We start from the raw sequence: 72,089 nt of genomic DNA, 5'->3' as shown, positions 1-72,089 counted from the left end.
TCTTTCATACAAATCTTAACCTTGTGACCGATTCTATATATCTGTTGTTCGTCATGTAGGTTGAAAGGGGTGCATCTTGGCTATAAAATACCTTTGTACTTTTGTCTCGGGGATCTCAACGAATCATCTGAGCCATGACAGCCATGACCAGCCATTATCGTAGAGCACTCAATCGATTCACTTTATATGTGTTAGTTGTCTTGACCTGCTTCCTTATTAATAAGTGATTAAAGATTTAGTTTAATGGAAGCAAGCCCCTGCAGCAATGTTCCAACGTCTAGTGGAAAGCCTTCCCAGAAGAATGGAGGCTGTTGTAGCAAGCAAAGGGGAACCAACTCCATGTTAATACCCATGATTTTGGAATGAGATGTTTGACAAGCAGGTGTCCATATACTTTTGGTCATGTAGTGTATCAGAAAGGTGGGGATATGACCCAACAATGTCCCCAGTATGACGCGTGTTTAAGAGTTAGTATTGCCAAATCTTAAACTCCATTATGTTTGCTTGGCACCAAAGTACCCCCAGCTTCTGTACTCCAAGCCTCATCCTTCTCTCAGCCAACCCAACTGTTTAAACACGTACCCCTAGCGTGTGTGCATTTGTGTGTGTGTGAGTGTGTGTGACACTGTGTGTGTGTGTGTGGATGTGTGCGTTTGGAGCGTGCGAGTCTGTGTGTGTTCTGGCCAAGAGTCAGCCCCTGATTAGCCCACTGTAGGGTTGCAGGGAGAGAGACCATGTGTGGTTTGATAATGACGGAATAATTAGACCCTTCATACACCATCAGGCCAGAAAAATACAACTGGATTCCTGCGATCATGGGCTATTTAATGACCATCATCTATGTATTGATGACAGGTCATTGATGATATCTGAACAGGCATAGACTATCTAACTGCGGGGGTCAAAGTGAGCTCGTTCATAGGACACTTTCTCTCTGTGGCGCACTGTTGCTATATGACTCTTTCTGTCAAGGTGTACTCCAACAACTCCCTTTCAGATAAAGGCTGGAAGGCTTTGACCTCAGCGTTTTGGGTTTTCTTGAACAAGAATAACGTGTGATGAATGATCTTTTTTGTCCTATCCCTCCTTTCCCTTATCCCTCTCTCCTCTCTGAGAGTTCCACTAGAGCAACTACCAATACCAAGCCACTCCACATGAAGGAGAGGGGCTCTGTTAGGTTGAAGATGGGAGAGAAGGGGAGGTAAAGAGTTTGATGGGACTAGAGAGGGGTGGAGGAGAGCCTTCTCTCCCCACCATTCAGAGCCATTTATTTGGCTGACTGGACTTGCCTGTGTTTCTTCCTGTGGAACTTCACTCTTTCAGGAATCTGCAGCAGACATGAATGAGTAATGTGTCTTTGATGAGTCAATCTGTATACACACACCATTCAGACACACACTCAACAAGCCATGTACACTGTGAAGCCCACATTGAACTGAAAACACTCCAGATATACACACTGAAATGCATATTGAGCCCCTCAAACAGACAAAGAGAGCCTAGAAACGAATGAATTCATCTCTAAATAAACTCTGGATAAGTAGAGAATAAGATAGACTATTCTCTTACAAAGGGCAGCATCTCTGTGTATTCGAGGAGAGAAAAGCAGAGTAAAGCTACTGTATGTGAACATTCACTCCACATGGCAGAATCACTCATTGAAAATATATTTCTCATCCACCCCTCTCTTCCCGCTCCCCTCTACAGTACATGTCTCTATTGGTCTCTCTAGCCTTTCTCTCTCATTCTAGGTCTCTCTTTATCTATTTTCTTCTCTCCCTCTCCCACTCACCCTCTCTCTCTCTCTCTCTCTCTCTCTCTCTCCCACCCTCTCTCTCTCTCTCTCTCTCTCTCTCAATTCAATTCAATTCAATTCAAGGGCTTTATTGGCATGGGAAACATGTGTTAACATTGCCAAAGCAAGTGAGGTAGATAATATATAAAGTGAATATATAAAGTGAAATAAACAATACAAATTAACAGTAAACATTACACATACAGAAGTTTCAAAACAGTAAAGACATTACAAATGTCATATTATATATATACAGTGTTTTAACAATGTACAAATGGTTAAAGCACACAAGATAAAATAAATAAGCATAAATATGGGTTGTATTTACAATGGTGTTTGTTCTTCACTGGTTGCCCTTTTCTCGTGGCAACAGGTCACAAATCTTGCTGCTGTGATGGCACACTGTGGAATTTCACCCAGTAGATATGGGAGTTTATCAAAATTTGATTTGTTTTGGAATTCTTTGTGGATCTGTGTAATCTGAGGCAAATGTGTCTCTCTAATATGGTCATACATTGGGCAGGAGGTTAGGAAGTGCAGCTCAGTTTCCACCTCATTTTGTGGGCAGTGAGCACATAGCCTGTCTTCTCTTGAGAGCCATGTCTGCCTACGGCGGCCTTTCTCAATAGCAAGGCTATGCTCACTGAGTCTGTACATAGTCAAAGCTTTCCTTAATTTTGGGTCAGTCACAGTGGTCAGGTATTCTGCCGCTGCGTACTCTCTGTGTAGGGCCAAATAGCATTCTAGTTTGCTCTGTTTTTTTGTTAATTCTTTCCAATGTGTCAAGTAATTATCTTTTTGTTTTCTCGTGATTTGGTTGGGTCTAATTGTGCTGCTGTCCTGGGGCTCTGTAGGGTGTGTTTGTGTTTGTGAACAGAGCCCCCAGGACCAGCTTGCTTAGGGGACTCTTCTCCAGGTTCATCTCTCTGTAGGTGATGGCTTTGTTATGGAAGGTTTGTGAATCGCTTCCTTTTAGGTGGTTATAGAATAGGCTCTTTTCTGGATTTTGATCATTAGTGGGTATCGGCCTAATTCTGCTCTGCATGCGGTGTTCTACGTTGTACACGGAGGATATTTTTGCAGAATTCTGCGTGCAGAGTCTCAATTTGGTGTTTGTCCCATTTTGTGAAGTCTTGGTTGGTGAGCGGACCCCAGACCTCACAACCATAAAGGGCAATGGGCTCTATGACTGATTCAAGTATTTTTAGCCAAATTCTAATTGGTATGTTGAAATGTATGTTCCTTTTGATGGCATAGAATGCCCTTCTTGCCTTGTCTCTCAGATCGTTCACAGCTTTGTGGAAGTTACCTGTGGCGCTGATGTTTAGGCCAAGGTATGTATAGTTTTTTGTGTGCTCTAGGGCAACAGTGTCTAGATGGAATTTGTGTTTGTGGTTCTCTCTCTCTCTCTCTCTCTCTCTCTCTCTCTCTCTCTCTCTCTCCCTCTCCCTCTCCCTCTCCCTCTCCCTCTCCCTCTCCCTCTCCCTCTCCCTCCCTCCCTCCCTCCCTCCCTCCCTCTATCTCATTTTCTCACTTTGTCTTGGTCTCTCTTTCTCCCTCTCTCCTCCTTCTTTCTCTCTCCCTCTTTCGCTCTCTCCTTCATACTCTCTGTCCCCCTCTCCACCTCACCATCTCTCTATCTTTTTCTAACTCTGTTTCCTTTTCCCCCTCTCTCTCTTTCTCTCTCTCCATCTCTCTCTCCCTCATTCTCTGTCCTGTCAATGTTGGTTCTGCTCAAACTGTCTTTGTTTGTGTCCCTGGTTCCTCTAGAGGGGTGCAGCTGCACAGTGATAGAAAGGGGGAAGGGGTGTGGGAAACATAATTTATATATTTTTGTTTAACTATTTAAAACCTGTTCTCTGTATTGTAGAATTGGTGTTGAGCTTCACTTATACTAGTTTTTGGGGCTCTGGTCTTACATGGTTGCAGTAATATTATGTGGATGTTGTGTAACTATTTCAGGGTTGAAGTTGGTTTGGAGCTGGTTTGAATTTCTCTGTGGTTACAGTGTAACCAGGAACATTGTGTTAGTAGAGGCCTTATCAGCATGTCCCATGACCCTCCCTCCCTCATCTTTGTTTCTTCTACAAACACCAACGCCATACGCTGGTGTCTGTCTGCTACCTTCAACTGATATAAGCAAACAGTATTTTATTGTGGTGGCAGCATTATGTTATGAGTATACTTGTCACTGGCAAGGACTTGAGAGTTTGTCAGGATCAAAATAAATATAAATGTAGCAAAGCACAGGTTCAAAAGTTACAGGAAACCCTGCCTCTGTCTTCTGAAAATCTAACACTGGAACAGAGTTGGACAATTACACAAATTGCCAAAGTCACACCAGAATGGCTTTCCAAGAGGTGTTGAGTGTTCCGGAATGATCCAGTCTCAGTCCTGACCTAAATTTGCTTCAAGATCAGAGACAAGGTTGCAACTCTATATTAGGAAGGTGTTCCTAATGTTTAGTATATTCATTGTATGTTGCCCTAAGAGCTGTGCAACGTTGGTAGAATCTTATTCAAAAGGATTCACAGCTGTAATGGCTGACAAAAGTGCTTCCACCATGTCCTAACTCTGGGGTGGGAAGACATACGCAATCAAGACATCTTTGTTTTTTACTTGTAATTAAGAACATTTTCACTTAGAAAATGTACAGTAGCTTTTGTAGATCAGTAGGAAAAACATCTCATTTAATTAATGTTTTGATTTCATTTTAAGGCAGCAAAATGTGAAAACTGTGCAAAGGGTGTGTTGTCCTGAGAAGACTTCTCCAAGTCTGGCCTCTGACCGCAGAGAGAACTTTCACCTCGTTCAGAACTACTTCAAGCTACATGTGTTTGTGTTTATATCCTCGATAAGACTGAATTAATAAATGTAATGTAATATAATATCAAATATGGTATAAGATCACTGACACGTACCCCATGCCTTCCTGAACTAATCTTTGACCCTTACCCACAGGTGTGTCTGCGTCGTCTCGGGGCCCAGGTGTGTGGGCTGTTTGTGGAGGTGGAGGGCGTTCAGTTTGGCCGTTGTCTAGATGCTCTGCTGCCCCTTATCGAGAAACATTTACTCTTTTATAAATCAAACTTTTAACCTTTCTGATCTCCCCATCCCGGATCCGGGTTCGTGAATACAGACTCAAGCTCATTACCATAACGCAACGTTAACTATTCATGAAAATCGCAAATCAAATGAAATAAATATGCTAGCTCTCAAGCTTAGCCTTTTGTTAACAACACTGTCATCTCAGATTTTCAAAATATGCTTCTCAACCATTGCAAAACAATCATTTGTGTAACAGTATTGATGGCTAACGTAGCATTTAGCATTAGCATTCAGCTGGCAACATTTACACAAAAAAACAGAAAAGCATTCAAAAAAATCATTTACCTTTGAAGAACTTCAGATGTTTTCATTGAGGAGACTCTCAGATAGCAAATGTTCAGTTTTTCCTGAAAGATTATTTGTTTAGGACAAATCGCTCCGTTTTCTGCGTCACGTTTAGCTATGAAAAAACCCCTGTATCCAGGATTGTGTAAATCTATCAGCAAGCTCATTAGCATAACACAACGTTAACTATTTATGAAAATCGCAAATGAAATGAAATAAATATGCCATCTCTCAAGCTTAGCCTTTTGTAAACAACACTGTCATCTCAGATTTTCAAAATATGCTTCTCAACCATAGGAAAACAATCATTTGTGTAAAAGTAGCTAGCTAGAGTTAGCATTTCGCGTTAGCATTTAGCGTTAGCATTAGCGTTAGCATCCAGCACGCAACATTAACAAAAACATAAAAGCCTTCAAATAAAATCATTTACCTTTGAAGAACTTCTGATGTTTTCAATGAGGATACTCTCAGTTAGATAGCAGATGCTCAGTTTTTCCAAAAAGATTCCTTGTGTATTAGAAATAGCTCCGTTTTATACATCACATTTGGCTACCAAAAAAAATCCATAAATTCAGTCCTCAAAACGCAAACTTTTTTCCAAATTAACTCCATAATATCGACTGAAAACATGGCAGACGTTGTTTAGAATCAATCCTCAAGGTGTTTTTCACATATCTCTTCATTGATACATCGTTCTTGGAAACATGCTTTCTCTCCTGAATCCCAGGAGAAAATGCCTGCACCTGAAGATTACGCACAAATTTAGACAAAGGACACCGGGCGGACCTCTGGAAAATGTAGTCTCTTATGGCCAATCTTCCAATGATATGCCTACAAATACGTCACAATGCTGCTAAGACCTTGGGCGAACGACAGAAAGTGTAGGCTCATTCGTTGCGCAATCACAGCCATATAAGGAGAGAATGGAAAACAGAGCTTCAGAAATTCTGCTAATTCCTGGGTGATGCATCATCTTGGTTTCGCCTGTAGAATGAGTTCTGGGGCACTTACAGACAAAATCTTTGCAGATTCTGAAACTTCAGAGTGTTTTCTTTCCAAAACTGTCAAGAATATGCATAGTCGAGCATCTTTTCGTGACAAAATATCGCGCTTAAAACGGGAACGTTTTTTATCCAAAAATGAAATAGCGCCCCTAGAGCTCTAAGAGGTTAAGTTATCAAAATATTTTAAAAGGTATGCTTCCAAATTCATTATCAATGCATGATGTAGGTATTTATCTTTTCATTACAATCTTATATAACCTGTGCTAACAGCTGCTCTATATCTGTCTCTGTGTCAGTGAGGAGGAGCAGGATGATAAGGTAGCAGACAAACAGCTGTTCAGCTTCCTGACCCTGGTCTTCAAACTCACCAAGGACTGTAGCCTCCTGGAGCTCAGCAAGCCTCAGGACACTCTCGCTAACCTCCTGGTTAAGACACTACAACAGTACCTAGAACCTGGTCCCAGATCTGTTTGTGCTGTCTTGCCATCTGTTTGTGCTGTCTTGTAGTTGCGACCATAGGAATTGGCACGACAGCACTAACAGCTCAGGGACCCATCTTTACTACCTCTGGATATCATATCTGTGACGTGGGCCCAGTCTGAAAATCACCTCAGATATCTCAGTTGTCTGGAGAGAGACAACTGGGCCTACAGTACTGTGGTACGTTACGTTTATTGCCTGCTCTGTACAGCAGTGTGATTAAACTCATGTCCCACAATTGTTCACCTCTTAGCACGTTTCTCACCTCTTGTTCTTTGGGTCGATAATGATGGCTATGTAGAACTACAGATCTACATCAATTCAGCGATAATTTAATTGATTTCTCAAATAAATAGTTTACTCTCTGTACTGCTTGCTTACCCCTTGGTGAAATGGTGTAATATTTCCCTCCACCAGTTCATGTTGAGACCAACTTGTGCTTCCCCCACTGTTGGGTGTGGCTCACCGCCTCTCAGCTGTTTGGTCAGCTGTTTGCTGCCTACCGGCCGGACCAGCTATCAGCCCACTGGAGGGAGGACACCACAGATGAGGGCAGTGCCAACAACACCACAGAGGAGGGCAGTGCCAACAACACCACAGAGGAGGGCAGTGCCAACAACACCACAGCCTGTTGCTCCTACATTCCTTTCTACCAGCCTGGACAAGAATGTGACACACCACTTCACATACTCATATTTATCCTGCTACAAAAGATTCTGGTGTAATCAAGATAGGTTTATCAATGACTTTTTCTGTCCTCCCTATCTCCCCTGTCCCTCAGATGAGACTGCCTGTCCTGTCCTTTCATCATCAGCTCCAGTCTAAATACCTAGACATGTGCACAGGAGAATAGGTGAAGACTGTGCTATTACTCTGATCATGATGTAAACAGACAAACAATTTTGGTCCGGGTGTCAAACATCAGGGTCATATTCATTTGTCACGAATGGAAGAAAATAGACTGGAAAAGGAGGGACAAACCAAACTTGTCCAATATGAAACACTTGCTTTTGTTTTACTTTATCTTATGCTGCAGTGTGCCCTCATCAATAAAACTGAGTCAGTAAAACAACAAGGACCAAGGCACACTTCATACAATTCATAAAAAATGCCTTATTTTAAACGAATACAGCAAAAAAATACATACAAAATATAGTTTTAGATAAATGTTTGGGGATACATGTGAAATATAAAAAACTGCCCAAATAATTATATTTAAATACATTTGAAATACATTCCAGCATATATTACAGAATTACTGTGCCTTTGGAAAGTATTCAGATCCCTTGACTTTTTCCACATTTTGTTACGTTACAGTCTTATTCTAATTCTTGTTTGTTTTTTAAATTGTAAATCCTCACCACACACAATACCCCATAATGACAAAGTGAAAACAGGTTTTTAGAAATGGTTGCATATGTATAAAATATTTTAAAAAACAGAAATACCTTATTTACATAAGTATTCAAGATCTTCTGGTCTGATGAAACCAAGATTGAACTCTTTGGCCTGAATGCGAAACGTCACGTCTGGAGGAAACCTGGCACCATCCCTACAGTAAAGCACGGTGGTGGCAGCATCATGCAGTGGGGATGTTTTTCAGCGTCTGGGCCTGGTATACTAGTCAGGATCGAGGCAAAGAGGAACGGAGCAAAGTACAGAGAGATCCTTGATGAAAAAATGCTCCAAAGCACTTAGGACCACAGACTGGGTGAAGGTTCACCTTCCAACAGGACAACCACCCTAAGCACACAGCCAAGACAACGCAGGAGTAGCTTTGGGACAAGTCTCTGAATGTCATTGAGTGGCCCAGCCAGAGTGCGGACTAGAACCTGTTCGATCATCTCTCTGGAGAGACCTGAAAATAGCTGAGCAGCAACACTCCCCATCCAACCTGACAGAGCTTTAGAGGATCTGCAGAAAATAATGGGAGAAGTTCCCAAAATACTGGTGTGCCAAGCTTGTAACGTCATTCCCAAGAAGACTCGATGCTGTAATCGCTGCCAAAGGTGCTTCAACAAAGTACTGAGGAAAGGGTCTGAATACTTATGTAAATATGATATTTCAGTTTTATATTTTTAATACATTTGCAAAAAAAATCTAAACTTGTTTTTTCTTTGTCATTATGGGGTATTGTGTGATTAGGGGAAAAAAAACAATTTAATATATTTTAGAATAAGGCTGTAATGTAACAAAATGTGGAAAAGACAAGGGGTCCAAAGGCACTGTATATCACAATATATGTTAAATATATCAGGAAAAGTATTTCATGTATTTCAAAATACATTCTGAAAAACATCAAAAATATATTTTCAAATGTATTAATCGATAAATTTGGTCAATATATGTTTTTATGTGTTTGGAAATGTTTAGTAAAATATATTCTAAAATGCATTTAAATGTATTTGTAAGAAATATATTTCTAAATAAAAATGTAGTGCAAATATACAAAATTGGCCAAATCATACTGTAATAAAATGCTGACAGTCTTATGGTATCATACAATGACAATTGCAGAGTGAGACACATTCATAACTAGATTGCAGAGGCTTGCCCGCTGTCCTGCCATAGATGGAGCCCCATCTGTGCAAAAGCCCACTATTTGATCCCATATGGAATCTGCTTTTTGTCAGTATAGCCACTGCATTTTGGAGCTGCCTTAATCAAGAAATCAAAAAAGAGACCATGTTTGTATGCGGCTGAATTAACTCATTGACAGGTGAAGTCGGAAGTTTACATACACCTTAGCCAAATATCTTTAAACTCAGTTTTTCATAATTCCTGACATTTAATCAGAATAAAAATTCCCTGTCTTAAGTCAATTAGGATCACCGCTTTATGTTAAGAATGTGAAATGTAGAATAATAGTGATTTATTTCAGCTTTAATTTCTTTCATCACATTCCCAGTGGGTCAGAAGTGTACATACACTCAATTAATATTTGCTAGCATTGCCTTTAAATTGTTTAACTTGGGTCAAACATTTCGGGTAGCCTTCCACAAGCTTCCCACAATAAGTTAGGTGAATTTTGGCCCATTCCTCCTGGCAGAGCTGGTGTAACGGAGTCAGGTTTGTAAGGCCTTCTTGCTCGCACACGCTTTTTCAGTTCTGCCCATACATTTTCTATAGGATTGAGATCAGAGCTTTGTGATGGCCACTCCAATACCTTGACTTTGTTGTCCTTTAGCCATTTTGCCACAACTTTGGAAGTATGCTTGGGGTCATTGTTCATTTGGAAGACCATTTGAGACCCAGCTTTAACTTCCTGACTGATGTCTTGAGATGTTGCGTCAATATATCCACACCATTTTCCTTCCTCATGATTCTATCTATTTTGTGAAGTGCACCAGTCCCTCCTGCAGCAAAGCACCTCCACAACATGCTGCCACCCCCATGCTTCACGGTTGGGATGGTGTTCTTCGGCTTGCAAGCCTCCCCCTTTTTCCTCCAAACATAACGATGGTCATCATGGCCAAACAGTTCTATTTTTGTTTCATCAGACCAGAGGACATTTCTCCAAAAAGTACGATCTTTGTCCCCATGTGCCGTTCGCAAACTGTAGTCTGGCTTTTTTATGGCGGTTTTGGAGCAGTGGCCTCTTCCTTGCTGAGCGGCCTTTCAGGTTATATCAATATAGGACTCATTTTACTGTGGATATAGATGCTTTTGGACCCGTTTCCTCCACCATCTTCACAAGGTTGTCATGTACTGTCATGTTGTCTTGTCTCTGTCCTTTCCCTTCACCCTGTCTCCCTCTGCTGGTCGTGTTAGGTTACCTTTTCTCCCCCGCTTTCCCCCAGCTGTCCCTTGTCTCCTCTAACTACCCATTCACCCCGTTCCCCACCTGTTCCCTTTTTCCCTCTGATTAGGTCCCTATATCTCTCTCTGTTTCTGCTCCTGTCCTTGTCGGATTCTTGTTTGTTTGTGTCATTCATGCCTGAACCAGACTGCCGTCATGTTTGCTGTAACCTTGTCCTGTCCTGTCGGAACCTGCCGGTCCATCTGAGCCTACGTTTTGTTATTAAAGAAGCTCTGTTTACGTTAATTCGCTTTTGGGTCCTCATTCACGCACCGTAACAGAAGAATCCGACCAAGAATGGACCCAGCGACTTCGGATCCTCTCCACTCAGCCGTCGAGATCCAGGGAGCGATGCTAGGCAGACACGAGCAGGAATTGTCTGCTGCTCGACATGCCGTTGAGACCCTGGCCACCCAAGTCTCCAACCTCACAGAACAGGTTCACCATCTCCGCCTCGATCCACCGGCCACTTCCAGGGCTTTCGAATCTCCGGAGCCCAGAATCAATAACCCGCCGTGTTACTCTGGGGAGCCCACTGAATGCCGCTCGTTCCTCACCCAGTGTGATATTGTGTTTTCTCTCCAGCCCAACACTTACTCCAGGAGCACTGCTCGTGTCGCCTACGTCATATCTCTCCTTATTGGACGGGCTCGTGAGTGGGGCACGGCAATCTGGGAGGCAAGGGCTGAGTGTACTAACCAGTATCAAGACTTTAAGGAGGAGATGATACGGGTTTTTGATCGATCTGTTTTTGGGGAGGAGGCTTCCAGGGCCCTGTCTTCCCTATGTCAAGGCAATCGATCCATAACAGACTACTCTATTGAGTTTCGCACTCTTGCTGTCTCCAGTGGCTGGAACGAGCCGGCCTTGCTCGCTCGTCTTCTGGAGGGTTTCCGCGCAGAGGTAAAGGATGAGATTCTCTCCCGGGAGGTTCCTTCCAGCGTGGATTCCTTGATTGAACTCGCTATTCGCATTGAGCGACGGGTTGATCTTCGTCACCGAGCTCGTGGAAAGGAGCTCGCGCTCTCCGTCGCCTCCCTCTCCGCATCACTACCATCTTCCTCTGCCGGCTCGGGTGCTGAGCCCATGCAGCTGGGAGGTATCCGCATCTCGACTAAGGAGAGGGAACGGAGAATCACCAACCGCCTCTGTCTCTATTGCGGTTCCGCTGGTCATTTTGTCACTTCATGTCCAGTAAAAGGCCAGAGCTCGTCAGTAAGCGGAGGGCTACTGGTGAGCGCTACTACTCCTGTCTCTCCTTCAAGATCCTGCACTACCTTGTCGGTCCATCTACGCTGGACCGGTTCGTCAGCTTCCTGCAGTGCCTTAATAGACTCTGGGGCGGAGGGCTGTTTTATGGACGAGACCTGGGCTCGGGAACATGACATTCCTCTCAGACAGTTAAAGGAGCCCACGGCCTTGTTCGCCCTGGATGGTAGTCCTCTCCCCAGGATTCAGCGTGAGACGCTACCTTTAACCCTCACTGTTTCTGGTAATCATAGTGAAACCATTTCTTTTTTAATTTTTCGTTCACCTTTTACACCTGTTGTTTTGGGCCATCCCTGGCTAGTTTGTCATAATCCTTCCATTAATTGGTCTAGTAATTCTATCCTCTCCTGGAACGTCTCTTGTCATGTGAAATGTTTAATGTCTGCTATCCCTCCTGTTTCCTCTGTCTCTTCTTCACAGGAGGAGCCTGGTGATTTGACAGGGGTGCCGGAGGAATATCACGATCTGCGCACGGTGTTCAGTCGGTCCAGGGCCACCTCTCTTCCTCCACACCGGTCGTATGATTGTAGTATTGATCTCCTTCCGGGAACCACCCCCCCCCGGGGTAGACTATACTCTCTGTCGGCTCCCGAACGTAAGGCTCTCGAAGATTATTTGTCTGTAGCTCTTGACGCCGGTACCATAGTCCCCTCCTCCTCTCCCGCCGGAGCGGGGGTTTTTTTTGTCAAGAAGAAGGACGGGTCTCTGCGCCCCTGCATAGATTATCGAGGGCTGAATGACATAACAGTGAAGAATCGTTATCCGCTTCCTCTTATGTCTTCAGCCTTCGAGATCCTGCAGGGAGCCAGGTTTTTCACTAAGTTGGACCTTCGTAACGCTTACCATCTCGTGCGCATCAGGGAGGGGGACGAGTGGAAGACGGCGTTTAACACTCCGTTAGGGCACTTTGAATACCGGGTTCTTCCTTTCGGCCTCGCTAACGCTCCAGCTGTCTTTCAGGCATTAGTCAATGATGTCCTGAGAGACATGCTGAACATCTTTGTTTTCGTTTACCTTGACGATATCCTGATTTTTTCACCGTCACTCCAGATTCATGTTCAGCACGTTCGACGTGTCCTCCAGCGCCTTTTAGAGAATTGTCTTTTTGTGAAGGCTGAGAAGTGCACTTTTCATGCCTCCTCCGTCACATTTCTCGGTTCTGTTATTTCCGCTGAAGGCATTAAGATGGATCCCGCTAAGGTCCAAGCTGTCATTGATTGGCCCGTCCCTAAGTCACGCGTCGAGCTGCAGCGCTTTCTCGGCTTCGCGAACTTCTATCGTCGTTTCATCCGTAATTTCGGTCAGGTGGCAGCTCCTCTCACAGCCCTTACTTCTGTCAAGACGTGCTTTAAGTGGTCCGTTTCCGCCCAGGGAGCTTTTGATCTCCTCAAGAATCGTTTTACATCCGCTCCTATCCTTGTTACACCTGACGTCTCTAGACAGTTCGTTGTCGAGGTTGACGCGTCAGAGGTGGGAGTGGGAGCCATCCTTTCTCAGCGCTCCCTCTCTGACGACAAGGTCCACCCATGCGCGTATTTTTCTCATCGCCTGTCGCCGTCGGAACGTAACTATGATGTGGGTAACCGCGAACTGCTCGCCATCCGGTTAGCCCTAGGCGAATGGCGACAGTGGTTGGAGGGGGCGACCGTTCCTTTTGTCGTTTGGACTGACCATAGGAACCTTGAGTACATCCGTTCTGCCAAACGACTTAATGCGCGTCAGGCGCGTTGGGCGCTGTTTTTCGCTCGTTTCGAGTTCGTGATTTCTTATCGTCCGGGCTCTAAGAACACCAAGCCTGATGCTTTGTCTCGTCTCTTCAGTTCTTCAGTAGCCTCCACTGACCCCGAGGGGATTCTCCCTGAGGGGCGTGTTGTCGGGTTGACTGTCTGGGGAATTGAGAGGCAGGTAAAGCAAGCACTCACTCAAACTCCGTCGCCGCGCGCTTGTCCTAGGAACCTTCTTTTCGTTCCCGTTCCTACTCGTCTGGCCGTTCTTCAGTGGGCTCACTCTGCCAAGTTAGCCGGCCACCCTGGCGTTCGGGGTACGCTTGCTTCCATTCGCCAGCGTTTCTGGTGGCCCACCCGGGAGCATGACACGCGTCGTTTCGTGGCTGCTTGTTCGGTCTGCGCGCAGACTAAGTCCGGTAACTCTCCTCCTGCCGGCCGTCTCAGGCCGCTTCCTATTCCCTCTCGACCGTGGTCTCACATCGCCTTAGATTTTGTCACCGGACTGCCTTCGTCAGCGGGGAAGACTGTTATTCTTACGGTTGTCGATAGGTTCTCTAAGGCGGCTCATTTCATTCCCCTTAAGACGGCTTCTCGCAAGTTGACCCCGCGGTTCATTGGTCCATTCCGTATCTCTCAGGTCATTAATCCTGTCGCAGTGCGACTTCTTCTTCCGCGATATCTTCGTCGCGTCCACCCGGTCTTCCATGTCTCCTGTGTTAAGCCCGTTCTTCGCGCCCCCGCTCGTCTTCCCCCCCCCCCCCCCCCCATCCTTGTCGAGGGCGCACCTATCTACAGGGTCCGTAAAATCTTGGACATGCGTCCTCGGGGCCGTGGTCATCAGTACCTAGTTGACTGGGAGGGGTACGGTCCTGAGGAGAGGAGTTGGGTTCCCTCTCGGGACGTGCTGGACCGTGCGCTGATTGATGATTTCCTCCGTTGCCGCCAGGTTTCCTCCTCGAGTGCGCCAGGAGGCGCTCGGTGAGTGGGGGGGTACTGTCATGTACTGTCATGTTGTCTTGTCTCTGTCCTTTCCCTTCACCCTGTCTCCCTCTGCTGGTCGTGTTAGGTTACCTTTTCTCCCCCGCTTTCCCCCAGCTGTCCCTTGTCTCCTCTAACTACCCATTCACCCCGTTCCCCACCTGTTCCCTTTTTCCCTCTGATTAGGTCCCTATATCTCTCTCTGTTTCTGCTCCTGTCCTTGTCGGATTCTTGTTTGTTTGTGTCATTCATGCCTGAACCAGACTGCCGTCATGTTTGCTGTAACCTTGTCCTGTCCTGTCGGAACCTGCCGGTCCATCTGAGCCTACGTTTTGTTTTGTTATTAAAGAAGCTCTGTTTACGTTAATTCGCTTTTGGGTCCTCATTCACGCACCGTAACAAAGGTTCTTTGCTGTTGTTCTGGGACTGGGGCAGCAGGGTAGCCTAGTGGTTAGATCGTTGGACTAGTATCCGGAAAGTTGCAAGTTCAAATCCCCGAGCTGACAAGGTACAAATCTGTCATTTTGCCCCTGAACAGGCAGTTAACCCACTGTTCCTGTCATTGAAAATAAGAATTTGTTCTTAACTGACTTGCCTAGTTAGATCAAATTTGCACTTGTCGCACCAAAGTACGTTCATCTCTAGGAGACAGAACGCGTCTCCTTCCTGAGTGGTATGACGGCTGCATGGTCCCATGGTGTTTATACTTGTGTACTATTGTTTGTACAGATGAACATGGTACCTTCAGGCATTTGGAAATTGCTCCCAAGGATGAACCAGACTTGTGGAGGTCTATAATTTTTCCCTGAGGTCTTGGCTGATTTCTTTAGATTTTCCCATGATGTCAAGCAAAGACGCACTGAGTTTGAAGGTAGGCCTTGAAATACATCCACAGGTATCCACAGGTGCCTATCAGAAGCTTCTAAAGCCATGACATCATTTTCTGGAATTTTCCAAGCTGTTTAAAGGCAGTCAACTTAGTGTATGTGAACTTCTGACCCACTGGAATTGTGATACAGTGAATTATAAGTGAAATAATCTGTCTGTAAACAATTGTTGGAAAATTACATGTGTCATGCACAAAGTAGATGTCCTAACTGACTTGCCAAAACTATAGTTTGTGGTGGTTGAAAAATGAGTTTTAATGACTCCAACCTAAGTGTATGTAAACGTCCGACTTCAACTGTATATCATTTTTTACATTGTTTTCAAACTGATGTGACATGTATTAATGCCAAAATATCTTCACTATTATTCTACAATGTAGAAAATGAGTAGGTTTACGACAATGTACACCTATACAAAGAGGCAGTCCCAACCTTCGCCAGGACGTTAAAGGATGTTCAGGGTGGCCAGACCACCTCACCCCACAGGAGCAGCAGACCAGCCACCAACTCCCTGAGACAAATCAGATACCTGCATCCGGTGGTGCCTCACAGAGACTGGAGAACAGCCAGCAACACTGTCCCCCATAACACCCTCCACCTCTTCTCTCGCAGGAACTGCATGCAGATACATGGAGCATTGCCCAAGACATAAGCAGTCAAAGAGACCCCATGCAGAGTTTGGAACATCGCCGGCCACACCACCCTCTTCAATTCCTCCAATAACCTCCCTCCCATGCTACCAAACAAGGCCCGCCTCAGCACAGCTCTACCAGACCAGGCCCATCACAGCACAGCTCAACCAGACCCGGCCCATCACAGCACAGCTCAACCAGACCCAGCCCATCACAGCATAGCACAACCAGACCCATCACAGCATAGCACAACCAGACCCGGCCCATCCCAGCACAGCACAACCAGAGCTGGCCCATCACAGCATTGCACAACCAGACCCGGCCCATCACAGCACAGCACAACCAGACTCTGCCCATCACAGCACAGCACAACCAGACTCGGCCCATCACATCACAGCTCTACCAGACTCGGCCCATCACAGCACAGCTCTACCAGACCCAGCCCATCACAGCACAGCTCTACCAGATCCGGCCCATCACAGCACAGCTCTACCAGACCAGGCCCACCTCAACTCAGCCCAGCTCTACACAGCACCGACCACTACCCTAGGGCCTGGCAGAACACTGTTGAGGGTAGGGCACCACATGATGCCACCCTCCTTAATTCCTCACAACCTCCCTCCTAGGCTAGTTTTGGTTACCCTCCATACTCCAATCCCCGGGACAGGCCGTACACTCCTGCCCCCCATGGCAGCCCCAACCGTGCAACAGGAGCCACACCAAGGCTGTGCATACTCAGAATGGCGCATTGGCAGCCACTCCGATCCCCTGCAGCAACTCCACTCCTTTGGCGGGAGCTTCATCAGGGTGGACTCAGCTCTGCCAACACTGCTCTCCCAGTTCCAACACCAGCCCCTGCATCCAGCAACTGGAGGGAGGTCTGTCAAATGCTCAGTCTGCTCTGCTCTCATGTGGTTGGCCAGAGACCTTGGCAAAGCCTCAGCTCACTCAACAAATAGCTGCAGATGATCCTGTGCCTGTTAGCTCTTATGGGAATGATCTGATTTTAAATCTCGTAGGGGGCTTTTGATAATTAACCTAAATGTGCAAAATATGATTTAAAAAATGGACACAATTTACATTTGGGTATAGGAAACATGGTTAAATGGTTAAGTATCTGATAAAGACATTGAAGTAAATTATTATAATGTAGATGGGACAGATTACAGAAAGGGGGAGAAGTGGCCATATATGTCAAATCTAATTTCATGGCGTCCCAATCTTTAGATATTTTTGTTCCCAAGACATTTGACATCCTGGTTGTAGATGTGTCCATAAACCAAAATACATTTCTATTTGTTGTTGGGATTTACCGCCCCCTGCTGCCATTGTGGATGCTATTGGTGCCAAATACAAGTATTTTAACGCCTTTCTTTAATCCTCGGAGTTGGTCATTTTAGGGGATTTGAATATGGATCCCGGCCTCAGATCAATTTAAGAGACACTGATTTGAATTGGATTTAACAAGTGTTTTTTACACTCAGTGTATATAATATATTTTATTATTATTTGTATTTAAAAATACACCTCCCCACCCCTCTGGTGGACACACAAAAGCTAACAAACAAGAAATTACAAACTACAAAAGGACATAAACAGCTATTGCATATATAAACACACACACAAAAAAACAATAAATAAAACTCAACAAACAAAACAAAACTACTACTAGAATTTGGCTGGTGTTCAGGAGCACCTTTCCTTTGTCTATGAAATCAGACCATCCCTCTTGACATGTTATGTGGTCCCACTTATTAGTTAAATCTTGAGACCTCACACTTTATTTTGCAAACAATCCTTCTAGTGTATAATAGTGTTTGAATAATAGTGTTATTTTGAAAGCATCCAATACTAACATATTTGTTTTCTGAGATTTAAAATGAAAACCTTCCCCAGCAGAATTAAGAGATTGTATATTGTTTTGCAAATGGAAAATATTTCCATAAAAAATAGGATTAGAACGGCAGCGAAACTGGAAATGCATCATTATGGATAAATATTATAGTCTATTATAATCAGCAATGATCTGCCTTTTCTCTGTCCAAACTGAGCAGGATATCAGCAGTGAGGGCATGTTGATGGATACAGCAGAAACATCCTCAGAATCAGAGGCATCGCCTTTATAAACAGGGACATGCAGGGTCACATTTGTTGTTTGGTGTAAATTAAACAGATATTTCTAAACTACCAGTGAGTGAAGCTCCCTCCCTCCCTCCCTCCCTCCCTCTCTCTCTCCCTCCCTCCCTCCCTCCCTCCCTCCCTCCCTCCCTCCCTCCCTCCCTCCCTCATCCTCTTTCCCCTCCCTCCCCCCCTCCCTCCCTCCCTCCCTCATCCTCTTTCCTCTCCCTCCCTCCCTCCCTCATCCTCTTTCCTCTCCCTCCCTCCCTCCCTCATCCTCTTTCCTCTCCCTCCCTCCCTCCCTCCCTCCCTCATCCTCTTTCCTCTCCCTCCCTCCCTCCCGCCCTCATCCTCTTTCCTCTCTCTCCCTTATTCTCTCTCCTCTCTCTCTCCTTATTAGGACGTATTGGTCCTGGTGTCTGTGTCCTTGCTGTACCAACCAGTGCCAACCTATCTCCTCTCCCTCCTGGCCTGCATGTTGTCATAGAGACAGGGTCATGGCCGCCTTCAAGGGGATCTTGACGCAGGAGTTCTGGCGTTGCATGGGGGCAGAGTTCTTAGCCATGATAATCTTTGTCCCACCCTGACCTAGTCCTCCTGACCTAGCACCCACCCTGACCTAGTCCTCATCTCCCTCTGCTTCGGAATCAGCATTGCCACCTTGGTCAAGTGTTTTGGACACATGAGTGGAGCTCATATTAACCCTGCGGTGACCGCAGCCATGGTGGTGACCCAGGGACTCAGCTTGGCCAAGGCAGTGTTTTACCTCCTGGCACAGTGTCTGGGAGCATTGGTGGGTGCAGCTGTGCTCTACGGGGTTACTCCAGATGTTCTCAGGGTCGAGGTGGGCGTCACATCAGTAAGAGGGAAGGGAGACAGAGTCTGAACTTTAACCTTGATTAGTTGTCATGTTAGCTGTCATCATCACTGAAGAGGAACTCACAGTTGAAGTTGTTATGGGTAGTCATTGTCTGAGTCTAAAATGGCAAGTCTAAAATGGCACACTATTCCCTACATAGTGCACTACTTTTAATCAGAGCCCTATGGGCCCTGGTCAAAAGTTGGCCCGGGATAAAACCAGTATCACGATACATGTTAGTATCGTGGCAAGGAAACAAAACAAAAGCACAAAGCAGATTTCATTTCTTTAGGAAAACAGCCCTAATGTTGGAAACAAACATCATTATGTTGTCATCCAGAGTCATAAGTATTTATTTTCCCAGCTATAGCATACTATATTTTACATACAGCAGGTTTTTAAAGGACCACAGAGTTTTTTCATTTAGTCAAAAGTAGTGTACTACATAGGGAAAGGGGTGGCATTTGGGATTTAGCCCTTGTCCTCAAGTCTACTGCACGTGCCTTACATCCTGTCTGGTTTGCTAACCAAGGTCATGTGACTCTCCCCAGGTGAACACGAGTATCTCTGTGGGCCATCACCTTCGAACTCATCTTCACCATGTTAGCCACCTGTGACCCCAAATGCAGAGACCTGAAGGGCTCAGCTGCCCTGGCAATCGGCTTCTCTGTCTGCATCGGACACCTGTTCGATGTGAGTAGTACCTCAGATAGCCAACAGAGTTTGCCACTCTTCGTCAGTCAACAAACCCCAACCCTAGCACTAACTACAGCCCCTAAACCTGACCCTAGCACTAACTCTAGCCGCTAAACCTAACCCTAGCACTAACTCTAGCCCCTAAACCTAACCCTAGCACTAACTCTAGCCCCTAAACCTAACCCTACCACTAACTCTAGCCCCTAAACCTAACCCTAGCACTAACTCTAGCCCCTAAACCTAACCCTAACCCTAAACCTAACCCTAGCACTAACTCTAGCCCCTAAACCTAACCCTAGCCCCTAAACCTAACCCTACCACTAACTCTAGCCCCTAAACCTAACCCTAGCCCTTAAACCTAACCCTACCACTAACTCTAGCCCCTAAACCTAACCCTAGCACTAACTCTAGCCCCTAAACCTAACCCTAACCCTAACCCTAACCCTAGTACTAACTCTAGCCCCTAAACCTAACCCTAGCACTAACTCTAGCCACTAAACCTAACCCTAGCACTAACTCTAGCCCCTAAACCTAACCCTAGCACTAACTCTAGCCCCTAAACCTAACCCTAGCACTAACTCTAGCCCTAAACCTAACCCTAGCACTAACTCTAGCCCCTAAACCTAACCCTAGCACTAACTCTAGCCACTAAACCTAACCCTACCACTAACTCTAGCCCCTAAACCTAACCCTGGCACTAACTCTAGCCCCTAAACCTAAACCTAACCCTAAACCTAACCCTAGCACTAACTCTAGCCCCTAAACCTAACCCTAGCCCCTAAACCTAAAACTAGCACTAACTCTAGCCCCTAAACCTAACCCTAGCCCCTAAACCTAACCCTACCACTAACTCTAGTCCCTAAACCTAACCCTAACCCTAAACCTAACCCTAGCACTAACTCTAGCCCCTAAACCTAACCCTAGCCCCTAAACCTAACCCTAGCACTAACTCTAGCCCCTAAACCTAACCCATAAACCTAACCCTAGCACTAACTCTAGCCCCTAAACCTAACCCTAGCACTAACTCTAGCCCCTAAACCTAACCCTAGCACTGACTCTAGCCACTAAACCTAACCCTAAACCTGACCCTAGCACTAACTCTAGCCCCTAAACCTAACCCTAGCACTAACTCTAGCCCATAAACCTGACCCTAGCACAAACTCTAGCCCCTGAACCTAACCCTAGTACTAACTCTAGCCCCTAAACCTAACCCTAGCACTAACTCTAGCCACTAAACCTAACCCTAGCACTGACTCTAGCCACTAACCCTAACCCTAGCACTAACTCTAGCCCCTAAACCTAACCCTAGCCCCTAAACCTAACCCTAGCACTAACTCTAGCCCCTAAATCTAACCCTAGCACTAACTCTAGCCCCTAAACCTAACCCTAGCACTAACTCTAGCACCTAAACCTAACCCTAGCACTAACTCTAGCCCCTAAACCTAACCCTAGCACTAACTCTAGCCCCTAAACCTAACCCTAGCACTAACTCTAGCCACTAAACCTAACCCTAGCACTGACTCTAGCCACTAACCCTAACCCTAGCCCCTAAACCTAACCCTAGCACTAACTCTAGCCCCTAAACCTAACCCTAGCCCCTAAACCTAACCCTAGCACTAACTCTAGCCCCTAAATCTAACCCTAGCACTAACTCTAGCCCCTAAACCTAACCCTAGCACTAACTCTAGCACCTAAACCTAACCCTAGCACTAACTCTAGCCCCTAAACCTAACCCTAGCACTAACTCTAGCCCCTAAACCTAACCCTAGCCCTTAAACCTAACCCTACCACTAACTCTAGCCCCTAAACCTAACCCTAGCACTAACTCTAGCCCCTAAACCTAACCCTAACCCTAACCCTAACCCTAGCACTAACTCTAGCCCCTAAACCTAACCCTAGCACTAACTCTAGCCCCTAAACCTAACCCTAGCACTAACTCTAGCCCCTAAACCTAACCCTAGCACTAACTGTAGCCCCTAAACCTAACCCTAGCACTAACTCTAGCCCCTAAACCTAACCCTAGCACTAACTCTAGCCCCTAAACCAAACCCTAGCACTAACTCTAGCCACTAAACCTAACCCTACCACTAACTCTAGCCCCTAAACCTAACCCTGCCACTAACTCTAGCCCCTAAACCTAACCCTAACCCTAAACCTAACCCTAGCACTAACTCTAGCCCCTAAACCTAACCCTAGCCCCTAAACCTAACCCTAGCACTAACTCTAGCCCCTAAACCTAACCCTAGCCCCTAAACCTAACCCTACCACTAACTCTAGCCCCTAAACCTAACCCTAACCCTAAACCTAACCCTAGCACTAACTCTAGCCCCTAAACCTAACCCTAGCCCCTAAACCTAACCCTAGCATTAACTCTAGCCCCTAAACCTAACCCTAGCCCATAAACCTAACCCTAGCACTAACTCTAGCCCCTAAACCTAACCCTAGCACTAACTCTAGCCCCTAAACCTAACCCTAGCACTGACTCTAGCCACTAAACCTAACCCTAAACCTGAGCCTAGCACTAACTCTAGCCCCTAAACCTAACCCTAGCACTAACTCTAGCCCATAAATCTGACCCTAGCACAAACTCTAGCCCCTAAACCTAACCCTAGTACTAACTCTAGCCCATAAACCTAACCCTAGCACTAACTCTAGCCACTAAACCTAACCCTTAGCACTGACTCTAGCCACTAACCCTAACCCTAGCACTAACTCTAGCCCCTAAACCTAACCCTAGCCCCTAAACCTAACCCTAGCACTAACTCTAGCCCCTAAATCTAACCCTAGCACTAACTCTAGCCCCTAAACCTAACCCTAGCACTAACTCTAGCACCTAAACCTAACCCTAGCACTAACTCTAGCCCCTAAACCTAACCCTACCACTAACTCTAGCCACTAAACCTAACCTTAGCACTAACTCTAGCCCCTAAACCTAACCCTAGCACTAACTCTAGCCCCTAAACCTAACCCTAGCACTAACTCTAGCCCCTAAACCTAACCCTAGCACTAACTCTAGCCCCTAAACCTAACCCTAACCGTAAACCTAACCTTAGCACTAACTCTAGCCCCTAAACCTAACCCTAGCCCCTAAACCTAACCCTAGCACTAACTCTAGCCCCTAAACCTAACCCTAGCCCCTAAACCTAACCCTAGCACTAACTCTAGCCCCTAAACCTAAGCCTAGCACTAACTCTAGCCCCTAAACCTAATCCTAGCACTGACTCTAGCCACTAAACCGAACCCTAAACCTGACCCTAGCACTAACTCTAGCCCCTAAACCTAACCCTAGCATTAACTCTAGCCCCTAAACCTGACCCTAGCACTAACTCTAGCCCCTAAACCTAACCCTAGTACTAACTCTAGCCCCTAAACCTAACCCGAGCACTAACTCTAGCCCCTAAACCTGACCCTAGCACTAACTCTAGCCACTAAACCTAACCCTAGCACTAACTCTAGCCCCTAAACCTAAACCTAGCACTAACCCTAGCCATTAAACCTAACCCTACCACTAACTCTAGCCCCTAAACCTAACCCTAGCCCCTAAACCTAACCCTAGCACTAACTCTAGCCCCTAAACCTAACCCTAGCACTAACTCTAGCCCCTAAACCTAACCCTAGCACTAACTCTAGCCCCTAAACCTAACTCTAGCACTAACCCTAGCCATTAAACCTAACCCTACCACTAACTCTAGCCCCTAAACCTAACCCTAGCCCCTAAACCTAACCCTAGCACTAACTCTAGCCCCTAAACCTAACCCTACCACTAACTCTAGGCCCTAAACCTAACCCTAGCCCCTAAACCTAACCCTAGCACTAACTCTAGCCCCTAAACCTAACCCTAGAACTGACTCTAGCCACTAAACCTAACCCTAAACCTGACCCCAGCACTAACTCTAGCCCCTAAACCTAACCCTAGCATAACTCTAGCCCCTAAACCTGACCCTAGCACTAACTCTAGCCCCTAAATGTAACCCTAGTACTAACTCTAGCCACTAAACCTAACCCGAGCACTAACTCTAGCCACTAAACCTAACCCTAGCACTGACTCTAGCCACTAAACCTAACCCTAGCAGTAACTCTAGCCACTAAACCTAACCCGAGCACTAACTCTAGCCACTAAACCTAACACTAGCACTGACTCTAGCCACTAAACCTAACCCTAGCACTAACTCTAGCCACTAAACCTAAACCTAGCACTAACTCTAGCCACTAAACCTAACCCTAGCACTAACTCTAGCCCCTAAACCTAACCCTAGCACTAACTCTAGCCCCTAAACCTAACCCTAGCACTAACTCTAGCCCCTAAACCTGACCCTAGCACTAACTCTAGCCACTAAACCTAACCCTAGCACTAACTCTAGCCCCTAAACCTAAACCTAGCACTAACCCTAGCCATTAAACCTAACCCTACCACTAACTCTAGCCCCTAAACCTAACCCTAGCCCCTAAACCTAACCCTAGCACTAACTCTAGCCCCTAAACCTAACCCTAGCCCTAACTCTAGCCCCTAAACCTGACCCTAGCACTAACTCTAGCCACTAAACCTAACCCTAGCACTAACTCTAGCCCCTAAACCTAAACCTAGCACTAACCCTAGCCATTAAACCTAACCCTACCACTAACTCTAGCCCCTAAACCTAACCCTAGCCCCTAAACCTAACCCTAGCACTAACTCTAGCCCCTAAACCTAACCCTAGCACTAACTCTAGCCCCTAAACCTAACCCTAGCACTAACTCTAGCCCCTAAACCTAACTCTAGCACTAACCCTAGCCATTAAACCTAACCCTACCACTAACTCTAGCCCCTAAACCTAACCCTAGCCCCTAAACCTAACCCTAGCACTAACTCTAGCCCCTAAACCTAACCCTACCACTAACTCTAGCCCCTAAACCTAACCCTAGCCCCTAAACCTAACCCTAGCACTAACTCTAGCCCCTAAACCTAACCCTAGAACTGACTCTAGCCACTAAACCTAACCCTAAACCTGACCCCAGCACTAACTCTAGCCCCTAAACCTAACCCTAGCATAACTCTAGCCCCTAAACCTGACCCTAGCACTAACTCTAGCCCCTAAATGTAACCCTAGTACTAACTCTAGCCACTAAACCTAACCCGAGCACTAACTCTAGCCACTAAACCTAACCCTAGCACTGACTCTAGCCACTAAACCTTACCCTAGCAGTAACTCTAGCCACTAAACCTAACCCGAGCACTAACTCTAGCCACTAAACCTAACACTAGCACTGACTCTAGCCACTAAACCTAACCCTAGCACTAACTCTAGCCACTAAACCTAAACCTAGCACTAACTCTAGCCACTAAACCTAACCCTAGCACTAACTCTAGCCCCTAAACCTAACCCTAGCACTAACTCTAGCCCCTAAACCTAACCCTAGCACTAACTCTAGCCCCTAAACCTGACCCTAGCACTAACTCTAGCCACTAAACCTAACCCTAGCACTAACTCTAGCCCCTAAACCTAAACCTAGCACTAACCCTAGCCATTAAACCTAACCCTACCACTAACTCTAGCCCCTAAACCTAACCCTAGCCCCTAAACCTAACCCTAGCACTAACTCTAGCCCCTAAACCTAACCCTAGCCCTAACTCTAGCCCCTAAACCTAACTCTAGCACTAACCCTAGCCATTAAACCTAACCCTACCACTAACTCTAGCCCCTAAACCTAACCCTAGCCCCTAAACCTAACCCTAGCACTAACTCTAGCCCCTAAACCTAACCCTACCACTAACTCTAGCCCCTAAACCTAACCCTAGCCCCTAAACCTAACCCTAGCACTAACTCTAGCCCCTAAACCTAACCCTAGAACTGACTCTAGCCACTAAAACTAACCCTAAACCTGACCCCAGCACTGACTCTAGCCCCTAAAGCTAACCCTAGCATTAACTCTAGCCCCTAAACCTGACCCTAGCACTAACTCAAGCCCCTAAATGTAACCCTAGTACTAACTCTAGCCCCTAAACCTAACCCGAGCACTAACTCTAGCCACTAAACCTAACCCTAGCACTGACTCTAGCCACTAAACCTAACCCTAGCACTAACTCTAGCCACTAAACCTAACCCTAGCGCTAACTCTAGCCACTAAACCTAACCCTAGCACTAACTCTAGCCCCTAAACCTAACCCTAGCACTAACTCTAGCCCCTAAACCTAACCCTGGCACTAACTCTAGCCCCTAAACCTAACCCTAGCACTAACTCTAGCCCCTAAACCTAACCCTAGCACTAACTCTAGCCCCTAAACCTAACCCTAGCACTAACTCTAGCCCCTAAACCTAACCCTAGCACTAACTCTAGCCCCTAAACCTAACCCTAGCACTAACTCTAGCCCCTAAACCTAACTCTAGCACTAACCCTAGCCATTAAACCTAACCCTACCACTAACTCTAGCCCCTAAACCTAACCCTAGCCCCTAAACCTAACACTAGCACTAACTCTAGCCCCTAAACCTAACCCTACCACTAACTCTAGCCCCTAAACCTAACCCTAGCCCCTAAACCTAACCCTAGCACTAACTCTAGCCCCTAAACCTAACCCTAGAACTGACTCTAGCCACTAAACCTAACCCTAAACCTGACCCCAGCACTAACTCTAGCCCCTAAAGCTAACCCTAGCCCTAACTCTAGCCCCTAAACCTGACCCTAGCACTAACTCTAGCCCCTAAATGTAACCCTAGTACTAACTCTAGCCCCTAAACCTAACCCAAGCACTAACTCTAGCCACTAAACCTAACCCTAGCACTGACTCTAGCCACTAAACCTAACCCTAGCACTAACCCTAGCCCCTAAACCTAACACTAGCACTAACTCTAGCCCCTAAACCTAACCCTACCACTAACTCTAGCCCCTAAACCTAACCCTAGCCACTAAACCTAACCCGAGCACTAACTCTAGCCACTAAACCTAACCCTAGCACTGACTCTAGCCACTAAACCTTACCCTAGCAGTAACTCTAGCCACTAAACCTAACACTAGCACTGACTCTAGCCACTAAACCTAACCCTAGCACTAACTCTAGCCACTAAACCTAAACCTAGCACTAACTCTAGCCACTAAACCTAACCCTAGCACTAACTCTAGCCCCTAAACCTAACCCTAGCACTAACTCTAGCCCCTAAACCTAACCCTAGCACTAACTCTAGCCCCTAAACCTGACCCTAGCACTAACTCTAGCCACTAAACCTAACCCTAGCACTAACTCTAGCCCCTAAACCTAAACCTAGCACTAACCCTAGCCATTAAACCTAACCCTACCACTAACTCTAGCCCCTAAACCTAACCCTAGCCCCTAAACCTAACCCTAGCACTAACTCTAGCCCCTAAACCTAACCCTAGCCCTAACTCTAGCCCCTAAACCTAACTCTAGCACTAACCCTAGCCATTAAACCTAACCCTACCACTAACTCTAGCCCCTAAACCTAACCCTAGCCCCTAAACCTAACCCTAGCACTAACTCTAGCCCCTAAACCTAACCCTACCACTAACTCTAGCCCCTAAACCTAACCCTAGCCCCTAAACCTAACCCTAGCACTAACTCTAGCCCCTAAACCTAACCCTAGAACTGACTCTAGCCACTAAAACTAACCCTAAACCTGACCCCAGCACTGACTCTAGCCCCTAAAGCTAACCCTAGCATTAACTCTAGCCCCTAAACCTGACCCTAGCACTAACTCAAGCCCCTAAATGTAACCCTAGTACTAACTCTAGCCCCTAAACCTAACCCGAGCACTAACTCTAGCCACTAAACCTAACCCTAGCACTGACTCTAGCCACTAAACCTAACCCTAGCACTAACTCTAGCCACTAAACCTAACCCTAGCGCTAACTCTAGCCACTAAACCTAACCCTAGCACTAACTCTAGCCCCTAAACCTAACCCTAGCACTAACTCTAGCCCCTAAACCTAACCCTGGCACTAACTCTAGCCCCTAAACCTAACCCTAGCACTAACTCTAGCCCCTAAACCTAACCCTAGCACTAACTCTAGCCCCTAAACCTAACCCTAGCACTAACTCTAGCCCCTAAACCTAACCCTAGCACTAACTCTAGCCCCTAAACCTAACCCTAGCACTAACTCTAGCCCCTAAACCTAACTCTAGCACTAACCCTAGCCATTAAACCTAACCCTACCACTAACTCTAGCCCCTAAACCTAACCCTAGCCCCTAAACCTAACACTAGCACTAACTCTAGCCCCTAAACCTAACCCTACCAATAACTCTAGCCCCTAAACCTAACCCTAGCCCCTAAACCTAACCCTAGCACTAACTCTAGCCCCTAAACCTAACCCTAGAACTGACTCTAGCCACTAAACCTAACCCTAAACCTGACCCCAGCACTAACTCTAGCCCCTAAAGCTAACCCTAGCATTAACTCTAGCCCCTAAACCTGACCCTAGCACTAACTCTAGCCCCTAAATGTAACCCTAGTACTAACTCTAGCCCCTAAACCTAACCCAAGCACTAACTCTAGCCACTAAACCTAACCCTAGCACTGACTCTAGCCACTAAACCTAACCCTAGCACTAACTCTAGCCACTAAACCTAACCCTAGCACTAACTCTAGCCACTAAACCTAACCCTAGCACTAACTCTAGCCACTAAACCTAACCCTAGCACTAACTCTAGCCCCTAAACCTAACCCTAGCACTCACTCTAGCCCCTAAACCTAACCCTAGCACTAACTCTAGCCCCTAAACCTAACCCTAGCACTAACTCTAGCCCCTAAACCTAACCCTAGCACTAACTCTAGCCCCTAAACCTAACCCTAGCACTAACTCTAGCCCATAAACCTAACCCTAGCACTAACTCTAGCCAATAAACCTAACCCTAGCACTAACTCTAGCCCCTAAACCTAACCCTAGCACTAACTCTAGCCCCTAAACCTAACCCTAGCACTAACCCTAGCCATTAAACCTAACCCTATCACTAACTCTAGCCCCTAAACCTAACCCTAGCCCCTAAACCTAACCCTAGCACTAACTCTAGCCCCTAAACCTAACCCTAGCACTAACTCTAGCCCCTAAACCTAACCCTAGCACTAACCCTAGCCATTAAACCTAACCCTAGCACTAACTCTAGCCCCTAAACCTAACCCTAGCACTAACCCTAGCCATTAAACCTAACCCTATCACTAACTCTAGCCCCTAAACCTAACCCTAGCCCCTAAACCTAACCCTAGCACTAACTCTAGCCCCTAAACCTAACCCTAGCACTAACTCTAGCCCCTAAACCTAACCCTAGCACTAACCCTAGCCATTAAACCTAACCCTACCACTAACTCTAGCCCCTAAACCTAACCCTAGCCCCTAAACCTAACACTAGCACTAACTCTAGCCCCTAAACCTAACCCTACCACTAACTCTAGCCCCTAAACCTAACCCTAGCCCCTAAACCTAACCCTAGCACTAACTCTAGCCCCTAAACCTAACCCTAGAACTGACTCTAGCCACTAAACCTAACCCTAAACCTGACCCCAGCACTAACTCTAGCCCCTAAAGCTAACCCTAGCATTAACTCTAGCCCCTAAACCTGACCCTAGCACTAACTCTAGCCCCTAAATGTAACCCTAGTACTAACTCTAGCCCCTAAACCTAACCCAAGCACTAACTCTAGCCACTAAACCTAACCCTAGCACTGACTCTAGCCACTAAACCTAACCCTAGCACTAACTCTAGCCACTAAACCTAACCCTAGCACTAACTCTAGCCACTAAACCTAACCCTAGCACTAACTCTAGCCACTAAACCTAACCCTAGCACTAACTCTAGCCCCTAAACCTAACCCTAGCACTCACTCTAGCCCCTAAACCTAACCCTAGCACTAACTCTAGCCCCTAAACCTAACCCTAGCACTAACTCTAGCCCCTAAACCTAACCCTAGCACTAACTCTAGCCCCTAAACCTAACCCTAGCACTAACTCTAGCCCCTAAACCTAACCCTAGCACTAACTCTAGCCAATAAACCTAACCCTAGCACTAACTCTAGCCCCTAAACCTAACCCTAGCACTAACTCTAGCCCCTAAACCTAACCCTAGCACCAACCCTAGCCATTAAACCTAACCCTATCACTAACTCTAGCCCCTAAACCTAACCCTAGCCCCTAAACCTAACCCTAGCACTAACTCTAGCCCCTAAACCTAACCCTAGCACTAACTCTAGCCCCTAAACCTAACCCTAGCACTAACCCTAGCCATTAAACCTAACCCTATCACTAACTCTAGCCCCTAAACCTAACCCTAGCCCCTAAACCTAACCCTAGCACTAACTCTAGCCCCTAAATCTAAACCTAACACTAACTCTAGCCCCTAAACCTAACCCTAGCACTAACTCTAGCCCCTAAACCTAACCCTAGCACTAACTCTAGCCAATAAACCTAACCCTACCTCTAACTCTAGCCCCTAAACCTAACCCTAGCCCCTAAACCTAACCCTAGCACTAACTCTAGCCCCTAAACCTAACCCTAGCACTAACTCTAGCCCCTAAACCTAACCCTAGCACTAACTCTAGCCCCTAAACCTAACCCTAGCACTGACTCTAGCCACTAAACCTAACCCTAAACCTGACCCTAGCACTAACTCTAGCCCCTAAACCTAACATTAACTCTAGCCCCTAAACCTGACCCTAGCACTAACTCTAGCCACTAAACCTAACCCTAGCACTAACTCTAGCCCCTAAACCTCACCCTACCACTAACTCTAGCCCCTAAACCTAACCCTAGCCCCTAAACCTAACCCTAGCACTAACTCTAGCCCCTAAACCTAACCCTAGCACTAACTCTAGACCCTAAACCTAACCATGGCACTAACCCTAGCCATTAAACCTAACCCTACCACTAACTCTAGCCCCTAAACCTAACCCTAGCCCCTAAACCTATCCCTAGCACTAACTCTAGTCCCTAAACCTAACCCTAGCACTAACTCTAGCCCCTAAACCTAACCCTAGCACTAACTCTATCCCCTAAACCTAATCCTAGCCCCTAAACCTAACCCTAGCACTAACTCTAGCCCCTAAACCTAACCCTAGCACTAACTCTAGCCCCTAAACCTAACCCTAGCACTGACTCTAGCCACTAAACCTAACCCTAAACCTGACCCTAGCACTAACTCTAGCCCCTAAACCTAACCCTAGCATTAACTCTAGCCCCTAAACCTGACCCTAGCACTAACTCTAGCCACTAAACCTAAACCTAACACTAACTCTAGCCCCTAAACCTAACCCTAGCACTAACTATAGCCCCTAAACCTAACCCTAGCACTAACTCTAGCCCCTAAACCTAACCCTGGCACTAACCCTAGCCATTAAACCTAACCCTACCACTAACTCTTGCCCCTAAACCTAACCCTAGCCCCTAAACCTATCCCTAGCACTAACTCTAGCCCCTAAACCTAACCCTAGCACTAACTCCAGCCCCTAAACCTAACCCTAGCACTAACTCTAGCCCCTAAACCTAACCCTAGCACTAACTCTATCCACTAAACCTAACCCTACCACTAACTCTAGCCCCTAAACCTAACCCTAGCCCCTAAACCTAACCCTAGCACTAACTCTAGCCCCTAAATCTAACCCTAGCACTAACTCTAGCCCCTAAACCTAACCCTAGCACTAACTCTAGCACCTAAACCTAACCCTAGCACTAACTCTAGCCCCTAAACCTAACCCTAGCACTAACTCTAGCCCCTAAACCTAACCCTAGCCCTTAAACCTAACCCTACCACTAACTCTAGCCCCTAAACCTAACCCTAGCACTAACTCTAGCCCCTAAACCTAACCCTAACCCTAACCCTAACCCTAGCACTAACTCTAGCCCCTAAACCTAACCCTAGCACTAACTCTAGCCCCTAAACCTAACCCTAGCACTAACTTTAGCCCCTAAACCTAACCCTAGCACTAACTCTAGCCCCTAAACCTAAACCTAGCACTAACTCTAGCCCCTAAACCTAACCCTAGCACTAACTCTAGCCCCTAAACCAAACCCTAGCACTAACTCTAGCCACTAAACCTAACCCTACCACTAACTCTAGCCACTAAACCTAACCCTGGCACTAACTCTAGCCCCTAAACCTAACCCTAACCCTAAACCTAACCCTAGCACTAACTCTAGCCCCTAAACCTAACCCTAGCCCCTAAACCTAACCCTAGCACTAACTCTAGCCCCTAAACCTAACCCTAGCCCCTAAACCTAACCCTACCACTAACTCTAGCCCCTAAACCTAACCCTAACCCTAAACCTAACCCTAGCACTAACTCTAGCCCCTAAACCTAACCCTAGCCCCTAAACCTAACCCTAGCATTAACTCTAGCCCCTAAACCTAACCCTAGCCCATAAACCTAACCCTAGCACTAACTCTAGCCCCTAAACCTAACCCTAGCACTAACTCTAGCCCCTAAACCTAACCCTAGCACTGACTCTAGCCACTAAACCTAACCCTAAACCTGACCCTAGCATTAACTCTAGCCCCTAAACCTAACCCTAGCACTAACTCTAGCCCATAAACCTGACCCTAGCACAAACTCTAGCCCCTAAACCTAACCCTAGTACTAACTCTAGCCCATAAACCTGACCCTAGCACAAACTCTAGCCCCTAAACCTGACCCTAGCACTAACTCTAGCCCCTAAACCTAACCCTAGCACTAACTCTAGCCCCTAAACCTAACCCTAGTACTAACTCTAGCCCATAAACCTAACCCTAGCACTAACTCTAGCCCCTAAACCTAATCCTAGCACTAACTCTAGCCCATAAACCTGACCCTAGCACAAACTCTAGCCCCTAAACCTAACCCTAGTACTAACTCTAGCCCATAAACCTAACCCTAGCACTAACTCTAGCCCCTAAACCTAACCCTAGCACTAACTCTAGCCCCTAAACCTAACCCTAGCACTGACTCTAGCCACTAAACCTAACCCTAAACCTGACCCTAGCACTAACTCTAGCCCCTAAACCTAACCCTAGCATTAACTCTAGCCCCTAAACCTGACCCTAGCACTAACTCTAGCCACTAAACCTAAACCTAACACTAACTCTAGCCCCTAAACCTAACCCTAGCACTAACTATAGCCCCTAAACCTAACCCTAGCACTAACTCTAGCCCCTAAACCTAACCCTGGCACTAACCCTAGCCATTAAACCTAACCCTACCACTAACTCTTGCCCCTAAACCTAACCCTAGCCCCTAAACCTATCCCTAGCACTAACTCTAGCCCCTAAACCTAACCCTAGCACTAACTCCAGCCCCTAAACCTAACCCTAGCACTAACTCTAGCCCCTAAACCTAACCCTAGCACTAACTCTATCCACTAAACCTAACCCTACCACTAACTCTAGCCCCTAAACCTAACCCTAGCCCCTAAACCTAACCCTAGCACTAACTCTAGCCCCTAAATCTAACCCTAGCACTAACTCTAGCCCCTAAACCTAACCCTAGCACTAACTCTAGCACCTAAACCTAACCCTAGCACTAACTCTAGCCCCTAAACCTAACCCTAGCACTAACTCTAGCCCCTAAACCTAACCCTAGCCCTTAAACCTAACCCTACCACTAACTCTAGCCCCTAAACCTAACCCTAGCACTAACTCTAGCCCCTAAACCTAACCCTAACCCTAACCCTAACCCTAGCACTAACTCTAGCCCCTAAACCTAACCCTAGCACTAACTCTAGCCCCTAAACCTAACCCTAGCACTAACTCTAGCCCCTAAACCTAACCCTAGCACTAACTCTAGCCCCTAAACCTAAACCTAGCACTAACTCTAGCCCCTAAACCTAACCCTAGCACTAACTCTAGCCCCTAAACCAAACCCTAGCACTAACTCTAGCCACTAAACCTAACCCTACCACTAACTCTAGCCACTAAACCTAACCCTGGCACTAACTCTAGCCCCTAAACCTAACCCTAACCCTAAACCTAACCCTAGCACTAACTCTAGCCCCTAAACCTAACCCTAGCCCCTAAACCTAACCCTAGCACTAACTCTAGCCCCTAAACCTAACCCTAGCCCCTAAACCTAACCCTACCACTAACTCTAGCCCCTAAACCTAACCCTAACCCTAAACCTAACCCTAGCACTAACTCTAGCCCCTAAACCTAACCCTAGCCCCTAAACCTAACCCTAGCATTAACTCTAGCCCCTAAACCTAACCCTAGCCCATAAACCTAACCCTAGCACTAACTCTAGCCCCTAAACCTAACCCTAGCACTAACTCTAGCCCCTAAACCTAACCCTAGCACTGACTCTAGCCACTAAACCTAACCCTAAACCTGACCCTAGCATTAACTCTAGCCCCTAAACCTAACCCTAGCACTAACTCTAGCCCATAAACCTGACCCTAGCACAAACTCTAGCCCCTAAACCTAACCCTAGTACTAACTCTAGCCCATAAACCTGACCCTAGCACAAACTCTAGCCCCTAAACCTGACCCTAGCACTAACTCTAGCCCCTAAACCTAACCCTAGCACTAACTCTAGCCCCTAAACCTAACCCTAGTACTAACTCTAGCCCATAAACCTAACCCTAGCACTAACTCTAGCCCCTAAACCTAATCCTAGCACTAACTCTAGCCCATAAACCTGACCCTAGCACAAACTCTAGCCCCTAAACCTAACCCTAGTACTAACTCTAGCCCATAAACCTAACCCTAGCACTAACTCTAGCCACTAAAACTAATCCTAGCACTAACTCTAGCCACTAAACCTAATCCTAGCACTAACTCTAGCCCCTAAACCTAACCCTAGCACTAACTCTATCCACTAAACCTAACCCTACCACTAACTCTAGCCCCTAAACCTAACCCTAGCCCCTAAACCTAACCCTAGCACTAACTCTAGCCCCTAAATCTAACCCTAGCACTAACTCTAGCCCCTAAACCTAACCCTAGCACTAACTCTAGCACCTAAACCTAACCCTAGCACTAACTCTAGCCCCTAAACCTAACCCTAGCACTAACTCTAGCCCCTAAACCTAACCCTAGCCCTTAAACCTAACCCTACCACTAACTCTAGCCCCTAAACCTAACCCTAGCACTAACTCTAGCCCCTAAACCTAACCCTAACCCTAACCCTAACCCTAGCACTAACTCTAGCCCCTAAACCTAACCCTAGCACTAACTCTAGCCCCTAAACCTAACCCTAGCACTAACTCTAGCCCCTAAACCTAACCCTAGCACTAACTCTAGCCCCTAAACCTAAACCTAGCACTAACTCTAGCCCCTAAACCTAACCCTAGCACTAACTCTAGCCCCTAAACCAAACCCTAGCACTAACTCTAGCCACTAAACCTAACCCTACCACTAACTCTAGCCACTAAACCTAACCCTGGCACTAACTCTAGCCCCTAAACCTAACCCTAACCCTAAACCTAACCCTAGCACTAACTCTAGCCCCTAAACCTAACCCTAGCCCCTAAACCTAACCCTAGCACTAACTCTAGCCCCTAAACCTAACCCTAGCCCCTAAACCTAACCCTACCACTAACTCTAGCCCCTAAACCTAACCCTAACCCTAAACCTAACCCTAGCACTAACTCTAGCCCCTAAACCTAACCCTAGCCCCTAAACCTAACCCTAGCATTAACTCTAGCCCCTAAACCTAACCCTAGCCCATAAACCTAACCCTAGCACTAACTCTAGCCCCTAAACCTAACCCTAGCACTAACTCTAGCCCCTAAACCTAACCCTAGCACTGACTCTAGCCACTAAACCTAACCCTAAACCTGACCCTAGCATTAACTCTAGCCCCTAAACCTAACCCTAGCACTAACTCTAGCCCATAAACCTGACCCTAGCACAAACTCTAGCCCCTAAACCTAACCCTAGTACTAACTCTAGCCCATAAACCTGACCCTAGCACAAACTCTAGCCCCTAAACCTGACCCTAGCACTAACTCTAGCCCCTAAACCTAACCCTAGCACTAACTCTAGCCCCTAAACCTAACCCTAGTACTAACTCTAGCCCATAAACCTAACCCTAGCACTAACTCTAGCCCCTAAACCTAATCCTAGCACTAACTCTAGCCCATAAACCTGACCCTAGCACAAACTCTAGCCCCTAAACCTAACCCTAGTACTAACTCTAGCCCATAAACCTAACCCTAGCACTAACTCTAGCCCCTAAACCTAACCCTAGCACTAACTCTAGCCCCTAAACCTAACCCTAGTACTAACTCTAGCCCATAAACCTAACCCTAGCACTAACTCTAGCCACTAAACCTAACCCTTAGCACTGACTCTAGCCACTAACCCTAACCCTAGCACTAACTCTAGCCCCTAAACCTAACCCTAGCCCCTAAACCTAACCCTAGCACTAACTCTAGCCCCTAAATCTAACCCTAGCACTAACTCTAGCCCCTAAACCTAACCCTAGCACTAACTCTAGCACCTAAACCTAACCCTAGCACTAACTCTAGCCCCTAAACCTAACCCTAGCACTAACTCTAGCCACTAAACCTAACCTTAGCACTAACTCTAGCCCCTAAACCTAACCCTAGCACTAACTCTAGCCCCTAAACCTAACCCTAGCACTAACTCTAGCCCCTAAACCTAACCCTAACCGTAAACCTAACCTTAGCACTAACTCTAGCCCCTAAACCTAACCCTAGCCCCTAAACCTAACCCTAGCACTAACTCTAGCCCCTAAACCTAACCCTAGCCCCTAAACCTAACCCTAGCACTAACTCTAGCCCCTAAACCTAACCCTAGCACTAACTCTAGCCCCTAAACCTAATCCTAGCACTGACTCTAGCCACTAAACCGAACCCTAAACCTGACCCTAGCACTAACTCTAGCCCCTAAACCTAACCCTAGCATTAACTCTAGCCCCTAAACCTGACCCTAGCACTAACTCTAGCCCCTAAACCTAACCCTAGTACTAACTCTAGCCCCTAAACCTAACCCGAGCACTAACTCTAGCCCCTAAACCTGACCCTAGCACTAACTCTAGCCACTAAACCTAACCCTAGCACTAACTCTAGCCCCTAAACCTAAACCTAGCACTAACCCTAGCCATTAAACCTAACCCTACCACTAACTCTAGCCCCTAAACCTAACCCTAGCACTAACTCTAGCCCCTAAACCTAACCCTACCACTAACTCTAGCCCCTAAACCTAACCCTAGCCCCTAAACCTAACCCTAGCACTAACTCTAGCCCCTAAACCTAACCCTAGAACTGACTCCAGCCACTAAACCTAACCCTAAACCTGACCCCAGCACTAACTCTAGCCCCTAAACCTAACCCTAGCATAACTCTAGCCCCTAAACCTGACCCTAGCACTAACTCTAGCCCCTAAATGTAACCCTAGTACTAACTCTAGCCCCTAAACCTAACCCGAGCACTAACTCTAGCCACTAAACCTAACCCTAGCACTGACTCTAGCCACTAAACCTAACCCTAGCAGTAACTCTAGCCACTAAACCTAACCCGAGCACTAACTCTAGCCACTAAACCTAACACTAGCACTGACTCTAGCCACTAAACCTAACCCTAGCACTAACTCTAGCCACTAAATCTAAACCTAGCACTAACTCTAGCCACTAAACCTAACCCTAGCACTAACTCTAGCCCCTAAACCTAACCCTAGCACTAACTCTAGCCCCTAAACCTAACCCTAGCACTAACTCTAGCCCCTAAACCTGACCCTAGCACTAACTCTAGCCACTAAACCTAACCCTAGCACTAACTCTAGCCCCTAAACCTAAACCTAGCACTAACCCTAGCCATTAAACCTAACCCTACCACTAACTCTAGCCCCTAAACCTAACCCTAGCCCCTAAACCTAACCCTAGCACTAACTCTAGCCCCTAAACCTAACCCTAGCCCTAACTCTAGCCCCTAAACCTAACTCTAGCACTAACCCTAGCCATTAAACCTAACCCTACCACTAACTCTAGCCCCTAAACCTAACCCTAGCCCCTAAACCTAACCCTAGCACTAACTCTAGCCCCTAAACCTAACCCTACCACTAACTCTAGCCCCTAAACCTAACCCTAGCCCCTAAACCTAACCCTAGCACTAACTCTAGCCCCTAAACCTAACCCTAGCACTAACTCTAGCCACTAAACCTAACCTTAGCACTAACTCTAGCCCCTAAACCTAACCCTAGCACTAACTCTAGCCCCTAAACCTAACCCTAGCACTAACTCTAGCCCCTAAACCTAACCCTAACCGTAAACCTAACCTTAGCACTAACTCTAGCCCCTAAACCTAACCCTAGCCCCTAAACCTAACCCTAGCACTAACTCTAGCCCCTAAACCTAACCCTAGCCCCTAAACCTAACCCTAGCACTAACTCTAGCCCCTAAACCTAACCCTAGCACTAACTCTAGCCCCTAAACCTAATCCTAGCACTGACTCTAGCCACTAAACCGAACCCTAAACCTGACCCTAGCACTAACTCTAGCCCCTAAACCTAACCCTAGCATTAACTCTAGCCCCTAAACCTGACCCTAGCACTAACTCTAGCCCCTAAACCTAACCCTAGTACTAACTCTAGCCCCTAAACCTAACCCGAGCACTAACTCTAGCCCCTAAACCTGACCCTAGCACTAACTCTAGCCCCTAAACCTAACCCTAGCACTAACTCTAGCCCCTAAACCTAAACCTAGCACTAACCCTAGCCATTAAACCTAACCCTACCACTAACTCTAGCCCCTAAACCTAACCCTAGCACTAACTCTAGCCCCTAAACCTAACCCTACCACTAACTCTAGCCCCTAAACCTAACCCTAGCCCCTAAACCTAACCCTAGCACTAACTCTAGCCCCTAAACCTAACCCTAGAACTGACTCTAGCCACTAAACCTAACCCTAAACCTGACCCCAGCACTAACTCTAGCCCCTAAACCTAACCCTAGCATAACTCTAGCCCCTAAACCTGACCCTAGCACTAACTCTAGCCCCTAAATGTAACCCTAGTACTAACTCTAGCCCCTAAACCTAACCCGAGCACTAACTCTAGCCACTAAACCTAACCCTAGCACTGACTCTAGCCACTAAACCTAACCCTAGCAGTAACTCTAGCCACTAAACCTAACCCGAGCACTAACTCTAGCCACTAAACCTAACACTAGCACTGACTCTAGCCACTAAACCTAACCCTAGCACTAACTCTAGCCACTAAACCTAAACCTAGCACTAACTCTAGCCACTAAACCTAACCCTAGCACTAACTCTAGCCCCTAAACCTAACCCTAGCACTAACTCTAGCCCCTAAACCTAACCCTAGCACTAACTCTAGCCCCTAAACCTGACCCTAGCACTAACTCTAGCCACTAAACCTAACCCTAGCACTAACTCTAGCCCCTAAACCTAAACCTAGCACTAACCCTAGCCATTAAACCTAACCCTACCACTAACTCTAGCCCCTAAACCTAACCCTAGCCCCTAAACCTAACCCTAGCACTAACTCTAGCCCCTAAACCTAACCCTAGCCCTAACTCTAGCCCCTAAACCTAACTCTAGCACTAACCCTTGCCATTAAACCTAACCCTACCACTAACTCTAGCCCCTAAACCTAACCCTAGCCCCTAAACCTAACCCTAGCACTAACTCTAGCCCCTAAACCTAACCCTACCACTAACTCTAGCCCCTAAACCTAACCCTAGCCCCTAAACCTAACCCTAGCACTAACTCTAGCCCCTAAACCTAACCCTAGAACTGACTCTAGCCACTAAAACTAACCCTAAACCTGACCCCAGCACTGACTCTAGCCCCTAAAGCTAACCCTAGCATTAACTCTAGCCCCTAAACCTGACCCTAGCACTAACTCAAGCCCCTAAATGTAACCCTAGTACTAACTCTAGCCCCTAAACCTAACCCGAGCACTAACTCTAGCCACTAAACCTAACCCTAGCACTGACTCTAGCCACTAAACCTAACCCTAGCACTAACTCTAGCCACTAAACCTAACCCAAGCACTAACTCTAGCCACTAAACCTAACCCTAGCACTAACTCTAGCCCCTAAACCTAACCCTAGCACTTACTCTAGCCCCTAAACCTAACGCTGGCACTAACTCTAGCTCCTAAACCTAACCCTAGCACTAACTCTAGCCCCTAAACCTAACCCTAGCACTAACTCTAGCCCCTAAACCTAACCCTAGCACTAACTCTAGCCCCTAAACCTAACCCTAGCACTAACTCTAGCCCCTAAACCTAACCCTAGCACTAACTCTAGCCCCTAAACCTAACCCTAGCACTAACTCTAGCCCCTAAACCTAACTCTAGCACTAACCCTAGCCATTACACCTAACCCTACCACTAACTCTAGCCCCTAAACCTAACCCTAGCCCCTAAACCTAACCCTAGCACTAACTCTAGCCCCTAAACCTAAACCTACCACTAACTCTAGCCCCTAAACCTAACCCTAGCCCCTAAACCTAACCCTAGCACTAACTCTAGCCCCTAAACCTAACCCTAGAACTGACTCTAGCCACTAAACCTAACCCTAAACCTGACCCCAGCACTAACTCTAGCCCCTAACATAACCCTAGCATTAACTCTAGCCCCTAAACCTGACCCTAGCACTAACTCAAGCCCCTAAATGTAACCCTAGTACTAACTCTAGCCCCTAAACCTAACCCGAGCACTAACTCTAGCCACTAAACCTAACCCTAGCACTGACTCTAGCCACTAAACCTAACCCTAGCACTAACTCTAGCCACTAAACCTAACCCTAGCACTAACTCTAGCCACTAAACCTAACCCTAGCACTAACTCTAGCCACGAAACCTAACCCTAGCACTAACTCTAGCCCCTAAACCTAACCCTAGCACTAACTCTAGCCCCTAAACCTAACCCTAGCACTAACTCTAGCCCCTAAACCTAACCCTAGCACTAACTCTAGCCCCTAAACCTAACCCTAGCACTAACTCTAGCCCCTAAACCTAACCCTAGCACTAACTCTAGCCCCTAAACCTAACCCTAGCACTAACTCTAGCCAATAAACCTAACCCTAGCACTAACTCTAGCCCCTAAACCTAACCCTAGCACTAACTCTAGCCCCTAAACCTAACCCTAGCACTAACCCTAGCCATTAAACCTAACCCTATCACTAACTCTAGCCCCTAAACCTAACCCTAGCCCCTAAACCTAACCCTAGCACTAACTCTAGCCCCTAAATCTAAACCTAACACTAACTCTAGCCCCTAAACCTAACCCTAGCACTAACTCTAGCCCCTAAACCTAACCCTAGCACTAACTCTAGCCCCTAAACCTAACCCTAGCACTAACTCTAGCCCCTAAACCTAACCCTAGCACTAACTCTAGCCCCTAAACCTAACCCTAGCACTAACTCTAGCCCCTAAACCTAACCCTAGCACTAACTCTAGCCACTAAACCTAACCCTACCTCTAACTCTAGCCCCTAAACCTAACCCTAGCCCCTAAACCTAACCCTAGCACTAACTCTAGCCCCTAAACCTAACCCTAGCACTAACTCTAGCCCCTAAACCTAACCCTAGCACTAACTCTAGCCCCTAAACCTAACCCTAGCACTGACTCTAGCCACTAAACCTAACCCTAAACCTGACCCTAGCACTAACTCTAGCCCCTAAACCTAACATTAACTCTAGCCCCTAAACCTGACCCTAGCACTAACTCTAGCCACTAAACCTAACCCTAGCACTAACCCTAGCCCCTAAACCTAACCCTACCACTAACTCTAGCCCCTAAACCTAACCCTAGCCCCTAAACCTAACCCTAGCACTAACTCTAGCCCCTAAACCTAAACCTAACACTAACTCTAGCCCCTAAACCTAACCCTAGCACTAACTCTAGCCCCTAAACCTAACCCTAGCACTAACTCTAGACCCTAAACCTAACCATGGCACTAACCCTAGCCATTAAACCTAACCCTACCACTAACTCTAGCCCCTAAACCTAACCCTAGCCCCTAAACCTATCCCTAGCACTAACTCTAGTCCCTAAACCTAACCCTAGCACTAACTCTAGCCCCTAAACCTAACCCTAGCACTAACTCTAGCCCCTAAACCTAACCCTAGCCCCTAAACCTAACCCTAGCACTAACTCTAGCCCCTAAACCTAACCCTAGCACAAACTCTAGCCCCTAAACCTAACCCTAGCACTGACTCTAGCCACTAAACCTAACCCTAAACCTGACCCTAGCACTAACTCTAGCCCCTAAACCTAACCCTAGCATTAACTCTAGCCCCTAAACCTGACCCTAGCACTAACTCTAGCCACTAAACCTAAACCTAACACTAACTCTAGCCCCTAAACCTAACCCTAGCACTAACTCTAGCCCCTAAACCTAACCCTAGCCCCTAAACCTATCCCTAGCACTAACTATAGCCCCTAAACCTAACCCTAGCACTAACTCTAGCCCCTAAACCTAACCCTGGCACTAACCCTAGCCATTAAACCTAACCCTACCACTAACTCTAGCCCCTAAACCTAACCCTAGCCCCTAAACCTAACCCTAGCACTAACTCTAGCCCTTAAACCTAACCCTAGAACTGACTCTAGCCACTAAACCTAACCATAAACCTGACCCCAGCACTAACTCTAGCCCCTAAACCTAACCCTGGCACTAACCCTAGCCATTAAACCTAACCCTACCACTAACTCTAGCCCCTAAACCTAACCCTAGCCCCTAAACCTAACCCTAGCACTAACTCTAGCCCCTAAACCTAACCCTAGAACTGACTCTAGCCACTAAACCTAACCCTAAACCTGACCCCAGCACTAACTCTAGCCCCTAAACCTAACCCTAGCATAACTCTAGCCCCTAAACCTGACCCTAGCACTAACTCTAGCCCCTAAATGTAACCCTAGTACTAACTCTAGCCCCTAAACCTAACCCGAGCACTAACTCTAGCCACTAAACCTAACCCTAGCACTGACTCTAGCCACTAAACCTAACCCTAGCAGTAACTCTAGCCACTAAACCTAACCCGAGCACTAACTCTAGCCACTAAACCTAACACTAGCACTGACTCTAGCCACTAAACCTAACCCTAGCACTAACTCTAGCCACTAAACCTAAACCTAGCACTAACTCTAGCCACTAAACCTAACCCTAGCACTAACTCTAGCCCCTAAACCTAACCCTAGCACTAACTCTAGCCCCTAAACCTAACCCTAGCACTAACTCTAGCCCCTAAACCTGACCCTAGCACTAACTCTAGCCACTAAACCTAACCCTAGCACTAACTCTAGCCCCTAAACCTAAACCTAGCACTAACCCTAGCCATTAAACCTAACCCTACCACTAACTCTAGCCCCTAAACCTAACCCTAGCCCCTAAACCTAACCCTAGCACTAACTCTAGCCCCTAAACCTAACCCTAGCCCTAACTCTAGCCCCTAAACCTAACTCTAGCACTAACCCTAGCCATTAAACCTAACCCTACCACTAACTCTAGCCCCTAAACCTAACCCTAGCCCCTAAACCTAACCCTAGCACTAACTCTAGCCCCTAAACCTAACCCTACCACTAACTCTAGCCCCTAAACCTAACCCTAGCCCCTAAACCTAACCCTAGCACTAACTCTAGCCCCTAAACCAAACCCTAGCACTAACTCTAGCCACTAAACCTAACCTTAGCACTAACTCTAGCCCCTAAACCTAACCCTAGCACTAACTCTAGCCCCTAAACCTAACCCTAGCACTAACTCTAGCCCCTAAACCTAACCCTAACCGTAAACCTAACCTTAGCACTAACTCTAGCCCCTAAACCTAACCCTAGCCCCTAAACCTAACCCTAGCACTAACTCTAGCCCCTAAACCTAACCCTAGCCCCTAAACCTAACCCTAGCACTAACTCTAGCCCCTAAACCTAACCCTAGCACTAACTCTAGCCCCTAAACCTAATCCTAGCACTGACTCTAGCCACTAAACCGAACCCTAAACCTGACCCTAGCACTAACTCTAGCCCCTAAACCTAACCCTAGCATTAACTCTAGCCCCTAAACCTGACCCTAGCACTAACTCTAGCCCCTAAACCTAACCCTAGTACTAACTCTAGCCCCTAAACCTAACCCGAGCACTAACTCTAGCCCCTAAACCTGACCCTAGCACTAACTCTAGCCACTAAACCTAACCCTAGCACTAACTCTAGCCCCTAAACCTAAACCTAGCACTAACCCTAGCCATTAAACCTAACCCTACCACTAACTCTAGCCCCTAAACCTAACCCTAGCACTAACTCTAGCCCCTAAACCTAACCCTACCACTAACTCTAGCCCCTAAACCTAACCCTAGCCCCTAAACCTAACCCTAGCACTAACTCTAGCCCCTAAACCTAACCCTAGAACTGACTCTAGCCACTAAACCTAACCCTAAACCTGACCCCAGCACTAACTCTAGCCCCTAAACCTAACCCTAGCATAACTCTAGCCCCTAAACCTGACCCTAGCACTAACTCTAGCCCCTAAATGTAACCCTAGTACTAACTCTAGCCCCTAAACCTAACCCGAGCACTAACTCTAGCCACTAAACCTAACCCTAGCACTGACTCTAGCCACTAAACCTAACCCTAGCAGTAACTCTAGCCACTAAACCTAACCCGAGCACTAACTCTAGCCACTAAACCTAACACTAGCACTGACTCTAGCCACTAAACCTAACCCTAGCACTAACTCTAGCCACTAAACCTAAACCTAGCACTAACTCTAGCCACTAAACCTAACCCTAGCACTAACTCTAGCCCCTAAACCTAACCCTAGCACTAACTCTAGCCCCTAAACCTAACCCTAGCACTAACTCTAGCCCCTAAACCTGACCCTAGCACTAACTCTAGCCACTAAACCTAACCCTAGCACTAACTCTAGCCCCTAAACCTAAACCTAGCACTAACCCTAGCCATTAAACCTAACCCTACCACTAACTCTAGCCCCTAAACCTAACCCTAGCCCCTAAACCTAACCCTAGCACTAACTCTAGCCCCTAAACCTAACCCTAGCCCTAACTCTAGCCCCTAAACCTAACTCTAGCACTAACCCTAGCCATTAAACCTAACCCTACCACTAACTCTAGCCCCTAAACCTAACCCTAGCCCCTAAACCTAACCCTAGCACTAACTCTAGCCCCTAAACCTAACCCTACCACTAACTCTAGCCCCTAAACCTAACCCTAGCCCCTAAACCTAACCCTAGCACTAACTCTAGCCCCTAAACCTAACCCTAGAACTGACTCTAGCCACTAAAACTAACCCTAAACCTGACCCCAGCACTGACTCTAGCCCCTAAAGCTAACCCTAGCATTAACTCTAGCCCCTAAACCTGACCCTAGCACTAACTCAAGCCCCTAAATGTAACCCTAGTACTAACTCTAGCCCCTAAACCTAACCCGAGCACTAACTCTAGCCACTAACCCTAACCCTAGCACTAACTCTAGCCCCTAAACCTAACCCTAGCACTTACTCTAGCCCCTAAACCTAACCCTGGCACTAACTCTAGCCCCTAAACCTAACCCTAGCACTAACTCTAGCCCCTAAACCTAACCCTAGCACTAACTCTAGCCCCTAAACCTAACCCTAGCACTAACTCTAGCCCCTAAACCTAACCCTAGCACTAACTCTAGCCCCTAAACCTAACCCTAGCACTAACTCTAGCCCCTAAACCTAACCCTAGCACTAACTCTAGCCCCTAAACCTAACTCTAGCACTAACCCTAGCCATTACACCTAACCCTACCACTAACTCTAGCCCCTAAACCTAACCCTAGCCCCTAAACCTAACCCTAGCACTAACTCTAGCCCCTAAACCTAAACCTACCACTAACTCTAGCCCCTAAACCTAACCCTAGCCCCTAAACCTAACCCTAGCACTAACTCTAGCCCCAAAACCTAACCCTAGAACTGACTCTAGCCACTAAACCTAACCCTAAACCTGACCCCAGCACTAACTCTAGCCCCTAAAGCTAACCCTAGCATTAACTCTAGCCCCTAAACCTGACCCTAGCACTAACTCAAGCCCCTAAATGTAACCCTAGTACTAACTCTAGCCCCTAAACCTAACCCGAGCACTAACTCTAGCCACTAAACCTAACCCTAGCACTGACTCTAGCCACTAAACCTAACCCTAGCACTAACTCTAGCCACTAAACCTAACCCTAGCACTAACTCTAGCCACTAAACCTAACCCTAGCACTAACTCTAGCCACGAAACCTAACCCTAGCACTAACTCTAGCCCCTAAACCTAACCCTAGCACTAACTCTAGCCCCTAAACCTAACCCTAGCACTAACTCTAGCCCCTAAACCTAACCCTAGCACTAACTCTAGCCCCTAAACCTAACCCTAGCACTAACTCTAGCCCCTAAACCTAACCCTAGCACTAACTCTAGCCCCTAAACCTAACCCTAGCACTAACTCTAGCCAATAAACCTAACCCTAGCACTAACTCTAGCCCCTAAACCTAACCCTAGCACTAACTCTAGCCCCTAAACCTAACCCTAGCACTAACCCTAGCCATTAAACCTAACCCTATCACTAACTCTAGCCCCTAAACCTAACCCTAGCCCCTAAACCTAACCCTAGCACTAACTCTAGCCCCTAAATCTAAACCTAACACTAACTCTAGCCCCTAAACCTAACCCTAGCACTAACTCTAGCCCCTAAACCTAACCCTAGCACTAACTCTAGCCCCTAAACCTAACCCTAGCACTAACTCTAGCCCCTAAACCTAACCCTAGCACTAACTCTAGCCCCTAAACCTAACCCTAGCACTAACTCTAGCCCCTAAACCTAACCCTAGCACTAACTCTAGCCACTAAACCTAACCCTACCTCTAACTCTAGCCCCTAAACCTAACCCTAGCCCCTAAACCTAACCCTAGCACTAACTCTAGCCCCTAAACCTAACCCTAGCACTAACTCTAGCCCCTAAACCTAACCCTAGCACTAACTCTAGCCCCTAAACCTAACCCTAGCACTGACTCTAGCCACTAAACCTAACCCTAAACCTGACCCTAGCACTAACTCTAGCCCCTAAACCTAACATTAACTCTAGCCCCTAAACCTGACCCTAGCACTAACTCTAGCCACTAAACCTAACCCTAGCACTAACCCTAGCCCCTAAACCTAACCCTACCACTAACTCTAGCCCCTAAACCTAACCCTAGCCCCTAAACCTAACCCTAGCACTAACTCTAGCCCCTAAACCTAAACCTAACACTAACTCTAGCCCCTAAACCTAACCCTAGCACTAACTCTAGCCCCTAAACCTAACCCTAGCACTAACTCTAGACCCTAAACCTAACCATGGCACTAACCCTAGCCATTAAACTTAACCCTACCACTAACTCTAGCCCCTAAACCTAACCCTAGCCCCTAAACCTATCCCTAGCACTAACTCTAGTCCCTAAACCTAACCCTAGCACTAACTCTAGCCCCTAAACCTAACCCTAGCACTAACTCTAGCCCCTAAACCTAACCCTAGCCCCTAAACCTAACCCTAGCACTAACTCTAGCCCCTAAACCTAACCCTAGCACAAACTCTAGCCCCTAAACCTAACCCTAGCACTGACTCTAGCCACTAAACCTAACCCTAAACCTGACCCTAGCACTAACTCTAGCCCCTAAACCTAACCCTAGCATTAACTCTAGTCCCTAAACCTGACCCTAGCACTAACTCTAGCCACTAAACCTAAACCTAACACTAACTCTAGCCCCTAAACCTAACCCTAGCACTAACTATAGCCCCTAAACCTAACCCTAGCACTAACTCTAGCCCCTAAACCTAACCCTGGCACTAACCCTAGCCATTAAACCTAACCCTACCACTAACTCTAGCCCCTAAACCTAACCCTAGCCCCTAAACCTATCCCTAGCACTAACTCTAGTCCCTAAACCTAACCCTAGCACTAACTCTAGCCCCTAAACCTAACCCTAGCACTAACTCTAGCCCCTAAACCTAACCCTAGCACTAACTCTAGCCCCTAAACCTAACCCTAGCACTAACTCTAGCCCCTAAACCTAACCCTAGCACTAACTCTAGCCACTAAACCTAACCCTACCACTAACTCTAGCCCCTAAACCTAACCCTAGCCCCTAAACCTAACCCTAGCACTAACTCTAGCCCCTAAACCTAACCCTAGCACTAACTCTAGCCCCTAAACCTAACACTAACTCTAGCCCCTAAACCTAACACTAACTCTAGCCCCTAAACCTAACCCTAGCACTGACTCTAGCCACTAAACCTAACCCTAAACCTGACCCTAGCACTAACTCTAGCCCCTAAACCTAACCCTAGCATTAACTCTAGCCCCTAAACCTGACCCTAGCACTAACTCTAGCCACTAAACCTAACCTTAAAACTAACTCTAGCCCCTAAACCTAACCCTAGCACTAACTCTAGCCACTAAACCTAACCCTAGCACTAACTCTAGCCCCTAAACCTAACCCTAGCACTAACTCTAGCCCCTAAACCTAACCCTAGCACTAACTCTAGCCCCTAAACCTAACCCTAGCACTAACTCTAGCCCCTAAACCCAACCCTAGCACTAACTCTAGCCACTAAACCTAACCCTAGCACTAACTCTAGCCCCTAAACCTAACCCTAGCACTAATTCTAGCCCCTAAACCTAACCCTTGCACTAACCCTAGCCAATAAACCTAACCCTACCACTAACTCTAGCCCCTAAACCTAACCCTAGCCCCTAAACCTAACCCTAGCACTAACTCTAGCCCCTAAACCTAACCCTAGCACTAACTCTAGCCACTAAACCTAACCCTAGCACTAACTCTAGCCCCTAAACCTAACCCTAGCACTAACTCTAGCCCCTAAACCTAACCCTAGCACTAACTCTAGCCACTAAACCTAACCCTACCACTAACTCTAGCCCCTAAATCTAACCCTAACCCTAAACCTAACCCTAGCACTAAGTCTAGGCCCTAAACCTAACCCTAGCCCCTAAACCTAACCCTAGCACTAACTCTAGCCCCTAAACCTAACCCTAGCCCCTAAACCTAACCCTAGCACTAACTCTAGCCCCTAAACCTAACCCTAGCACTAACTCTAGCCCCTAAACCTAACCCTAACCCTAAACCTAACCCTAGCACTAACTCTAGCCCCTAAACCTAACCCTAGCCCCTAAACCTAACCCTAGCACTAACTCTAGCCCCTAAAGCTAACTCTAGCCACTAACCCTAACACTAGCACTAACTCTAGCCCCTAAACCTAACCCTAGCACTAACTCTAGCCCCTAAACCTAACCCTAGCACTAACCCTAGCCATTAAACATAACCCTACCACTAACTCTAGCCCCTAAACCTAACCCTATCCTCTAAACCTAACCCTAGCACTAACTCTAGCCCCTAAACCTAACCCTAGCACTAACTCTAGCCACTAAAACTAATCCTAGCACTAACTCTAGCCACTAAACCTAATCCTAGCACTAACTCTAGCCCCTAAACCTAACCCTAGCACTAACTCTAGCCCCTAAACCTAACCCTAGCACTAACTCTAGCCCCTAAACCTAACCCTAGCACTAACTCTAGCCCCTAAACCTAACCCTAGCACTAACTCTAGCCCCTAAACCTAACCCTAGCACTAACTCTAGCCCCTAAACCTAACACTAACTCTAGCCCCTAAACCTAACACTAACTCTAGCCCCTAAACCTAACCCTAGCACTGACTCTAGCCACTAAACCTAACCCTAAACCTGACCCTAGCACTAACTCTAGCCCCTAAAGCTAACTCTAGCCACTAACCCTAACACTAGCACTAACTCTAGCCCCTAAACCTAACCCTAGCACTAACTCTAGCCCCTAAACCTAACCCTAGCACTAACCCTAGCCATTAAACATAACCCTACCACTAACTCTAGCCCCTAAACCTAACCCTATCCTCTAAACCTAACCCTAGCACTAACTCTAGCCCCTAAACCTAACCCTAGCACTAACTCTAGCCACTAAAACTAATCCTAGCACTAACTCTAGCCACTAAACCTAATCCTAGCACTAACTCTAGCCCCTAAACCTAACCCTAGCACTAACTCTAGCCCCTAAACCTAACCCTAGCACTAACTCTAGCCCCTAAACCTAACCCTAGCACTAACTCTAGCCCCTAAACCTAACCCTAGCACTAACTCTAGCCCCTAAACCTAACCCTAGCACTAACTCTAGCCCCTAAACCTAACACTAACTCTAGCCCCTAAACCTAACACTAACTCTAGCCCCTAAACCTAACCCTAGCACTGACTCTAGCCACTAAACCTAACCCTAAACCTGACCCTAGCACTAACTCTAGCCCCTAAACCTAACCCTAGCATTAACTCTAGCCCCTAAACCTGACCCTAGCACTAACTCTAGCCACTAAACCTAACCTTAAAACTAACTCTAGCCCCTAAACCTAACCCTAGCACTAACTCTAGCCACTAAACCTAACCCTAGCACTAACTCTAGCCCCTAAACCTAACCCTAGCACTAACTCTAGCCCCTAAACCTAACCCTAGCACTAACTCTAGCCCCTAAACCTAACCCTAGCACTAACTCTAGCCCCTAAACCCAACCCTAGCACTAACTCTAGCCACTAAACCTAACCCTAGCACTAACTCTAGCCCCTAAACCTAACCCTAGCACTAATTCTAGCCCCTAAACCTAACCCTTGCACTAACCCTAGCCAATAAACCTAACCCTACCACTAACTCTAGCCCCTAAACCTAACCCTAGCCCCTAAACCTAACCCTAGCACTAACTCTAGCCCCTAAACCTAACCCTAGCACTAACTCTAGCCACTAAACCTAACCCTAGCACTAACTCTAGCCCCTAAACCTAACCCTAGCACTAACTCTAGCCCCTAAACCTAACCCTAGCACTAACTCTAGCCACTAAACCTAACCCTAGCACTAACACTAGCCCCTAAACCTAACCCTAGCACTAACTCTAGCCACTAAACCTAACCCTACCACTAACTCTAGCCCCTAAATCTAACCCTAACCCTAAACCTAACCCTAGCACTAACTCTAGGCCCTAAACCTAACCCTAGCCCCTAAACCTAACCCTAGCACTAACTCTAGCCCCTAAACCTAACCCTAGCCCCTAAACCTAACCCTAGCACTAACTCTAGCCCCTAAACCTAACCCTAGCACTAACTCTAGCCCCTAAACCTAACCCTAACCCTAAACCTAACCCTAGCACTAACTCTAGCCCCTAAACCTAACCCTAGCCCCTAAACCTAACCCTAGCACTAACTCTAGCCTCTAAAGCTAACTCTAGCCACTAAACCTAACACTAGCACTAACTCTAGCCCCTAAACCTAACCCTAGCACTAACTCTAGCCCCTAAACCTAACCCTAGCACTAACCCTAGCCATTAAACATAACCCTACCACTAACTCTAGCCCCTAAACCTAACCCTATCCTCTAAACCTAACCCTAGCACTAACTCTAGCCCCTAAACCTAACCCTAGCACTAACTCTAGCCACTAAAACTAATCCTAGCACTAACTCTAGCCACTAAACCTAATCCTAGCACTAACTCTAGCCCCTAAACCTAACCCTAGCACTAACTCTAGCCCCTAAACCTAACCCTAGCACTAACTCTAGCCCCTAAACCTAACCCTAGCACTAACTCTAGCCCCTAAACCTAACCCTAGCACTAACTCTAGCCCCTAAACCTAACCCTAGCACTAACTCTAGCCACTAAACCTAACCCTAGCACTAACTCTAGCCCCTAAACCCAACCCTAGCACTAACTCTAGCCACTAAACCTAACCCTAGCACTAACTCTAGCCCCTAAACCTAACCCTAGCACTAACTCTAGCCCCTAAACCTAACCCTAGCACTAACCCTAGCCATTAAACCTAACCCTACCACTAACTCTAGCCCCTAAACCTAACCCTAGCCTCTAAACCTAACCCTAGCACTAACTGTAGCCCCTAAACCTAACCCTAGCACTAACTCTAGCCCCTAAACCTAACCCTAGCACTAACTCTAGCCCCTAAACCTAACCCTAGCACTAACTCTAGCCCCTAAACCTAACCCTAGCACTAACCCTAGCCATTAAACCTAACCCTACCACTAACTCTAGCCCCTAAACCTAACCCTAGCCCCTAAACCTAACCCTAGCACTAACTCTAGCCCCTAAACCTAACCCTAGCACTAACTCTAGCCACTAAACCTAACCCTAGCACTAACTCTAGCCCCTAAACCTAACCCTAGCACTAACTCTAGCCCCTAAACCTAACCCTAGCACTAACTCTAGCCACTAAACCTAACCCTAGCACTAACACTAGCCCCTAAACCTAACCCTAGCACTAACTCTAGCCACTAAACCTAACCCTACCACTAACTCTAGCCCCTAAATCTAACCCTAACCCTAAACCTAACCCTAGCACTAACTCTAGGCCCTAAACCTAACCCTAGCCCCTAAACCTAACCCTAGCACTAACTCTAGCCCCTAAACCTAACCCTAGCCCCTAAACCTAACCCTAGCACTAACTCTAGCCCCTAAACCTAACCCTAGCACTAACTCTAGCCCCTAAACCTAACCCTAACCCTAAACCTAACCCTAGCACTAACTCTAGCCCCTAAACCTAACCCTAGCCCCTAAACCTAACCCTAGCACTAACTCTAGCCCCTAAACCTAACTCTAGCCACTAAACCTAACCCTAGCACTAACTCTAGCCCCTAAACCTAACCCTAGCACTAACTCTAGCCCCTAAACCTAACCCTAGCACTAACCCTAGCCATTAAACCTAACCCTACCACTAACTCTAGCCCCTAAACCTAACCCTATCCTCTAAACCTAACCCTAGCACTAACTCTAGCCCCTAAACCTAACCCTAGCACTAACTCTAGCCCCTAAACCTAACCCTAGCACTAACTCTAGCCCCTAAACCTAACCCTAGCACTAACTCTAGCCCCTAAACCTAACCCTAGCCCCTAAACCTAACCCTAGCACTAACTCTAGCCCCTAAACCTAACCCTAGCACTAACTCTAGCCACTAAACCTAACCCTAGCACTAACTCTAGCCCCTAAACCTAACCCTAGCACTAACTCTAGCCCCTAAACCTAACCCTAGCATTAACTCTAGCCACTAAACCTAACCCTAGCACTAACACTAGCCCCTAAACCTAACCCTAGCACTAACTCTAGCCACTAAACCTAACCCTACCACTAACTCTAGCCCGTAAACCTAACCCTAACCCTAAACCTAACCCTAGCACTAACTCTAGCCCCTAAACCTAACCCTAGCCCCTAAACCTAACCCTAGCACTAACTCTAGCCCCTAAACCTAACTCTAGCCACTAAACCTAACCCTAGCACTAACTCTAGCCCCTAAACCTAACCCTAGCACTAACTCTAGCCCCTAAACCTAACCCTAGCACTAACCCTAGCCATTAAACCTAACCCTACCACTAACTCTAGCCCCTAAACCTAACCCTATCCTCTAAACCTAACCCTAGCAGTAACTATAGCCCCTAAACCTAACCCTAGCACTAACTCTAGCCCCTAAACCTAACCCTAGCACTAACTCTAGCCCCTAAACCTAACCCTAGCACTAACTCTAGCCCCTAAACCTAACCCTAGCACTAACTCTAGCCACTAAACCTAACCCTAGCACTAACTCTAGCCCCTAAACCTAACCCTAGCACTAACCCTAGCCATTAAACCTAACCCTACCACTAACTCTAGCCCCTAAACCTAACCCTAGCCTCTAAACCTAACAATAGCACTAACTGTAGCCCCTAAACCTAACCCTAGCACTAACTCTAGCCCCTAAACCTAACCCTAGCACTAACTCTAGCCCCTAAACCTAACCCTAGCACTAACTCTAGCCCCTAAACCTAACCCTAGCACTAACCCTAGCCATTAAACCTAACCCTACCACTAACTCTAGCCCCTAAACCTAACCCTAGCCCCTAAACCTAACCCTAGCACTAACTCTAGCCCCTAAACCTAACCCTAGCACTAACTCTAGCCCCTAAACCTAACCCTAGCACTAACTCTAGCCCCTAAACCTAACCCTAATACTAACTCTAGCCCCTAAACCTAACCCTAGCACTAACTCTAGCCACTAAACCTAACCCTAGCACTAACACTAGCCCCTAAACCTAACCCTAGCACTAACTCTAGCCACTAAACCTAACCCTACCACTAACTCTAGCCCCTAAATCTAACCCTAACCCTAAACCTAACCCTAGCACTAACTCTAGGCCCTAAACCTAACCCTAGCCCCTAAACCTAACCCTAGCACTAACTCTAGCCCCTAAACCTAACCCTAGCCCCTAAACCTAACCCTAGCACTAACTCTAGCCCCTAAACCTAACCCTAGCACTAACTCTAGCCCCTAAACCTAACCCTAGCCCCTAAACCTAACCCTAGCACTAACTCTAGCCCCTAAACCTAACCCTAGCCCCTAAACCTAACCCTAGCACTAACTCTAGCCCCTAAACCTAACCCTAGCACTAACTCTAGCCCCTAAACCTAACCCTAGCCCCTAAACCTAACCCTAGCACTAACTCTAGCCCCTAAACCTAACTCTAGCCACTAAACCTAACCCTAGCACTAACTCTAGCCCCTAAACCTAACCCTAGCACTAACTCTAGCCCCTAAACCTAACCCTAGCACTAACCCTAGCCATTAACCCTAACCCTACCACTAACTCTAGCCCCTAAACCTAACCCTATCCTCTAAACCTAACCCTAGCACTAACTCTAGCCCCTAAACCTAACCCTGGCACTAACTCTAGCCACTAAACCTAATCCTAGCACTAACTCTAGCCACTAAACCTAATCCTAGCACTAACTCTAGCCCCTAAACCTAACCCTAGCACTAACTCTAGCCCCTAAACCTAACCCTAGCACTAACTCTAGCCCCTAAACCTAACCCTAGCACTAACTCTAGCCCCTAAACCTAACCCTAGCACTAACTCTAGCCCCTAAACCTAACCCTAGCACTAACTCTAGCCACTAAACCTAACCCTAGCACTAACTCTAGCCCCTAAACCCAACCCTAGCACTAACTCTAGCCACTAAACCTAACCCTAGCACTAACTCTAGCCCCTAAACCTAACCCTAGCACTAACTCTAGCCCCTAAACCTAACCCTAGCACTAACCCTAGCCATTAAACCTAACCCTACCACTAACTCTAGCCCCTAAACCTAACCCTAGCCTCTAAACCTAACCCTAGCACTAACTGTAGCCCCTAAACCTAACCCTAGCACTAACTCTAGCCCCTAAACCTAACCCTAGCACTAACTCTAGCCCCTAAACCTAACCCTAGCACTAACTCTAGCCCCTAAACCTAACCCTAGCACTAACCCTAGCCATTAAACCTAACCCTACCACCAACTCTAGCCCCTAAACCTAACCCTAGCCCCTAAACCTAACCCTAGCACTAACTCTAGCCCCTAAACCTAACCCTAGCACTAACTCTAGCCACTAAACCTAACCCTAGCACTAACTCTAGCCCCTAAACCTAACCCTAGCACTAACTCTAGCCCCTAAACCTAACCCTAGCACTAACTCTAGCCACTAAACCTAACCCTAGCACTAACACTAGCCCCTAAACCTAACCCTAGCACTAACTCTAGCCACTAAACCTAACCCTACAACTAACTCTAGCCCCTAAATCTAACCCTAACCCTAAACCTAACCCTAGCACTAACTCTAGGCCCTAAACCTAACCCTAGCCCCTAAACCTAACCCTAGCACTAACTCTAGCCCCTAAACCTAACCCTAGCCCCTAAACCTAACCCTAGCACTAACTCTAGCCCCTAAACCTAACCCTAGCACTAACTCTAGCCCCTAAACCTAACCCTAACCCTAAACCTAACCCTAGCACTAACTCTAGCCCCTAAACCTAACCCTAGCCCCTAAACCTAACCCTAGCACTAACTCTAGCCCCTAAACCTAACTCTAGCCACTAAACCTAACCCTAGCACTAACTCTAGCCCCTAAACCTAACCCTAGCACTAACTCTAGCCCCTAAACCTAACCCTAGCACTAACCCTAGCCATTAAACCTAACCCTACCACTAACTCTAGCCCCTAAACCTAACCCTATCCTCTAAACCTAACCCTAGCACTAACTCTAGCCCCTAAACCTAACCCTAGCACTAACTCTAGCCCCTAAACCTAACCCTAGCACTAACTCTAGCCCCTAAACCTAACCCTAGCACTAACTCTAGCCACTAAACCTAACCCTAGCACTAACTCTAGCCCCTAAACCTAACCCTAGCACTAACTCTAGCCCCTAAACCTAACCCTAGCATTAACTCTAGCCACTAAACCTAACCCTAGCACTAACACTAGCCCCTAAACCTAACCCTAGCACTAACTCTAGCCACTAAACCTAACCCTACCACTAACTCTAGCCCCTAAATCTAACCCTAACCCTAAACCTAACCCTAGCACTAACGCTAGCCCCTAAACCTAACCCTAGCCCCTAAACCTAACCCTAGCACTAACTCTAGCCCCTAAACCTAACCCTAGCCCCTAAACCTAACCCTACCACTAACTCTAGCCCCTAAACCTAACCCTAGCACTAACTCTAGCCCCTAAACCTAACCCTAACCCTAAACCTAACCCTAGCACTAACTCTAGCCCCTAAACCTAACCCTAGCCCCTAAACCTAACCCTAGCACTAACTCTAGCCCCTAAACCTAACCCTAGCCCCTAAACCTAACCCTAGCACTAACTCTAGCCCCTAAACCTAACCCTAGCACTAACTGTAGCCCCTAAACCTAACCCTAGCACTGACTCTAGCCACTAAACCTAACCCTAAACCTGACCCTGGCACTAACTCTAGCCCCTAAACCTAACCCTAGCACTATCTCTAGCCCCTAAACCTGACCCTAGCACTAACTCTAGCCCCTAAACCTAACCCTAGTACTAACTCTAGCCCCTAAACCTAACCCTAGCACTAACTCTAGCCACTAAACCTAACCCTAGCACTGACTCTAGCCACTAAACCTAACCCTAGCACTAACTCTAGCCCCTAAACCTAACAATAGCCCCTAAACATAACCCTAGCACTAACTCTAGCCCCTAAACCTAACCCTAGCACTAACTCTAGCCCCTAAACCTAACCCTAGCACTAACTCTAGCCCCTAAACCTAACCCTAGCACTGACTCTAGCCCCTAAATCTAACCCTAGCACTAACTCTAGCCCCTAAACCTAACCCTAGCACTAACTCTAGCCCCTAAACCTTACCCTAGCATTAACTCTAGCCCCTAAACCTAACCCTAGCACTAACTCTAGCCCCTAAACCTAACCCTAGCCCCTAAACCTAACCCTAGCACTAACTCTAGCCCCTAAACCTAACCCTAGCACTAACTGTAGCCCCTAAACCTAACCCTAGCATTGACTCTAGCCACTAAACCTAACCCTAAACCTGACCCTAGCACTAACTCTAGCCCCTAAACCTAACCCTAGCACTATCTCTAGCCCCTAAACCTGACCCTAGCACTAACTCTAGCCCCTAAACCTAACCCTAGTACTAACTCTAGCCCCTAAACCTAACCCTAGCACTAACTCTAGCCACTAAACCTAACCCTAGCACTGACTCTAGCCACTAAACCTAACCCTAGCACTAACTCTAGCCCCTAAACCTAACAATAGCCCCTAAACATAACCCTAGCACTAACTCTAGCCCCTAAACCTAACCCTAGCACTAACTCTAGCCCCTAAACCTAACTCTAGCACTAACTCTAGCCCCTAAACCTAACCCTAGCACTGACTCTAGCCCCTAAATCTAACCCTAGCACTAACTCTAGCCCCTAAACCTAACCCTAGCACTAACTCTAGCCCCTAAACCTTACCCTAGCATTAACTCTAGCCCCTAAACCTAACCCTAGCACTAACTCTAGCCCCTAAACCTAACCCTAGCACTAACTCTAGCCCCTAAACCTAACCCTAGCACTAACTCTAGCCCCTAAACCTAACCCTAGCACTAACTCTAGCCCCTAAACCTAACCCTAGCACTAACTCTAGCCCCTAAACCTAACCCTAGCACCAACTCTAGCCCCTAAACCTAACCCTAGCACTAACTCTAGCCCCTAAACCTAACCCTAGCACTAACCCTAGCCATTAAACCTAACCCTACCACTAACTCTAGCCCCTAAATCTAACCCTAGCCCCTAAACCTAACCCTAGCACTAACTCCTAGCACTAACTCTGGCCCCTAAACCTAACCCTAACCCTAACCGTAACACTACCCTAAGCCCTCTGGTTGGAATGTCCCAATTAGTATATGTGTATAATATCTCTCCTCTGTTTAGCTTCCCTACACTGGTGCCAGTGTGAATCTTGCTCGATCATTCGGACCTGCCTCGGTCACCTGGAGCTGGGAGAACCACTGGGTAAGAGTTAACAAATGAAACACAACACACAGAACCACATGAAATCATCAGTCAACTTCTACACCTGCATTGCTTCTACACCTGCATTGCTTGCTGTTAGGCTGGGTTTCTGTACAGCACTTTGAGATATCAGCTGATGTACGAAGGGCTATATAAATACATTTGATTTGATTTGATGAAATCCCTCAAACCCAACCAGCATACAACCACAACCACAAAAACATTGACGCAATGCACAACCACACAAAAGCTGTATAAACTGCACACATTACCCTATGTGTTTACACACACAAAGAGAGAGCTCAAGCAGATCATTTAGTGGTTTCATGCATTGTGTGAATACAACTGTATGGTAAATAATGTATTGTATTATTTTGGAGTCACAGTAAAAGCGGCACAATACATTATTTACCATATATTTCTATTGGGAACAAAACAATCTGAAACACAACCAAAACAAACAGCAAAACAAACAGCAAATGCATCTAACAAGTTTGTAGAGTCACAAGCTTGGAATATGGGACAAAATACTCCAATTTATATAAGTGAATTTTCCCTAATACTTTTGCCCCCCTAAAATGAAGGGACTATGTACAAAAAGTGCTGTAATTTCTAAACGGTTTACCCAAAATACTAGATAACATTTATTGATATTGAGTCACTAACTTTATATGTAATATGTGTATAATAAGACAGGGATGTGACAGAGTGGCTTAGAGAGATGTATTCTACTTTTATACTACTGTGTTTATTTCAACTGTTTTACTGTTTCCCTTCCTTTCCCTCTCTCACAAACGTATTTAATCACACACACAAACACACACACACTCTGATCTTCCTCTGTTTTAAGTGAATATTATAATTGATAAAATTATTGTCACATAGTAAAAATGATTATTACTCAGCCAGAAGGATTAAGTAGTTTCGTGCTGTTTTTATACAGTTAATATTGTTGTAATGGATAAGATCTCATGTTGGACAGATCTCTTGAATTTTATATCAGTTGTCTTTCCACTGAGCTGTGCTGCAGTATACTGAGGTACCTCATCACTAATAAAGTGAACTGGCCGATGGATTGGTTGGTTTGTTGATTGATTAATTGACTGATTGATTCGTTTAGCAACATGATTCATAATCTAGTGTATGCTTTCCCTAACCCACCACTATCGGATACAGTGTTTTCCAAAACAAATCCCCTGCGTTTGAGGCTCCTAAGTGGAACTGAAGTTTGATCAATGTTAAGGTGTACTTACCACTTTCTAACAGCAGAGGGCACCAAAGACCTCAGGAAAGGCTTGACAGGCTTTCAAGTTTTTGGGAAAGCATGTGCATGCATGAGTGTTTTCTGTGTGTTTGTGAGCACACGTGTTGTGCGTGCATTTATGTGAGTGTACGGTAGGCCAGTCCCAGGACCGTGCTTTGTAAACTGTTGGTACAGTGGAGTCCCTCTCTCCTCAAAGAGCTCTGTGTTCTATCCTGTGGCTATCTATTACAATTTTAAGCATAATTGCTCCATTTAAATTAACTGGAGGGAGAAAAAACACAATTATTCTCATTTAAATTAATTGACCAGAATAGCAAGATACAGACATACTGTAGTTGTCCACAAATACCACAAGGACATAGAGACAGGGACATAGAAAGTGCTAGCTATGTCAAGACCTTGTTCTGTTGCTGGACATTCTGGCAATGAGGGAGATGTTTAGCCTCAGAATGTGAAGGACATCACACAGCCTCATTGTACTGTGAATGGGAGGATTCAGATGACAAGCCTGAATGAGAATACAACAGGGCAGGCTGATTGCACACAGCCATGAGCTCCCCTTGTTCTGATGAGCACCTCCACTGAGGAAGTTTAAATATGAAGTATTATTGATGTCTGACTGACTGACTGGTGTTTAATATTTACCAATTTGTGGTGGAATACCACAGGAGACCAATCAAACAAGACATGCCTGAAGGTGTGTCCAGCCTACCGTCTCCCTGTATGTGGCTTCTCATCATCAACAGATCAGATCACCAAACCACTGCAATACTAACACAAAGTCACCACAATCATTGAGAGATCCTCAAAGTTGACACAATCATACTCATCAGTGTGCTGGTAGTTAGGGACCATATCCTCCCCTCAGTGGTAACAGGGACCAAATTATCCACAGGTGGTGCACCGTTGTGAGGACAGTAACCACTACTATAGGGCTGAGTGACCAAGGTGACGCTAACTCACTCTGAGAATTGTTACCAAACAACTGTAAGAAAACAACCCAGTCATAATAGAGCTGCTGATAATAGCACATTATGGCGCTCTTTCCCAATCTCTATCGCTCTTTGACTGCATCTCCATTCTCTCTCCTTCCACTTTCCCGTGTCTGTTGTTCACCATTCTCTCTCCTTCCACTTCCCTGTGTCTGTTGTTCACCCTTCCTCTCCATTCTCTCTCCTTCTACTTTCCTGTGTCTGTTGTTCACCATTCCTGTCCATTCTCTCTCCTTCCACTTTCCTGTGTCTGTTGTTCCCCATTTCTCTCCATTCTCTCTCCTTCCACTTCCCTGTGTCTGTTGTTCACCCTTCCTCTCCATTCTCTCTCCTTCTACTTTCCTGTGTCTGTTGTTCACCATTCCTGTCCATTCTCTCTCCTTCCACTTTCCTGTGTCTGTTGTTCCCCATTTCTCTCAATTCTCTCTCCTTCCACTTTCCTGTGTCTGTTGTTCACCCTTCCTCTTCATTCTTTCTCCTTCCACTTTCCTGTGTCTGATGTTCACCCTTCCTCTCCATTCTCTCTCCTTCCACTTTCACGTGTCTGTTGTTCACCATTCCTCTCAATTCTCTCTCCTTCCACTTTCCTGTGTCAGTTGTTCACCCTTCCTCTTCATTCTTTCTCCTTCCACTTTCCTGTGTCTGATGTTCACCCTTCCTCTTCATTCTTTCTCCTTCCACTTTCCTGTGTCTGTTGTTCACCCTTCCTCTCCATTCTCTCCTTCCACTTTCCTGTGTCTGTTGTTCACCCTTCCTCTCCATTCTCTCTCCTTCCACTTTCCTGTGTCTGTTGTTCACCATTCCTCTCCATTCTCTCTCCTTCCACTTTCCTGTGTCTGTTGTTCACCATTCCTCTCCATTCTCTCTCCTTCCACTTTCCTGTGTCTGTTGTTCACCATTCCTCTCCATTCTCTCTCCTTCCACTTTCCTGTGTCTGTTGTTCCCCATTTCTCTCCATTCTCTCTCCTTCCACTTTCCTGTGTCTGTTGTTCACCCTTCCTCTTCATTCTTTCTCCTTCCACTTTCCTGTGTCTGATGTTCACCCTTCCTCTCCATTCTCTCTCCTTCCACTTTCCTGTGTCTGTTGTTCACCCTTCCTCTCCATTCTCTCTCCTTCCACTTTCCTGTGTCTGTTGTTCACCCTTCCTCTCCATTCTCTCTCCTTCCACTTTCCTGTGTCTGTTGTTCACCATTCCTCTCCATTCTCTCTCCTTCCACTTTCCTGTGTCAGTTGTTCACCCTTCCTCTTCATTCTTTCTCCTTCCACTTTCCTGTGTCTGATGTTCACCCTTCCTCTCCATTCTCTCTCCTTCCACTTTCCTGTGTCTGTTGTTCACCCTTCCTCTCCATTCTCTCTCCTTCTACTTTCCTGTGTCTGTTGTTCACCATTCCTGTCCATTCTCTCTCCTTCCACTTTCCTGTGTCTGTTGTTCCCCATTTCTCTCCATTCTCTCTCCTTCCACTTCCCTGTGTCTGTTGTTCACCCTTCCTCTCCATTCTCTCTCCTTCTACTTTCCTGTGTCTGTTGTTCACCATTCCTGTCCATTCTCTCTCCTTCCACTTTCCTGTGTCTGTTGTTCCCCATTTCTCTCAATTCTCTCTCCTTCCACTTTCCTGTGTCTGTTGTTCACCCTTCCTCTTCATTCTTTCTCCTTCCACTTTCCTGTGTCTGATGTTCACCCTTCCTCTCCATTCTCTCTCCTTCCACTTTCACGTGTCTGTTGTTCACCATTCCTCTCAATTCTCTCTCCTTCCACTTTCCTGTGTCAGTTGTTCACCCTTCCTCTTCATTCTTTCTCCTTCCACTTTCCTGTGTCTGATGTTCACCCTTCCTCTTCATTCTTTCTCCTTCCACTTTCCTGTGTCTGTTGTTCACCCTTCCTCTCCATTCTCTCCTTCCACTTTCCTGTGTCTGTTGTTCACCCTTCCTCTCCATTCTCTCTCCTTCCACTTTCCTGTGTCTGTTGTTCACCATTCCTCTCCATTCTCTCTCCTTCCACTTTCCTGTGTCTGTTGTTCACCATTCCTCTCCATTCTCTCTCCTTCCACTTTCCTGTGTCTGTTGTTCACCATTCCTCTCCATTCTCTCTCCTTCCACTTTCCTGTGTCTGTTGTTCCCCATTTCTCTCCATTCTCTCTCCTTCCACTTTCCTGTGTCTGTTGTTCACCCTTCCTCTTCATTCTTTCTCCTTCCACTTTCCTGTGTCTGATGTTCACCCTTCCTCTCCATTCTCTCTCCTTCCACTTTCCTGTGTCTGTTGTTCACCCTTCCTCTCCATTCTCTCTCCTTCCACTTTCCTGTGTCTGTTGTTCACCCTTCCTCTCCATTCTCTCTCCTTCCACTTTCCTGTGTCTGTTGTTCACCATTCCTCTCCATTCTCTCTCCTTCCACTTTCCTGTGTCAGTTGTTCACCCTTCCTCTTCATTCTTTCTCCTTCCACTTTCCTGTGTCTGATGTTCACCCTTCCTCTCCATTCTCTCTCCTTCCACTTTCCTGTGTCTGTTGTTCACCCTTCCTCTCCATTCTCTCCTTCCACTTTCCTGTGTCTGTTGTTCACCCTTCCTCTCCATTCTCTCTCCTTCCACTTTCCTGTGTCAGTTGTTCACCCTTCCTCTCCATTCTCTCTCCTTCCACTTTCCTGTGTCTGTTGTTCACCCTTCCTCTCCATTCTCTCCTTCCACTTTCCTGTGTCTGTTGTTCACCCTTCCTCTCCATTCTCTCTCCTTCCACTTTCCTGTGTCTGTTGTTCACCCTTCCTCTCCCTCCACTTTCCTGTGTCTGTTGTTCACCCTTCCTCTCCCTCCACTTTCCTGTGTCTGTTGTTCACCCTTCCTCTCCCTCCACTTTCCTGTGTCTGTTGTTTGCCCTTCCTTTACATCTCTCTGAGCCCAAGTAGACTCCCAATTTCAGGACGAGAAAGTAATTAATGGTGGCTTACGGGCATGGTGTCACTATTGTGTTCTAAGCCCTTTGATCAGCACCTACTGTGGATATATGAGCTGCATGACTTATTGGGCTGCATTAAAACTGAAACATTTACCTGACTGAGAGAGAGCAAGATAGAAAGAGAGATAAATCGTTTTTATGGAAATAAAAAAACATACACAAAACTGAAATTAGACATGTAGACACACTTTATCCCTTTCTTTCTGAATAGTCAACAGTCTGACTCCTATCTCTTCCTCTTGGTTCATTGGTCCCGACAGTGTTCAAGAGGTGTACTTTCTCTAATGTATAGTAGGATACATATTTGATTTCGATAGATAGTGGCAGTTGACACAAGCTACAGTTTATATAACCACCATCATCTGCTGTTTCCCTGCCTGGCACACAGCAGTGTCTCTCCATCCATTAGAAGAAAAGTGCCCTTGGAAGGTCTCCATCAAAACTAATCATCACGAATAACATCAGCCTCTCCCGCCATGAGGAGTAGCGCAGGCGAGCTAAAGACGGGAGTGCGAGAGCCACAACTCTATTGCGGGGAGGCTTTCCAAACAAACCAGCTGTATAATATAATAATAATTATTGTATAGAGTTGATCATTAGAAAAGGTATAAACGGAATCCAGAATAATGTTCATTTGATATGATGCAGGAATACGATAATTGTCTCCTGATCTTAGCCTGAGGGGCTAGTGGAGCCTTGGAGCGACTGTTCTGTCTTCCGTCCATCGCCAGGCTAATGCATTTCTCTGTAGCGTGCCGGGGAAGCAGCATACCGCCGTTTTTCAGAGAGAAAAGCCGATGATTGATGTCGGATGTTTCAGGTAAGAACTGTCTGAAATTTGGTTCATTTTTAATTTCCTCGTAAAGATTGTGGAGGTGGTTGGTGCAACTTATATGGGCAAGGGGAGCAGCACTGTTTTGCCCATGGGGTAGGATAGTGGATAAGACTACAGTTTGCTGCTAAAATGAATCACTTGTGGTGAGGAAATACTGATCTCTGTTAGTTTTGGAAGTTGTCGCTGTCCATGGTCCTGCACATGTAGAGTGTGTTGATGGCTTGTCAGGAGTAGCTGACCAGGGCAGTGCTGAATGGACAGCTCCCAGGTATTCACCATGAGGGAATGCCTTCTCATGGTGATGCACCTTATTCAATTACAAAGTTAAATATGGAAATAAATTAATTACAATATTCTGTTGTTATACTGCAGTTCTATTGTTCACAGTAAGAATCTCATCATACTTACATGTTTCATATTTCCCCACACTCTGGGACACTGTGTGTGTGTGTGTGTGTGTGTGTGTGTGTGTGTGTGTGTGTGTGTGTGTGTGTGTGTGTGTGTGTGTGTGTGTGTGTGTGTGTGTGTGTGTGTGTGTAGCTTGCATGCGTGAGTGTGTGTAGAGCAGACACAGTGTATAGGATGTGCAGTCAGCCCTGAGCCATCCAGTTGTTTGGCATGTCATTAATAATGGATCCTAGAACTCATTAAAGCTGAAGTGACAGCTTGCTATTTACGCTGGCTGGCAGGGAGAGGAATATGCTTATAGATGTACATTCCAAAGCATGTCTGTTCTCCTGCTGTTCATACCTTTTCAGGATAATTACATGAATTATCATGAAAATACCAAATATATGATCAGAAAAGTATATATGAGTTTGATAGAGTAGGTAAGACATTAAAGACATGCTCCGGAACTTTGGCGACTAAGTACTTTTTAAACCTCCTGATGCACACACAGGAGAGTGAGAGAGAGAGATCAATGACGTGGTGAACATATCTGCACCTGTGACTTTAAATAAGCAATTTCCGGGGATCACTTTTGGCTTGCGAGCGCTTCCAGAACTACTGGCTAAAAAAGTATAAGAAAGTACCAGGAGATCTCATCAAAGGTGTTATGGTGTAGGCCTACTTCATATGTGGTTATTACACTATTGTAAAGTCTTTACACTGCGAATGATTGTGCAGTTGTGTAGGTATTTTTTGTTATAATGGTATTTATATTGTGTATGCAAGGGATGGTGTACAACTGGCTGTGTAATCTAGTCTTCAAGGTTTTCCTACATTCTTTCTTGTGACAAACATTGCTCTAATAGGCTTTGTATGTATGCCAATAGAGTTTCTGAATTAGTGTGTGTGGGTTTAGTGTGTTTGATATAGTGGGCATGTTTACATGGTGTTGCAGGTCTCTCCCGCGAGACAGACAGTTAAACAGAGCGTTTGTCCCTGACTGTGATCTCATTAGAGACCACTGCTGGGAAGACTGGTTGTAGTCAATATTGTGAAGGGCAGGTGTAATGTGAGCACTTTCTGTTTAAATAAGAACACACACACACTTTATATACTCACACACTCTTTCACACACAAACATGTCAACACAAACATCCCTCTTTCATGCCAGCCATATGCTGGCATATGCATCTTTATCTAATGCATGGTGTTCATTTCGTAGGTTTTGACAAGGTGCCTCAGAGAGTGAGAGAGAGCTTTGTTCTTTGTGTAAGTGATTTTTCTACTACAACTTCTCCCTATCTCTGTAGATTAGTCAGGGAGTAAATTACCTACCTGCACACAATAAAGCGCAATCCTACACACTTTGCTGCCACGCGGCACACAGATATCCTTTTGAAGAGCAGCTACGTTATCCCCGGAGCCCCCAAGGCTCTCCTGACATGCAAATCATCATAAAATTAAATGTAAAACTCTAATATGTATTCTGGGGCCCTTCTCTTATCAGCAACTGCACAAGCGGCATATAAATCAGGCTGGGATCAGACGCCACAGCAAAGGTCTCAACTTAAAAGGCCTGGCTAATTGCTAATTGGGTACGGAGGTGCAAAACGCAGCGTGGGTGTTTTTTCCAAATGTCTCAGCCTTCCTTACTGGTGATATGCCTTGGAGGCTGAGACACGGTCAGAGACAAAAGACACTGCTTCAGTTAAGAAAAGAGGTTTCAGAATGGAAGGTTTCACTTTGGCTGTTTCTGTAGGGCTGTGTTTGCTTGTTGGTTGCTCTTTCCTGTACTGGACCTAGATTCATCTTCGACCAAAAAAAAACACATTTTCAAAGTGATTTTCAGTCCCTCAATGTGTGCAGGTTTAGGATCAAGGTATTTCATATGAATTTCCTCACATATGTAACATTCTGACACATTCACATCACACTCACTCAGAAAATATGGTTATATTGCTATGTTCTACTCTCTGCACTGCTGTGATGGATTGAAGTGGATCACACTGCTTTTTCCATTGTAATAAATGTCATTAACACACTCCCCATAGACACACACTGTCGGGTCTGTCTATCAGACCATTTCCATTACTGCCACACAACACCTAATTACCCAAGACATTACCCACAACATTACCCATGATATTACCCACGACATTACCCACGACATCCAGCACTGCCATATAGCAGCAAAGATAAACAGACTGCCTGAGATTTGTTCACCATCATATTACATTAGAATTTAAATGACAGCTCTGTTAGGCACTTGGCTTCTCACAGGTCTTCCGTTTTGTTTCTCTGAGTAAAGTTAGAGAAGAGGGTCTTCAACATTACAACTCTCTACATCTATCTCCTTAGGGTAAAGTCAGGGAAATGTTCACTGTATGTCTATATGAATACTAAGTTGGCAGCACAAGAAGTCTATGAACTTCCACAAGGGCAACATACAGTACAGTGAGCTCCAAAAGCATTGGGAGAGGGACACGTTTTTTGTTGTTGTTTTGGCTCTGTACTCCAGCACTTTGGACTTGAAATGATACAATGACTATGTTCATTTGAGGGTATTTTCATCCCTATGGGGTGAACCGTTTAGAACACTTTTTGTACATAGTCCCCCCATTTTAGGGGACCAAAAGTATTGGGACAAATTCACTTATTTGTGTATTAAAGTAATCAAAAGTTTAGTATTTGGTCCCATATTCATAGCATGCAATGATTACATCAAGCTTGTTGGATGTATTTGCTGTTTGTTTTGGTTGTGTTTCCGATTATTTTGTGCCCAAAATAAATTAATGGTAAATTATGTATTGTGTCATTTTGGAGTTGTTTTAATTGTAAATAAGAATAACATATATGTTTCTAAACACTTCTACATTAATGTGGACGCTACCATGATTACAGATAATCCTGAGTGAATCGTGAATAAAGAGTGAGAAATGAGTGAGAAAGTTACAGAGGCAGAAATATTATACCCCCCAAAAATGCTAAATTCCCCGGTTATCAAGTAGGGGTGCTGAGGGTGCTGCATCACCCCCTGATAAATCACAATTAAAAAAGATATACCGTATATACAGTAACAGTAAAAAGTTATTCAAGGGTTTTTCTTCATTTTTACTATTTTCTACATTGTAGAATAATAGTGAAGACATCAAAACTATGAAATAACACATATGGAATCATGTAGTAAGCAAAAAAAGTGTTAAGCAAATCAAAATATATTTTAGATTTTAGATTCTTCAAAGTAGCCACCTTTTGCCTTAATGACAGCTTTGCAAACTCTTGATTCATGTTTTTTTTATAGAACCTTAGGAAAGGGTTCTTTATAACACCATACAGGTTCCATTTAGAACCTGATGAAGATGATTCTTTATAGAATCTTAAAAAAAAGGTTCCAATAGCACTAAAAAGGGTTCCGCTATGGTTACAAGCCAAAGAATCCTTATTTCGATCAATCAATCACTCAATCAAGCAATCAAATGTATTTATAAAGCTCTTTTTATATCAGCAGATGTCACAAAGTACTTATACAGAAACCCAGCCTAAAACTCCAAAGACACCAAAGAGCAAGCAATGCAGATGTAGAAGCACGGTAGCTAGGAAAAACTCCCTAGAAAGGCAGGAACCTAGGAAGAAACCTAGAGAGGAACCAGGCTCCGAGGGGTTGCCAGTCCTCTTCTGGCTGTGCCGGGTGGAGATTGTATGGGTACATGGCCATTAAGGCCAGATCCTTCTTCAAGATATTCAAAACATTCATATACGACCAGCAGATCAAATAGTAATCACAGTGGTTATATGGGGTACAACAGGTCAGCACCACAGTAGTTAATGTCAGCTGGCTTTTCATAGCCGAGCATTCAGAGGTTGAGACTGCAGGTGCAAAAGAGAGAGAGAAAGAGAGAGATCACACAGGATGCCAGAAAAGACAGGATAATTACAGCAGATAGGAAAGACCCTAGCCACCTGGCACATACACTATTGCAGTATAGATACGAGGGACTGAGACAGGGGGGGTTGGAGAACACCCGGACAGGGCCAAACAGGCAGGATATAACCCCAATCACAGCACCCACACCACCAAAGGGATATCAACAGACCACTAACTTACTACACTGAGACAAGGTTGAGTATAGCCCACGAAGATCACCCTCACTGCACGAGCCGGAAGGGGTGCAAAACCAGACAGAAAGATCAGGTCAGTGACTCAACCCACTCAAGTCAAGTATAGTGGAAAAAAGCCTGGCATGACGTGATGCACCCTTCCTAAGGATGGCATGGGGGAGCGCGAGTAAGCCGGTGACTCAGCCCCCATAACAGGGTCAGAGGCAAAGAATCACAGTGGAGAGAGGGGAGCCGGCCAGGCAGAGACAGCAACGGGGCTCCGTCACTCCAGTACCTTGACATTCACCTTCGCACCCCTGGGCCAGACTACACTCAATCATAGGACCAAATGAAGAGATTAGTCATTCGGAAACATTGTGTTTCCGAATGACATCACCAAGAGGTAGCATATAGGGTGAGAACAATAGTGGTCCCAGAACAGAACCTTGAGGAACAGTGAAACTTACCATCGATTTGTCAGAGGACAAACCATCCACAGAGACGAACAGATATCTTTTCAACAGATGAGATCTAAACCAGGCAAGAACTTGTCTGCGTAGACCTATTAGCACAGAATTGTCTAGAATGCCATTGTATACTGTAGCGTTAAGATTTCCCTTCACTGGAAATAAGAGGCCTAGTCCAAACCATGAAAAACAGCCCTAGACCATTATTCCTCCTCCACCAAACTTTACAGTTGGCGCTATGCATTGGGGCAGGTAGCGTTCGCCTGGCATCCGCAAAACCCAGATTCGTTCATCGGACTGCCACATGGTGATGCATGATTCATCATTCCAGAGAATGCATTTCCACTTCTCCAGTGTCCAATGGTGGCAAGCTTTACACCACTCCAGCAGACGCTTGACATTGCTCATGCAGATCTTAGGCTTGTGTGCAGCTTCTCGGCCATGAAAACCCATTTCATGATACTCCCAACAAACAGCTATTGTGCTGACGTTGCTTCCAGAGGCAGTTTGGAACTCGGTAGTGAGTGCTGCAACAGAGGGCAGATGATTTTTACACACTACACGCTTCAGTGGTCCCGTTCTGTGAGCTTATGTGGCCTACCACTTTTCGGCTGAGCCGATGTTGGTCCTAGATGTTTTCACTTCACAATAACAGCACTTACAGCTGACCAGGGCAGCTCTAGCAGGGCAGAAATTTGACAAACTGACTTGTTGGAAAGGTGGCATTCTATGACAGTGCCACGTTGAAAGTCACTGAGCTCATCAGTAAGGCCCTTCTACTGCCAATGTTTGTCTATGGAGATTGCATGGCTGTGTGTTCAATTTCAAACACCTGTCAGCAACGGGTGTGGCTGAATTAGCCAAATTCACTCATTTGAAGGGGTGTCCACATACTTTGTATATACAGTGGGGCAAAAAAGTATTTAGTCAGCCACCAATTGTGTACGTTCTCCCACTTAAAAAGATGAGAGTCCTGTAATTTTCATCATAGGTACACATCAACTATGACAGACAAAATGAGAAAGAAAAAAAACAGAAAATCACATTGTAGGATTTTTTATTAATTTATTTGCAAATTATGGTGGAAAATAAGTATTTGGTCAATAACAAAAATGTCTCAATACTTTGTTATATACCCTTTGTTGGCAATGACAGAGGTCAAACGTTTTCTGTAAGTCTTCACAAGGTTTTCACACACTGTTGCTGGTATTTTGGCACATTCCTCCATGCAGATCTCCTCTAGAGCAGTGATGTTTTGGGGCTGTTGCTGGGCAACACGGACTTTCAACTCCCTCCAAAGATTTTCTATGGGGTTGAGATCTGGGGACTCGCTAGGCCACTCCAGGACCTTGAAATGCTTCTTACGAAGCCACTCCTTCGTTGCCCGGGCGGTGTGTTTGGGATCATTGTCATGCTGAAAGACCCAGCCACGTTTCATCTTCAATGCCCTTGCTGATGGAAGGAGGTTTTCACTCAAAATCTCACGATACATGGCCCCATTCATTCTTTCCTTTACACGGATCAGTCGTCCTGGTCCCTTTGCAGAAAAACAGCCCCAAAGCATGATGTTTCCACCCCCATGCTTCACAGTAGGTATGGTGATCTTTGGATACAACTCAGCATTCTTTGTCCTCCAAACACGACGAGTTGAGTTTTTACCAAAAAGTTATATTTTGGTTTCATCTGACCATATGACATTCTCCCAATCTTCTTCTGGATCATCCAAATGCTCTCTAGCAAACTTCAGACGGGCCTGGACATGTACTGGCTTAAGCAGGGGGACACGTCTGGCACTGCAGTATTTGAGTCCCTGGTGGCGTAGTGTGTTACTGATGGTAGGCTTTGTTACTTTGGTCCCAGCTCTCTGCAGGTCATTCACTAGGTCCCCCCGTGTGGTTCTCGGATTTTTGCTCACCGTTCTTGTGATCATTTTATCCCCACGGGGTTAGATCTTGCGTGGAGCCCCAGATCGAGGGAGATTATCAGTGGTCTTGTATGTCTTCCATTTCCTAATAATTGCTCCCACAGTTGATTTCTTTAAACCAAGCTGCTTACCTATTGCAGATTCAGTCTTCCCAGCCTGGTGCAGGTCTACAATTTTGTTTCTGGTGTCCTTTGACAGCTCTTTGGTCTTGGCCATAGTGGAGTTTGGAGTGCGACTGTTTGAGGTTGTGGACAGGTGTCTTTTATACTGATAAGTTCAAACAGGTGCCATTAATACAGGTAATGAGTGGAGGACAGAGGAGCCTCTTAAGCCTCTTAAAGAAGAAGTTACAGGACTGTGAGAGCCAGAAATCTTGCTTGTTTGTAGGTGACCAAATACTTATTTTCCACCATAATTTGCAAATAAATTCATTAAAAATCCTACAATGTGATTTTCTGGATTTTGTTTTCTAATTTTGTCTGTCATAGTTGAAATGTACCTATGATGACAATTACAGGCCTCTCTCATCTTTTTAAGTGGGAGAACTTGCACAATTGGTGGCTGACTAAATACTTTTTTGCCCCAATGTATAGTGTAGCTCTTTCAGTAGTTTAGTTGGAATAGGGTCCAGTAGACAGCTGAAAAGTTTAGATGCCATAACTATTTTAGTGAATGTGTTGAGCAATACAAGTAAAATAAAAACTTGAGTGTCTACATTGAGCCAAGGTCCTCGCAGTTCTGTGCAGAATCAGGACAACTGAGTTTTGGAGAAATATGCATATTCAAAGAGGTGTCCGTAATTTGTTTTCTAATGATCATGATCTTTTTATCAAAGAAGTTCATGAATTCACCACTGCTGAAGTGAAGGCCATCTTTACTTGGGGAATACTGATTTTTAGTTAGCTTTGCTACAGGATCAAAACATTTATTTGTGATTGTTTTTATTATCCTCAAAAAGGTTGGAAAAGTATGCTGATATTTGGCACAATATTGAACCACTTGTTTTTAGTTTGTAGAGTCCTTAGAAGCTGTAATTGTAGAATAGTATGGAGGACATAATTAACCTAAGCTAAGGTGGCAGCATAACTATGAACCTACACAAGAGCAGCATAAGAAGTATATGAACCATCACAAGGGAAACATAGCTAACCTATGAGCCTTTATAAGAGCTCATACAGTCCCTATAAGCTATAATGGGAGCAGTGCATCGTATGGAGGACACCCTGTAGCCTATCAGGCTGTATAAGGCTGCATCAAGGTCACGGA

General features: G+C 46.0%; 1 non-coding gene and 1 pseudogene across 1 annotated transcript; both read left to right on the top strand.

Annotated features, from left to right (window-relative positions):
- The first annotated feature begins 6,785 nt into the window (after positions 1-6,785).
- On the top strand, positions 6,786-6,912 carry LOC118964780. Its single transcript, XR_005051973.1, has one exon. It is a non-coding gene; the product is annotated as a small nucleolar RNA ACA64 (small nucleolar RNA).
- An 11,667-nt stretch (positions 6,913-18,579) lies between these two features.
- On the top strand, positions 18,580-57,924 carry LOC118964722 (annotated as a pseudogene).
- The last annotated feature ends 14,165 nt before the right edge of the window (positions 57,925-72,089 follow it).

Source organism: Oncorhynchus mykiss, chromosome 5 (assembly GCF_013265735.2).
Source record: "Oncorhynchus mykiss isolate Arlee chromosome 5, USDA_OmykA_1.1, whole genome shotgun sequence".
Classification (NCBI taxonomy): domain Eukaryota; kingdom Metazoa; phylum Chordata; class Actinopteri; order Salmoniformes; family Salmonidae; genus Oncorhynchus; species Oncorhynchus mykiss.
Note: the sequence above shows the minus strand (reverse complement) of the source record. Positions and strands in the feature narration are given on the sequence as shown.